The 72089-nt window shown below is 34.0% G+C and overlaps 5 protein-coding genes and 1 non-coding gene across 11 annotated transcripts; 2 read left to right on the forward strand and 4 right to left on the reverse strand.

The window, feature by feature from the left end:
• Positions 1–3741: 3741 nt before the first annotated feature.
• On the forward strand, positions 3742–4535 carry LOC132273080 (F-box/kelch-repeat protein At3g23880-like). Its single transcript, XM_059774113.1, has 2 exons — positions 3742–3900; positions 3948–4535. The coding sequence occupies exons 1-2, from the start codon at positions 3742–3744 to the stop codon at positions 4533–4535; spliced, it is 747 nt and encodes a 248-aa protein (XP_059630096.1).
• Positions 4536–8843: 4308 nt separating this feature from the next.
• On the reverse strand, positions 8844–12342 carry LOC132274889 (uncharacterized). The gene is made up of 3 exons (XM_059776237.1): positions 12212–12342; positions 10901–11244; positions 8844–10080 (listed from the first exon to the last, which is right to left on the reverse strand). Exon 3 carries the CDS (start codon positions 9984–9986, stop codon positions 9471–9473), a length of 516 nt encoding a protein of 171 aa, XP_059632220.1. The 5' UTR covers positions 9987–10080; positions 10901–11244; positions 12212–12342; the 3' UTR covers positions 8844–9470.
• An 11851-nt stretch (positions 12343–24193) lies between these two features.
• On the reverse strand, positions 24194–24300 carry LOC132275566 (small nucleolar RNA R71). The gene has a single exon (XR_009470679.1). It is a non-coding gene; the product is annotated as a small nucleolar RNA R71 (small nucleolar RNA).
• Positions 24301–34738: 10438 nt separating this feature from the next.
• On the forward strand, positions 34739–37712 carry LOC132273081 (uncharacterized). Its single transcript, XM_059774114.1, has 5 exons — positions 34739–35323; positions 35436–35778; positions 35923–36116; positions 36261–37115; positions 37314–37712. The coding sequence occupies exons 1-5, from the start codon at positions 34739–34741 to the stop codon at positions 37710–37712; spliced, it is 2376 nt and encodes a 791-aa protein (XP_059630097.1).
• A 10827-nt stretch (positions 37713–48539) lies between these two features.
• LOC132274890 (purple acid phosphatase 23) lies at positions 48540–55541 on the reverse strand. Of its 5 annotated transcripts, XR_009470544.1 has the most exons (10): positions 55101–55541; positions 54797–54988; positions 53963–54299; positions 53267–53484; positions 52900–53090; positions 51814–51885; positions 50392–50673; positions 49332–49454; positions 49049–49240; positions 48725–48861 (listed from the first exon to the last, which is right to left on the reverse strand). XR_009470544.1 is itself a non-coding variant. In XM_059776238.1 (9 exons), the coding sequence occupies exons 1-9, from the start codon at positions 55369–55371 to the stop codon at positions 48748–48750; spliced, it is 1800 nt and encodes a 599-aa protein (XP_059632221.1). In that variant the 5' UTR covers positions 55372–55541; the 3' UTR covers positions 48540–48747. The 5 variants fall into 5 exon arrangements, 3 of the variants coding, with proteins under 3 accessions (XP_059632221.1, XP_059632223.1, XP_059632222.1); XM_059776238.1 differs by lacking the exon at positions 49049–49240 and having other exon boundaries at positions 48540–48861; XM_059776240.1 differs by lacking the exon at positions 49049–49240 and having other exon boundaries at positions 48540–48866.
• A 3265-nt stretch (positions 55542–58806) lies between these two features.
• LOC132274891 (probable disease resistance protein At1g58602) lies at positions 58807–71243 on the reverse strand. 2 transcript variants are annotated; one of them, XM_059776241.1, is made up of 4 exons: positions 70025–71243; positions 67393–69094; positions 61992–62036; positions 60531–60757 (listed from the first exon to the last, which is right to left on the reverse strand). In XM_059776241.1, exons 1-3 carry the CDS (start codon positions 71085–71087, stop codon positions 62027–62029), a joined length of 2775 nt encoding a protein of 924 aa, XP_059632224.1. In that variant the 5' UTR covers positions 71088–71243; the 3' UTR covers positions 60531–60757; positions 61992–62026. The 2 variants fall into 2 exon arrangements, with proteins under 2 accessions (XP_059632225.1, XP_059632224.1); XM_059776242.1 differs by lacking the exons at positions 60531–60757; positions 61992–62036 and adding an exon at positions 58807–58863 and having other exon boundaries at positions 67410–69094.
• Positions 71244–72089: the final 846 nt, after the last annotated feature.

Below are 72089 nucleotides of genomic sequence, written 5' to 3' on the forward strand. Positions count from 1 at the left end.
CTCATTACGTTTTTTAATTACCTTGGAAAGAAAAAATGAACTAAATAAAATTTCACAAAACGAAGGAAACAAATTTATTAAGATCATAATTATTTTCTCAAATACATCTTTCTAATTAGATGTCGGTTTCAATACGTGACCCAATTAATTATACTACTGTATCATGGTTTATTTGTTCACGCATATATAGAAGGAGTTATTTTTAAATTAATTTTGAAAACTTATTATTGAAAGATAGTACTTTTTTTCTTATTTTTTTTTATTTTTTTATTTTTTTGGCAATGTGACAACTAATTTGGAACATTGCAAAAAAAACAAATATGGAGTAGAAATTGTTGCATTATGACCTTTTTATATGGTATGCTTGCATGATAAATGATTCTCTTTGGGCCCGTTTACTAACGCCTTCACTTTCTTATTTTTACTCTCTTCAAAAGTAAAATCATACTTTTACTTTCTTGAACTGAAATAGAAAGTGAAATCATGTTTAATAATATCTCAAAATCATTAAAATTTTAAAAGTAAAATAACAAAATAAAGTTTAATAATTATAATTTTGCTTTTGTTTTTAAATCACCTGCATACCCAGTTCCATCATCTATACAATCCCATCATCCCCAGTTCCATCATCTATACAATCCCACCATCATCTATACAATCCCACCATCCCCATTTCCATCATCTATACAATCCCACCATCCCCGATTCATATTCAGGCTCGCATCCACCACCACCTCCCATCATAGGTTTCAAACATCAACAATCTCACCACAAACCTATTTCGATAAACAAAAAAAAAAAAAAAAAAAAAGATTATGTTACATGTACATAAAGATTTAAGCCTTTCTGTGTTACAGAACCAGCAGAGATGAAACCACTTCATCTTCTCCCTTCACGTGAACCAACAGAGATGAAACCATTTCCTCTTCTCCCTTCACGATTCCTTGATCCGACCTGGTCTGCCAATAATGTTCGAAAAGCACCATATATGTTGTACATCACAAAATTGGAAGGTTGATTGATATATATAGAAGATAAAAAATAAACCATAGAGAGATACAGAGAGTTAGGGTACCAATCAACAATCAAACCAGAAATCTCAACCCATTATCTTCAAACCCATAACTTTCATCGAACCCCTTCGCCGCAACAACCAGAAATCTCAACCCATTGTCGACGTCGGAATCTTTCGTCGTCGTATTCGTTGTTGTGTGCCTAACTCTTTGATTTTGTGATAAGGATTTTAGGGTAAGAAAACAGAGGGAGGAAGAGAGGGGATTTTGTCCTGAGGATGAGAGAGATAAAAAAATCAAACCTGAGGAAAAGATAACTTACCTAAGTCCCATCATCGCCGATATGGTGGTCGCCAGCGATGCCGATCGGCGAGGCAAATCATCTTTGTTGGGGCTGCCCATGTGCTAGCCATCATCGTGGGAGATGGGAGAGAACAGTGGGTATTGTTATAAATGACTGAACACACAACATTGTTTAAGTTCTGCTACAGTAACGAAAGTAATTCCTCCGCTACAGTGGAGAAAACAACAAAGTGACGAATCTGTGATTTCTTTTTCTTTCATAAAATGTGAAAATACTGAAATAGGAAAAGCAAAAATAGATTAATAAACATAATTTTCACTTTTACTTTATATTTTTAAGAATTGATAGAAGAAAACAGAAAGTAAAAGTGTTAGTAAACACGCCCTTTGCAAATTGCTTTCTCATTGGCACGCACATATTCATATAATCTTGTTTGCAAATTCTAAACACCTTATTCGAAAGGCTGAGGAGGGGCAGCACTATCATTCCAATGATTCTGTCATCACAAATAACAAACCTCCATGTGAGGCCCTTACCAAAATCTACGCAGAGATATGTTTGATCTTACTTGAAAACAATTAAAACAATTAAAACGAGTTCTTTGTTTATTTCATTTTTAAGCCTTAAATTGTAAATCATAATTCAATTTGATGTTTAAATGGAAATCATATGTCAAGGTTTCGAACATAATTATAATTTTTTTTTTTGATTTATTATTATTATTAATTTTTTTTATAAGTAACCAAAATTATTAAAAAAAAAAATTAATTCCGTGATTTCTTGGTCATGACCGAATAAAGCTAAAGTTCTATTAAAGAACATTTCAACGGGTAGAATTTTTTCAGATAATATAAGGTTTTCATGAGACTAATCGCTATCACCAATGTAAAATGATAAATATTTGGTTCTGAATTCTTTTATGGGCAGCTTGCAGTTCAGTCTACATACCAGGTTTAGCAAAACAAATTTGTTTAAATCGTTGTAAATGTCAGATAAATAAATTCTCGGAAGTTGAAATGGAAATTCACCCAGTACATGATAAGGAAAAACGAAAAATAAATTTGCTCACTAGATAAGGGACATTGCATGTGTTTATTAATATTTTCTCTCATTAAGCTTAGACATATATGTTTGTTAAAACTCACACAAATAAATACACAGAACACAATAGTGAAGTTTGGACACAATATTTCACTATGCGAATGCGGAAGCCCCCAATAGTTTTAAATGTTTTCTTAATTCACTTTCTCATTTTACCATCATAAACTCTAAAACACAATATACTTGGCTATCGTGTTTACAACCCGAGCTTATCACAGGAAAATAATAATAATAAAATGAAAGAAAAAAAAGAATAGTCAAATTTATTTTATTTTTTTGAAATTCACGACTAAGTCAACAGAAGCCCAACGTTGAAGAAACTTTACTGAGGAATTTGTTTAAGATTCACCTATATATATATTGTTCCATTGTTGAAGCCATGGTGGAATATTTATTTATTTATTTATTTTTAAATGTAAAACAATTGTATAAATATGGAAGAAATTGTACAAGGCCCAAGAGAAGCCTACGCAAATGATTCCAAACCAGGCCCTACAGGCCAAAAAAGACCAACCCAACTTATGGCCAACCCGAGCCAAGGCCGTACCCAACATAGCTTCTGGTAACAAAGCTATTAAACAATCCGGTGACCTAACAAAAGCAATCGCTGCGTCACTGCATCGTTGCACCGCCTGCATCAAAGAGTGGCGTCAGGTGGTTGTGGCGGTGGACGTTGCCGAGGGCGAGATTCCCATTCAGCGGTAAGATCAGTGGACACTACATTCACCGGTAGTGTAGAGAGTTTTTCGAAAACAGAGGTACGGATTATCCTCATCGTTGTGTTTTGTGAGGATGGAGGTTGCCTCCCAATTAGAGCTTTGAGTATAAAATCTACACATGTTCTGGATTGCACTCCAAATGGGGGAGACATATTGGATTCTTTCTTTTTCCGTTTTTAATTTGCATTCTTGTTTTTCTTAATCATTATTTGTGCTTTAATAATGATTTACAATTAATGTTTGGCTTGAAATCACTACACACGCAGGCTATCTCGTGGAAAAAAATCATGTTGCTTGTAGGTATTACAAAAAGGAATTGGACCCATATTGTCCTGGTAAGTTGGTTATTTATTTTTATAATTCAAATTGAAATATTTATTTTAGATCTTTGTTGATACAGAAGAATTGAGTCTTGTGTCTTAATTCCTTATTATTGTCTAATTCAAATTGAAATACTTGTTTCCTTTTATAAATTGTGTTCTTGTTTCCTTTCAGGAATAGTTCCTCTCCAAGTACTGTTGGGTAACCCTTGGTACATGCATGTATATATATAACCTAAAGCTCAAAAACCCTTCCTGGTATTTTAAACCAAAACTCTTCCTGCATGAATCCTTCTGCCGCTGAGAAGAGCGAAGCCATGATACAACAAAGCAAGCGAGGAATTGAAGGTGACACGCCATATGAAATCAGACACATTATACTCTTGCGACTACCCGTTAAGTCTTTGTTGCGATTTAGGTGCGTCGGTAAATCATTGCTTGCTGTAATTTCCAATCCCCAATTTGAGAGATCATATCTCAATGAATAAAGTTTGACCGACAAAGTATCCTTCGCTTCGGCTACAACCGAAGGAAGACCAACGATTTGGACTCCATAGCCTTTGACTGCAGTGATGATTCAGAGCAAAAACTATGCTTTCCATGTAAGGAGTCTTATGTACTGAAGTGTTCTTGGAATGGTATAGTAGTGTTGAGTCTTAGAAAGGAACCCATATGTGTACTGTGGAATCCATCTACTAAAGCATACAAGAAGTTCTCCCTTCCTGATCAAATATATAAAGATTATGCACTACGTGGATTGGGCCTGGTTGGAACCTCTGATCCACCAACTTTTATGTATGGTGATTCCTATGGAGACGATCTCCTCTACGATGCAAGCCCGAGCCGTACAAACCAATATGAGTGTGTGATTGTTTACTTTGATACGGTGGATCACAAGTTCAGGGAGATGCCACCACCAAATTGTATAAATGAGGGAGATATGTTTGATTTGACGGTTTTGAAAGGATGCCTTAGTTTATATTTTAGTACCATTGATAGGAACTATTTTGAGGTTTGGACTATGGAGCAATATGGTGAGCGTAATTCTTGGACCAAGTTAATTGTCATCCCACGTTAGATACATAAAAGACATATAAATTATTTGAAACTATTGTGTGTTATGAAGAAAGGTAATATTGTAATGATACTTGATAGGATAAAGATAACTTGTGCATTCGTCTTGCACGAACAGAAGTTTGGGAGCCAATAACAGTTTCATATGTGAATAGTTTCGTTTTTCCGATTTCAACACCTCAAGTAAAAAGAAAGAGGAGAAAAAAACAATTGTAAGGAGGTAAATCAATTTCTAAGCTAATTCAATTCATGTCCTTTGATTGTTATGTTTGATATTAGATATTGAAAGAAATATAAATCTTAGAAGATATAATTTACCAAAATAAGTCATGAAATCGTTATCTAGCATTTTCTTTTCTTGTTGGACTTGCATAAGCTCAGTTTCCGAGGCTCTCTAATTAATTATTTTTCTCATAATCTTCTTTGCAGAAAGAAATCCCACTGAATCAGGTATGCTCTCTATCTGTTTAGTGCTTGCTTCATTTTATACAATATTTTCAAAGGGCATGGTTATTTATTTTTATAATTCAAATTGACATATTTTATTTAGATCATTGTTGATACACAGAAGAATTGAGTCTGGTGTCTAATCCCTTATTATTGTGTTCTTACTCTCTTTTTCAAATACGAACAAAGCTGGAGCAATCCTATTTTGATACACCTCCCTTAAAGAAAGACTGTTTTAAAGATTGTTTATACGTGTCTTAACGTATATATTCATCTATATAAGTAAAAAGGTAAGCACAAAGAGATATATATATATATATATATATATATATATATATATATTGTGTAATTGACAGTCGCAATAAACATTATGATTTTGACTGGGCTTCAGTGACATTTATTATATTGCTTGATATATACTTAAATCTGATAATGTGTTTTTATTGTTATTTCCAATCATTAAAATACCAAATTTATTCTTCTTCACTCATGCTTTTGTTAATTTCTTTAATGGTATTTCAAATGAAATTTCTCCTTATTAAGTTCTTGTGGCCAATTTTTGGTTTTCTTTGTTGTGGATGCAGTGAAACGAATTTTCAACATGGGGAATCCCAAGACGTAGTGCCTAGTTGTTTATCCCATCTTGTTACTACCTGACAAGATTTAGCTTTGAACTGCTATTTATTAGGCTTCTCATTCTATTTTAAAAAACATCTCAAACATTCCCAACTTTAATTCAGATCGTTTAATTGCTCTGATCATTGATTCAATGGTTTGCTTTTGTGGTACTTAGTTGCTGTTAATATCAAGCACAGTGATAGACCGGCCCATTTGGGGCTCATGGTTTGGTCTTAGACCAAGCACTTCTTTGTTTTTGGGCCAAAGGCCACGCTATCCAGCCCACCCACGCTGGGATCTTTGTAATTTTGTTACATATTTATAGAAAATATTAAAAAGCTGCGAATGCATGCATAATATAATAAATATATGTACGTATAATGTATATATGTAATTATGTATATAGGCACTTCACCATTCATTAAACAGAAGTGAAATTGTGAATGTAGAAAACTCAGCTTCGAAGCCACCCACCCACCCAATAGGCAAATGACACACTAAGGACAAAAGAATGTGTTCAAAACACAAGATAGGGTCACTTGGAGAACTGAATTGAGGACTGTTACCCAAAACCAATTCTTAATTCAAAACAATTTTGGTTCCCAAAATCCATAATTATCATACAGCAATACAAACGCATAGCAGATAATAATAATAGAAGTAAAAAATACAAGCAAATTGAGTTTGGCGACCAACCTCTAAACTAATACAGATGAGAAACAATTGAGATAAGGTTTTAGTTTTAAGAGTTCGGGATATATATACTAGTAAAGGAGTAAAATCCAATTTAAAATTGGTATTATTAATTAAATAATTATTTTATAAAATAATCACACTAGTATATTAATTAAGATAAACAAATTACAAGATTAAATAATGATGTCAATTTACAAAATCTTAAAAAAATAATAATAATAATAATAAGTTATTTGTGTTAAAATTTTATTAAAACTCTTTAAAAAATTCTTTTTATATCAATTAATAAATAAAAATTAAAATATGAAATAGTGACTCTTGAGTCTTTACACTTTTTAATAATATATATATATATATATATATATACTCACGGCAGGAAAGGAAAAGAAGTCTAGGAGTTTGAGTACTACTCAGAGAATACAATTCTTAAACAGATATAATTGAATAATTATATTGAGCTCCCTTGTGAAAAGACATAATTATCGTAAGATATGTAAATTTGTTGATTTTGTTTTTTGGCTTATGTGCCGTATGTAATTGGCCGATCAATTGAGTGTTCAAACTCCCAACCCTTGAATCAATCGAGAAACCATCTGCAACATTGCATCGTCCTCCTTGATCGAAGACCCACCCTTTTCAATCCTGAGTTTACCCAGCCATATCTCTATTCCAATGTTGGACTTAGTTTGTTTTTCATAGCAATAAAAAATTAAGTAAGTTGCAGTAATCTCTCATTCACGTTTGTTTTTCATAGCAATAAAAAATTTCAATGCTTCATTCATTGTCATGGGCCATTGGTTTATTCTGTTTCTTTTGCTACACCAAAAGCTAATTGCACCAGAGTATTAGTGGTTTGTTTGAGTGTTAAATATTTTTTAAAAATTATATTTTATATTTTTTGGTGTTTGATTTTCGTAAAATATTTTTTTTAAAAAAAATTAAAATCTAATAAAAATAATTTACTCATCAATTTTCGACAAGTTATTTTACGTGTCTCTCCTGATGGACTCGACCTTTGCCAAACCAAAAAATAAAAATAAATATTTTACCTAAAACAAAAAATATATATTTTTCTAAAAAATGAAACAAACAAAGCATAAGTGTAAAATATTTTCTGAATAATTAAGTATTGTAGTCGAATTAAGAGGAGTGGAGGACATCGTACCAAGGTCCAAGGTCCAATTCGATCACAACTTGTAGAAGGTCTTTTGACATGCAACTGGAATGAGATGGTTGCAGCTATTAAATAAGTTTTATATGTATATATATGAGATAATTTTAGAACTTTGAAAAAGAGTTTTATACTACTATTTATTTGTGGGGAGCCCCTGTGATTGTGTGCCTTTGTCCCTGAAGAAAATTTTAGAACTTCGAAAGAGAATTTAATTAAATATATAATTTTTCTTTTCTTTTTTTCTCTATTTTAAGAACTTTTTTGTTATTATGATTTTTTAAAAATTGACTACTAAATATTTTTTACAAAATTGAACTTAAATTTTTTTTTTTTCTTAATTAATACTCACACACATATCGATTTGCACGCCGTGTACCTTAATTGACATTCTCTTCTCTCTTTATAGATGTCTATGGTACATATGTATGATTCTTGCAGGGCCATCAATTTAAAATGTTAATCATGTTTGAAGAGAAAAGAAATTGAACAAATTTTTTGAAAAGTACGTAATATCTAAGTCAAACAATTTAGGAAAGAGATTTATTCATCTGAGTTTCAATTAATGATGAAGAAAAAGAATATTTGATTCAATGCTCCACTTTAATTAATGACAGAAAATACAATTGATCAAACTCCTTCGAGTCTGGCTCGTAGTGTTAAAAGAATGGCTTTGGTATCAAATGATTGAACAATCCGGAACAATTTCTTTATGATACTTTTTATAAAGTTTCAAATGAATTATGAGAAATGAAATTATATTTATATTTACCACTATATATTTACAGAACATAAAGAATTTATCATTATAACCTTTTACAATTAAAAGAGAAATTTACTATATAAAAAGAAAGAAAAAAATTTGCACATATATTTATTAGAAAGCTGTCATACATGACTAATTATTATATCTATATTACCTAGTTGTAACAAAAATGACACAATATGACCCGTATTGATCTTACTACAAGTAATATAATAGTGTATCATGGTATTGATCTTACTACAAGTTATATATGTGTGCATAAGGCATGGTTTGTCGTATTAGCCGATTAGCGACGTATAGTTTGGTTCCGATTAGCGACGTATAGTTTGGTTCGTAATCATTTTTCAAAGATCCAATACCGTTGTGTACCTTTATGAACCTATCAGTTCGGTCGATTTACACCACAAGCTCGAGCCATACCGCAACTGATTTTAAACCCTCATTTTCCCTCCATTTACCTTAAGTGTGTGACAAGTACAAGATAAGGTCCTATTTTCTTCCTTTTTCTGTTACACACTAGCCCGAACAAATAGCGAAATTAAAGTGATAAAATGTGAGCAAATGACATAATTAACTCTCAAAAGAATGTTTAAACTAAATTGGTGAGAAGTATAGAGACAAATAAATAACAAAAATTGATGTAATTCAAAATTACATTGTAAGCCAACATGTACAATATCAGATTACATTGCTGGTATAATGAAGAAGATAACAATCTGCAGAAAATATATTCAGCCAACAATTCTTCTCTCCCCTAGTGAACTTTATAATATACTAGAATAAAGGTGAAGAATAGGAGCTGAAATAAATGTAGTGTCTAGAATATATAGACAAACACAAACTTACTGTCATACTGATGAAATAGAGCCCATCTAAATTCCCCCCCATATATATATATATATATAGTGTAAATGTCAGGATTGAAGGCAATTTCTGTTGGATTAATTTATAGTAGCTATAAAGTAGCATATATGGAGGATAGAAATAGTTGCTATAAGCTGAAGAAGAAGTTTGTTTTAGTTTGATCCTTGTCTTCTTCAGTCAGTTTCTATGGGAGAAGTGCTAGTGGAGACAGATTGTGAAGCCATAACATATGTATAATGTATGTCACTATGTATATAGACACTTCACGATTCATTGTATTCAACCTTTTCAAATAAGGTTAAACAGAATTGAAATTGCGTATGTACAAAACTGAGCTTCGAACCCACACAGTAGGCAAATGACAACTAAGGACAGTGCTATATGCACCTACCCGATTGATTCAAGGGCAAAGATGGCCTCGGATGGCGATTTCGTCTAGCAAAGTTGGCCAATAAAGCATCATCTATATCCTTTAGGGTTAAACCATCATCATCAGTCCAGTTCTCATCCATCACTCCTGAAGATGGATATACGCGTAGCACGGTCATGTCATCATCACTCCAGACTTCTACCTCATCCGCCTCATACATGAAGGTAGGAACATGAGAAGCAAGTTTCAATATTTCATCATCAAGCCGGAAACCTTTGCAGTCTCTAACATCAAAATGCAAAAGCTTTTTGCAGCCCTTCAAAATCGTCATTATTTCCTCCTGATCAAGATATGTGTGCCTTAGATCCAAATACTTTATGTTTGGCAGTAAGGTGACTATAAGCAATGATTCATCTTCCTCAACGTCCCCATTTGAAATACCTAAGCCAACAACATTCTTGCAATGAAGGCTGACTTGGGTAAGGATTGCTTCTAGATAAATGGCGTTTCCAAGCCATAACATCTGTAAATTTTTCCACTTGCTTATATATCTTGAAAAGAAGGGCGTTTCGTCAAACGCTTGAACAGGAAATGTCAAAAATTTCAATGCAGGGCACCTGCCAACAAAGAATCATTGTGAAATAAATTCAAATATATATATATATATATTTCAGAACTACGAGTTATCATAATTTTCTTTTAAACTCTGTTAAAAGTACAAGGTAACAAAGGAAGAGATTTTCAATTGGTAACATGAGGTCATCTATCCCCTACCTCCACTCATGCCAGGGATAATTATTTTAAATACAAACATTCAGTAGATGTTCCATTTAAGCCCTTTTCTCTCAATAGTTCTACACTTGATGCAAAGAACACCAAAATCAAGGAGAGAGCGAAAAATCAATTTAAGTGTGAGACTTCCAGTCTTAATGAGAAAGTCGGGAAACAGACTCCATTTCTTCATGGAATTAGGTAAGGACAAGGGAACTAATATTCTCCGAGTTTAGAAAATTCCTTTATATCTTCCCTCAAGGTTAACTGAGATTAGAAAGTAAAAATTTGTTAAAAGACATTTAAAATTATAAATTTCACCCCTGTTTTCCCACATCCTCTTTTCCTACCTTTCCACAATAACCAAACATCAAAAGGATGAATTTCCTTCACGTCTTTCCTTTTCCCCATGGAGTAGTTGAGTTGGCATAAAACATTTGGGAATGACCCAAAGGTCTTGTTCAACTCTTAGGCATCAAGACTCAAACCTAGCCCCCTATACCCATGGCAAAGGGATTCATACTGCCCTCAATGGGAGGAAAAACACCTTCTCCCTCCCCACTCCCCCCCACACACACACACACAAAAGGATGATAAATGCAATTTTAGAGCACAAAACAAGTAGAAGCGGCTATCTTCTGACTAAAAGTGCTTTAGATAACTTACCCTTCTACAAGACAAACAAATGCCTCATGCGTTACATATGTCTGATCCGTAAAATAGACCGGAAAAACTAGTGAAACAGCAGATCCACCACTACGATTGACAACAAACTTAATCAATTCATTTGCATTAAACCTCTGTGATCGATATCCATCCACTAATCTTGATTTGAATGAGTCTGAGATTTCAGGAAAATCAAGGTGCTGCCAGCATAGAGGATTTCGAGTTGCATTGTATCATGACTTGCATACGAAGGGAACATCACATAGCAGGGACTCCATTCCCACTCTCCCAAGCACATTCACCAAGCAATCCATGTTTAGCTCTTCCCATTTTCGATCTTCCATCTATATGAACGGAAAGTAAAGGCAACTGTGAAATTTATGGCTATAATAAAAGGAAAAAGAAAACACACTAGTGAAATGCAAATCCTTTTCACATTGATTAATGATTGCAATTACTAATGATATTATGGCCGTTCATGCTGGGGAAAAATGGTGCAGAATTTAAACTTTCCAATCTAAATCTTGAATGGGGAATCTATACACAACCTTTAGGAGCTATTTCCATTAGTTTTTGTAAGAAAGCATAAGCAAGGCTACAACATTTTAGAACAATTAGTATTGTGCTATCACTCCTTAATTTAATTCGCAGTCATCCTTGTTCAATTTTGTCAAAATATAGGAGAATTTGTTAAGATGATTTTAGTTGTGCCAAACCGATGCCAAAGTATGGTATTGTGTGTTCACAATATTAGCCATGAATTTGTAATGACATCTATCACACTTGTATAATGAAATATTTACATTTAATTAAGAAAACTATCAAAAATCATGTTAAAAAGAATAAAGATTTCAGAATCAACAACAAAGAGCTAGTTATTTACTCGAGATAAAAATAAATAAATAAAAAATTCAACAAAAACAACAACAAAGAGCCCGTCTTTACCAGAAAAGAAAGAGCCAGAATAACTACAGAACCTATGTCCAATTACACAATTCATTTATATATATATGTGTGTGTACATGTTACCAATTGAAATTATGATTTAAGTTTCAAAGACAAATATAAATCAAAATAATAGAAGACTACACAAAAGTAAAACCAATATCGAATGTGTTGAAAACAAAGATTGGGACACTTGAGAACATAATTGAGAATTGTTACCCAAAACCCAGTTGGTAACCCAAACAAATTTTTACTTCAAAACTAGTTTGGTTCCCAAGATCCATATATAACACAAACGCATAGAAGATAAATATAGAATGAACAATTTGAATAGGAATACAAAAACAGTTGAATTTGTCGACCAACCTCCGAATGGATGCAGATGAGGACCTTTAAACTGTGATCAAAGTGTTGAAAAAAAGGAAAGTTCACCAGATTGAAGAGACCTAGCAGAAACAATTGTGTTTTAGGGTTTAGAGTTTGGGATATATATATACACACGTGTGGCAGGAAAGTAAAGGCAGTTTACGAAGTTGAGAATAACTTGGAGAAACAAATTCCTAGGTAGGGAGAAGTAAAAATATTTGGAATTAAAAAAGATATTGAATTGTAATTAAAATAAAATTCTATTTGCGATTTGAAGTGAATTGAAATTTAAAAAGGAAAAAAAAAAAAAAAAATCTTACCATTTTAGGATGAGAAAAATGACTGTTGGGAGACTTTAAAGCTGTTACTCAATAGATAAATTTGGTAGATAAATTTTTAGGGACGTCTTATAATATTCCTTTAAAAATCCCTCAAATCCTAATCCTTTTTAAAATCAGGCAAATTGAGTAAAATTTTCCCTTATAAAAGAGAAAAAAAATCCTCTATAATTACTTTCTCACTAGATGATATTCAATGAGTATTTAAAGGTGGTAATTAACGTCATCTTTTAATATTGTCTTATCATCACAAAGTTAGTGCTAAAATTTTTTTTATTTTATTTTACCATATGTATGAATATTCTAAGTCACATAAAGCGGGAGCGAGAGCGAATTCCAAAGTATGAGAGTTACAAAATTAAGTCATAAACAGTCAAAATTAAGTCATAAGCAGTGAAAATTTGAGCGAGAGCGCTCGGAGAGTGAGATCGACATTTGTTGAGAAGGATTGTGTGATTAGTGAAAGCCACTCTGTAAGTTATTTTTATACATACTATACCGAATATATTATTATACAATTTAATTTCACCTTTTGATTGAAATAAAATCCCCCCCACCCCCGGACCCAAGGAAATCAAGACAATTGAAGTAAAATTAGAAAATATATAATATATGTATACTATTATTTTAGGGTTCTCCTGGGTTTTTATTATTTTTTAGGTTTTCGTTCTTTCTTTCTTTTAAGGATGTTTAAATTTTAACCAACTAGGATCCATGAAGTGAAAATCAATTCATTAAATAATATATATTTTGTATACTGAAGTTGCATGTATATATTAAAATTTTGGTAAATATGAATTTTACTCAACGGTCACGGTAAGCTTTTTTACCCCTCACTGGATCAATCCAGTAAGAGAGAGTAACTGAAGGCGATTTTTTCCCTTATCAAAGGTAATTTTTGTAAAAATTTTGGTCTGTCAAGGTAAGTTAAAAATAAATGGATCAAAATACCTATTTTGCAAAAGGCTTAAATCATAAAACTCCGATACTATTTATTTTTATTATAGAATTTTTAACTTGTTTGTAAAAATCCTAACAGCATTACAAAGTTATTATTTTGCTCAAATTTTGTCAACGAACCATTAAGAACTTGTTAAATGACTAAATTACATTTATGATATACCACTTTATTTAAAAAAACAAAAAATCATATTTTACAAATTACAACATTATCCTCTTACATAAAATAAATAAAAATAAAAATTAATAGCACATGATTAACACATGTTCTTAGGTTGTAATTTTATCACTAAAATCATGTGAAAATTATGCACTAGGTAAACGTCCGAAACTAATATGATTAGAGCAAAGTTATATATTTTGTTTGTAATTGGAGGTCTGATAACCTAGTGAGATGTAAGTTTTGTTTGATTTACCCTCTCGAGATTTGATTACATAGTGAGATGCGTGGTTTGTGAGCTACTCTCTTGAGGTTTGATGGTATGGTAAGATGCCAAGGTTTTGTTTGTAACTTTTTTATATTTTTGTTTGTAACCGGAGGGATGCTCTCTCGAGGTTTGGTGAGATTACTGGATTTTGCTTTTGACTCGATGGCTGGCTTCTTAAGATTTGATAACCTAATAAGACGTCAAGATTTTACTTGTATTTGGGGTGAAAATTACCTCTAGTGAAATAGTGTGTCATTTATTTCATTTTAAAATGAATGGTCTAGAAATGATCTCGTCACCTATGTTTGGTATGCATAGTAAAAAAATATTGAAATGCACAATAAAAAAAATATTAAAATATATTTTTACTTACAAAAATAAAAGAAATGAACTACTGTGTAACTGGGGTAATCCTCGTCCCATGTATTTGCGAGCTACTCTCTCGAGGTTTAATGAATATTTGACTTTTTGATTTTTCAACCTGGCACATAAGTCAATAGTCCAAATTTATATTAGTAAGTGATATAATAGGTAAATGAACGATGACGCCTCCAGTCGTTACGTCGTCGCTTTCTAGTCAAATTCAATTTGGAGTCCGGAGGGGCTTGTACTTAAAGAGGTTGTGTCAATCTATTGATTTTACATTCACTGTAAATTCTTTGATTGATCTACTTCCCACACTCTTCTTCTTTTTCTTTTTTTTTTTTTTTTTCAAAATTACTCTATGCATCACTCACATTGTATTGTGATAAAAATTTATGGAATACATGTCTATCTATATCTTTATCTATATCTATACATATATACTATTTTAAAAACGTAAAAAATTTCTTAACACTTTCGATTTTTTTTTTTTAATATCAAAATTACTCTATGCATGGCTCACATTTATTGTGATATAAACTCATTGAATACATATTCATCTATATTTATATCTATATCTATATATACTATTTTAAAAGTGTAAGAAATTTCTTAAGACTTTTGATTTTTTTTTTTTTCACATTAAAAAAAGTGTATAATAATTCATACAGCACATAGACATTAATTTCAAAAAAAAAAAATTAGCACATTCCACATATAAATATATACATCATACATGTATTACGTATATTTAATTAGTGAAAAAAAATTTCTATTCCTTAAATAGAAAATTAATAATGTGTTTAAACTTTTATTTATGTCTTTTAAATAGCAATTTATTTTAGTTAATCATTATTTTATTATTTTAGGAATTTTTGTTAAAATACATATTCCATGCATAGCATATATAGTAAGATTATAACATGGAGTGATAGAAAAAAAAAATTGATTAAAAAAAAAAATTTATATATATATGTATATAAAGAAAGCAAGTAAATTTGGTAAACAATACTGTCTATAATTATTGAAATTCATTTATCTCCCATACCCACTCCTCTTGGAAGACTAAAAATGTGTTTAAACTTTTATTTATTTTAATAGTAATTTATTTTAGTTAATCAATATTTTATTATTTAAGGAATTAGTTTTTTTAAAATGCATATTCACGACATATATCTATATCTATATCTATATCTATACTATTCTAAAAATGTAAGGAATTTCTTAACATTTTTAGATTTTTTAAAAATACAAAATAATTTTCATTAAATACTTTACATTATAATATATACTTCTAAATATGATTAATGAGTGTATATATATTTTTTACTATTTCTATACCTTTTCAACAATTTTGAAATAAAGTATTTATTTAATGGTTAAAACAAAGAGTTAATAGAAGTACCTTTTATAACTAAATACGCACTGGAATCAATATTCAGAAAAAAAAGGGCCAAAAAAAAAAAAAAACATTTTTCATCCCACTCTTTAAAAAGCAACCCATTTCAATTCCCCAAAAATTCCATGCCCTAATCCACAAATTCCAAAAAAATAAAAAATAAAAAATAAAAGTCCCATTTTTTTGGAAGAGTTTTTTTTTTTTTTGGATGATTATTCAGTAAATACAAAAATTAATTATTTTTAATAATTTCCAAATACAATTATTATTTTGTTGGCCATGAACAATTCACTTTATTCCTTCTTGAGGTCTTTTCTTATTTAATTAATAATCTCTTATAACTATATTTAAAATTCTTTTTATCTATTTATTTACACTATTCATAGAAGTGTAAGATTTTTTATTCCTTTTTGTTGGCACCAAAACTTGGCAGCCATCTCAGCGATGACGTGGACCAATGAAAAGCTGATAAGTATTTTTAACATGGCGTCAAGGGAATCAACCAGTTAAGAAATATCAGGAGCAAGTATTGGAGAAAGTTACTCAGCCACTTCATTAACAAGGCAGTTGCTAAAATATAGCAACAAACATTTGACTTTATTCAAGTTGGGTTATCAACAAGAAAGGAAAGACTAAAGTTTTAAGGAAATCAATTCTAGTTGGATGGAACAAGGAAAAATACAAAAGGCAGCCGCGGCATGAATATAAAAGCGATAAATGGCTTTTAGGCAATTTAAGGGAAGAAACGGTGACCAAGTATAAGGAAAGAAGTTGCTAAAAATTAGCAACTTTCCAGCAACAATTCGACAACTTGCATTTGACTAAATCAAGGAGAGTTTTCAACAAGGAGTTTCTATTGAAGTAAGACGAAGCAAGGCAAGAAAGGAAGTGGAAGAACACTGGGTTTTGCCCTAGAAGAAAGAGAAAATCAAGGAATAAGAGATTTTCTAGCAAAAAATTAGGAAAATAAGTTGAAAAAAGAATTCTATAAATAGGAAAGTTGTAATCCTATTCTAGTCCGTCCAGCACCACCACAAAACATGCATTTCAACTAAAAATGTTTTCAATTGACTCTACGTCATTTTCCTATCAATTTCTTTATTTCAATTTAATGGCAATTGATTAGATCCTCGTCAACTATTTCGATTCAGCCATTTACTTTCTTTCAATTTCAATTATGCCAATTTTAATTACGTAATTTTAGTTAGGTTTTCAATTCAATGGCAATTGATTAAATTCTTGCCATTGAATCGTAGTGACAATTGATTAAATTCTTGTCATTACTTGGCTGATGGCAATTGATTAAATTCTTGCTATCACATTTCAGTGGCGATCGATTAAATTCTTGCCATTGTGTTTGACTGATGGCGATTGATTAAGTTCTCGCCATCACGTTCGGCCGGCGATCGATTAAGTTCTTGCCGTCTGTCTTCACTCGGCCATTCCATCCATTTAAACATTCATCAGCCGTTGCATTTCTTTAGACACTCTAAAAAGTCCTTACTACAAACAAGGCATAAAAGAACCTTGCTGGGAGTTCTTACTAGTCTCTCTCCCACACAATCGCCTGAGAGTCAACCATCGGAAAAAGGGATAGGCTGGTGTTCAATTACATATTTTGGGTATTTTGTATAAATACTCTGGCACACTCGCGAAGAGTCCATCGACCGGCGTAGGGACCAAAAACTGCGCGAACACGTTTTGGCACGCCCGATGGGACCACTACTAGAGTGTTATAAAAGAGGCAAATATGCCGCGGCCCACAAAAAATTCTAAGGCCGTGGATACTGATGAAGATTTGGAGGAAGGCGATCAGCCAGTACAGGCTAAGAACTCTGCAGCAGGTCCTACTAATGAGTTAACCGTACTTCAAGCACAGGTTAGCTCCTTGGTAGATGCAATGGGAAGGATGGGAGCACGCTACAACGACTTGCATGAAAATATGTCCCAACTCTCAGCCTTTATTTTGAACAAGCCGACTCAAGCTAGCAGTTCCAACAATCAGGAATCGGCTTCTCAGCCGAATCTATCACAAGCTGTTCGGCCAGAGAAGGCCATTGAAACATCACAGCCATGGCCGCCAGTAGTGACACTCCAACCAGGTGCAACATCAAGTCAGCCGGTTCATACGCTACTCACCTGGGCAGAAAGCTATCCTCAGCCTACGTTGGCAGGTTCTAATCAGCTACCAGTAGCAGGTTCGCAGCCACAGGTAATTCCACCAAACCCTCCTCGGATGCCTTTGAACTCGGGGGGCAATCAGATCAGGTGGAGGCCACCGAACCCACTGTATACTCATGTGCCACCACAGGTAGGGCTCGGGGGGCAAAATATGGCTAATCAGCCACGTGATTGGCCGAATTGCTATCAACCAGCGGCTAATCAGCCGCCATTTTTTAATCAGGTACCTCAAGTCATGTTAGATAGAAGACAATTAGCTGATTTACTCACAGAAGAATATGGCCTGGAACTTAGAGGTGCCGGCCGACCAATTTATAGAACTCCTTATCCAGAAGTGGTAGACCAAGTTGAGTTCCCTAGAGGATATAAAGTCCCTGATTTTGTAACCTTTAGTGGAGAGGGGAATCAATCGATCGTGGAACACATTGGCCGATTCACGGTTCAATGTGGAGAGGCCAGTGTTAGCCCGTGGTTGAAATTGAGACTTTTTCCTAACTCTTTGACAGAGGCAGCTTTTTCATGGTATATTTGTCTACCTCCTAACTCTGTTTTTAATTGGCCACAGATGGAGGAATTATTCCACAATCAGTTCTACCGTACGGAGATAGAACCTACTCTGGCCGATTTATTCAGGCTAAGTCAATTGCCTAGTGAATCGGTCGAGACATTCATTGCAAGATTCAAGAGATCAAGATTAAGATGTCGTGTACCTCTTCCAGAACAGGAGTACATTCGTTTGGCTTTGAATGGCCTTGATTTTGAACTTCGGAAGAGGTTTGAAGGAGTTCCCTTTCGTGACATGTATGACCTGGCCGAGAAAGCTACCAGGTATGAGTTGGTTCTCAAAGAGGAGAAAGAACGAAAAAATTCCTCTAAAGGTACGTACTATAGGGACCCCAACTATGAAGTTTATTCAACTGATGTGGTTGAAGAGGAAGATTTTGAAGCTAATTTAGCCGAAGTCATTCTAAAGAAACCTTATGTATGTGACACTTTAACAAAACCAAATGTATCCACCAGTGATACTCAGCCATCGACTTCATCAGCCAGGAAGGGTACGGCTGATACTGGTAAGGTTTATACGTTTGATCTGACCAAAATAGAATAAATTTTTGATCATTTGTTGGCCGACAAACAAATCGTTTTGCCAAAAGGACACAATATACCATCGACCAATGATTTAAAAGGAAGAGAGTTCTGCAAATTTCATAATTCATGGAATCATACTACTAACAATTGTTATGTATTTAGAAATGTATTGCAGAAATCTATCGATGAAAGTGTATTGAAATTCCCTGAAAAGAAGCCAGATGTAATGGGGGTCGATGGCGATCCATTTCCTAATATTGTCAATACCAATGTAATCAGCCTGGCAACTAAAAAAGCCGCTGATAATGGTAGACAGGAAAGATTACCAAAAGTTCTTGGTAGTTCATCGGCCAGTAATGATGAGCAGAAAGTTAAGGACTTGGAAATTCAGTTAAGAGAAGCTCAAATTGCCCTCATCAACCATGGTTGTTGTCCAAATTGCAAAGGACGAAGGAATGACTCAAACAAGAGGGGCTATTTCCAATCAACCAGAAAGCGCAGTGTCCATGAAATGTTAGGCCATCAGCCTAGACAGAATCACAAAGAAATCAATCGATCAATATTTAGAGAAAATGGGCTGAGGGCAGTGAGAATCATTCGGTCATCGGTGGCCGATAGAGTCCTGCCAGAACAACATTTTTATCCTAGTTTCAAAAGGAAACCAACAATTCAGTCAGAAATATGGGTTCAAAAAGGAGAAGAATCTAGCCGTGTAAGAACGGTTAGACCTCCTTTGGTTGACCATAGCAGATGGACTCGATTAAGTCACCCAAAGTTTCCTAAGCAACCTCCTACACGTACCCAAAAAAGGAGGATGCAAAGGAAAAATGCAGAACTCAAAAGGAAAGAAGACAAGATCGACCATGATCAACTAGAAAGAAAAAATGAACCAGTGGTGGCTGAAGACATGGAGGTCGCTACATCCTTTGAGAATAAGGCATACTTTTATGAAGAAAAAGATGATCAGCCCGACCAGGATCTAAAGCATGCGGCTAAGTACAGAATTCGTTTTGGTTCTCTCCCGGATAAGGTAAATTGTAACATGGTATTTGTTTTGCCTTCTGTGTTTGAAGCAAGGATAGAACCAACGATGAACAGGGATGTTGAGTCAGCCAAGCAGGAGGAAAAGGCTGAATCTTCAGAAATTAAGAACGATTCGACAAGTTCATCGGCCGGGATAGGATTGATCTCTCAGGATCAGCCATCTAAGGCTGATAAAATCATTTTCGAAAAACCACATTTGTCCATGACACAGCAGTTGAGGCCGTTGTATGTTAAAGTATGGGTTGAGGGTCAGCCAATCAATAGGGTTTTGGTTGACAATGGTTCGGTGGTGAATGTCATTCCAGCAACTACTTTGAAGAAATTGGGTAAAACCATGGACGATGTAGTTCCAACCGACGTGGCCATCAGTGGTTTTAATGGAGGATCTAGTAACACAAAATGTATTCTACTTTTGGAAATTACTATTGGCAGTAAGACATCATTTAAGGCTTTATTTATCATTGATTCAACCGCGGCCTATAATCTCCTTTTAGACCGATATTGGATTCATCCTAACATGTGCATCCCATCAACCTTGCATCAAATGTTGATTTTTTGGGATGGAAATAAGGTAAAAATTGTTGAGGCCGATAACAAACCCTTTATAGCTAGGGTGTATTCGGCTGAGGCTGCACTTTATGATGAAATTGTTGTACCTATCAAATTTGTTGGCATTAATAGGATGGGACGACCAGCAGCGGCAACAATGAAGAAGAATTTAATTAATGCTGATATTAAAAAATTATTGTCAGAAGCAGCTCGGCCGAAAATTGATATTTTCAGGTCGACCATCAAGGACATTGAAGATATTACTGATGGATCACAAAACCAATGAAGAAAAGAAGTGGCAAGCTTTCAGGGCCGCTTGCATAAGACTGAAAGCATATTTGGCTGAGAAGAGATTGGCCAGAGAAGAACAACTATATGAAGAGGTATCGGCCAGCATGGCCGATATAATTGAAGAAGGTTTCGAAAAGCTGGATGCAATCCAACTTGAAGATTTGGAGTCAGCCCCTTCCAGGATGGAAGATAATAAAGCAGAGGTGCAAGATCCTTTATCGAAAATAAATGTTGGTACTAAAAAAGATAATCGGCCACTATTTGTTAGTGCTTTGCTTGAGCCTAAATTCCAGGCCGATTTGATTAAATTATTAAATGAATATAAGGATTGCTTTGTTTGGAGTTATGAAGAGATGCCTGGCCTGTCTAGAAAATTGGTAGAACATAGATTACCGATCAAGAAAGATTTTCAGCCATATAAACAACCACCAAGAAGGATGTCTTCGGAAGTAATGCTCAAAATTAAAGAAGAAAATTGAGAGACTTTGATAAGTGCTTAAATGTTGCACATTTCAGCACCTAAGCTAAGGTATTTCAGTCTTCGCATATATCTTAATTTTATGTTTTAGTCATAATTTATGTTTATGTGTATTTCAGGGCAATAAAGTTAAAATGAGCTAAGAACGGTCCAATTAAGCCTTTTTGGAGTTAAGCAAAGATTTTCAGACAATGGCACAAAGCGGTCAATTTCGGGCCTTTGATGATGTTCCTAAAGATGGAGAAGCAAACCAAATAGCCCGGGGAAAAAATGGAGCTGAATAAGGCTTAAAGGAATTTGTCAACTCTGGGGGGATCGATCCCCAGGGTGGGGGATCGATCCCCCAGGACTTAGCAACATTACAGTTTTTATTTAATTTTTGGGCTCATTTTGGGAACTGTTGGGCTTTAATGAGATTGTTACTTAAGGCCCAGTGAGCCATTAGATTAGGGTTAGTTTTAGTTTTTATTTAGGTAAAGATTATTAGAGAAATTAATAAGTTTTAATTTATTTATTTTTCTGTATCGTAGTATCGTATTTTCTCTCTGGAAAAACACGCGAAGAAAGGGAAAAAGGAAGAACAGGCTAGGGTTTGGAAGAAAAGTTCAGAGAAGATGAAGCAGATGATGGGGATTGTCCTGTCTTCGACTCCATCAACCATGAGTGGCTGATTCTTCTACTTAGGGTTGGATAAACCCTAAGCATGTAACCTATTCTCTCTCTTTTTTCATACTTTTTGGGGATTAATTTATGTAATTAGTGTATAGTCTTGAATATTATGAATTAAATTCTTCCAATTGATTATCTGTATTAATCTCATATTGTCTTATGTGTGGTTGATTGATAAACAAATTTTACACATGAATTCTTTGTTAATTGATTCTTGTGATGGCTATGCATGGTATTGCTTAGTTGTAATTGTGTTTCAAATTGATGAAAAATGCTTCCATTTGATGGATGGTACTACGTGTTTAGGTTAATTTGTTGTCTAATTAGTTTTAAATTCATGTTTAATTAGTTTAATTTAAGTTTAATTAATTTAATTGCAATTCAATTATTAGGTAAGTAGACCATCCATACTTATGTTTGAATTCCATACTTTTTGTCACAATTGCATTATCTTCTAAATTAATGTGTGTTAAATTTGTAACTTGGATTGATAAATCATGTTTTGAATGGGTGAATTGCACTACACTTAGTTTAATTGTCATTAGGTAGTTGATTCATGCTTGAAATTGATGGTTTACACTTTTCATTACACTTGTTAGCCACATATAGATTACATAGTATTATTTCCCCAATTAGTTGAAAGTGAGTGAGTTAGGGAATGTGCTTAGTGGTGAATCCTACACCCTAAGTCTCTTTCCAATCTCTTAAACTCTATTTCTTTATTGCAATCATTTAGTTTAAAATTAGTTTTAATCACAAACAAAACCCTTTTGGCAATCACATAAGCACTAAAGTAGAATTCAATTCTGGAAAACCTATAATTGTTTAGATCTCTTGGGACGATCCCTGCTCACTTCATACTCCATAGTATAAGTGTTTAGTGGTTTTATAAATTTTAAAATATGGTGCCCACTTGACATTATTTCTAAACCTAAAGTGTTGTGCATTATTTGGTGCACACGCTCGGTCGCACCATAGTTTTGGCGCCGTTGCCGGGGATCTAACGGTTTTGAAGAATTGAATTAAACATTAGTTCTTTGTAGATTGTCTACTTTTAAGTCATTTTAACTTTTAATTTTTTTTTTTATTTGATTTGTCAATTAGGTACTTGAAGCAAAGTGGAGCAAACGCTGGACTTAGAAGCAATTAAAAAAAATTTGAAGTTGCTTAAGGACCATCTGTAAGTTCTCTTTAATTTTAGTACTTTAATTGTATACCAATTTGCATGCTGTGGACAGCCCAAGTGGAGGCTTAAATTGAATTGTTTTATTTTTAAGTCCAAGCATACCTTCTTGTAGAAGGCATCGGCCCGTGTGGAGGCATTTATTTGTTTTAAGTGCATTGATATTATTGAGGAGTTTGGGAACATCGTATGTGGAGGTTGAAATTTTGAAATGTTGGTGTGTTGACTTGTTCTAGTGCATGCATGGTCGTAGATCACTTAATCGTCCTCTTGCTCCTGTAAATCAAAATCTCGAAATTTTTCTTCGGCGTTTAAGAAGTAGTACTAGGGATAGTCATCTTAATCTTTCAAAATTTGATCTTCCATCACCTTTAATGGAAGATCCAATTGAAGATCCCATTGTAGATCTTGGTCATGTGGATCATAATGGTGTGCACCACCCACCACAAGTTCATATTGTGGATCCTCAAGGTGTGCATCCACCCTTGGGAATGCCACAACCAGTTAATCATGCGGTGCAACAACCTAATCTAGGGATGCCAAGGCCAAATGTTGTTCCCCCAATTGGTAAGCAACAACAACAATATGGTCAAATGGTATACCCTCAACAAGGTCAAATGCCATATCCTCCTCTTAATCCTCTCAATCCTCCAATGGTCCTTAGGGATCGTTACACTCCAAATCAATATAATGCACCCACTTGCATTCAATTGCCAAATTTTCGTGCTCATCATTGTGAGATTAAGGCTTCTACCATTAACATGTGCCCCCTTTTCTATGGGTTGAGCAATGAAGAGCCTTATAAACATTTAGATGAGTTTTTGGAAGTCTGCTCCACCGTGAAAATCACGGATGTTCCGGAAGAAGTCCTAAAAATGAAGCTTTTCCCTTTCACTCTTCGGGATAAAGCTAAATATTGGTTCAATAACTTGCGGCCGAATACAATCACCTCTTGGGCACAATTGCAACAAGAGTTCTTAAAAAAGTATTACCCCGCAAGTCGAACTGATGCCATGAGAACTTCCATTCGTGAATTTAAACAACAAGAAGGAGAACCCTTTCATGAAGCATGGGAACGTTTGAATGACTTGCTACGGAAGTGTCCACATCATGACATTCCTAAGTAGCAATTAGTTCAATGTTTCTTTTCAAGTTTATCCGATGCCAATAAGGGCATTGTTGATGCTTCTTGTGGCGGAAGCTACATTGAAAGAAATGAAGATGAAATTTGGTAACTTTTCGAAAAAATGAGTGAAAACTCAATGCATAGATCTTCATCTTCTAGGAGTAGTCACCTAGCACATATGGGAGGAAAGAAAGCTATAAATCAAATAGATTCTTCCATGGAAATTGCCGCTGAGGTCAAAAATTTTACTCAAAGGTTTGATACATTCCTTTTGAATCAAGGTCCGGCAACTCAATCATATCCTCACCATTCCAATGAAATGCGCATGACTTGTTCTAGTTACACTCACCATACTTCAAATTGCCCTCTTGGACAAATTATACCAAGTGAGTCTCAAGAACAAGCAAATGCTGCTTTCATTCATCAAGGGAACAACCCTTATTCCAATACTTACAATCCTGGGTGGAAAAATCATCCAAACTTTGCATAGAGAAATCAAGGAGACGGTGCAAACCCTCCTCAAAATCAAGGTTACCAAGCAAAGTATGTTCCCCCACATCTCCAAAATCAAAATCAGAATTCTTAAGGTTACCGTCCTTCATTCTATCCTCAGAATGTGAATCAATACTCTCAACCTCAAGCATCAAATCCTCAGTCCTACTCTCATCCTCAAGCATCAAATTCTCAATCTTACTCTAATCCAAATCAAGCGCCTCCTAAAAGTTCAGCTTTTGAGGACAAAGTCTTGTAGGCTTTAGGTAATCTTCAAAAAGATAATCAACTGTTTCATTCTCACTCTCAATCAATTGCAAAGCTTGAAGCTCAAATTGGGCAATTAGCTAATTCTTTAAATGTGAGAGAGAAAGGTAAGTTGCCTAGTCAAACTGAGACCAATCCTAAAGGGCAATTTATGGCGCAAGCAAGTCCTTCATCAGAATTTTCTGGAAATGACCAAGTTCAAGCAATTACTACCTTGAGGAGTGGTAGGAAAGTGGATAATAAGGTAGAGGTACCTAAGGAGGATAATGAATTGGCACAACCAAGTGGTTGCATCCATCCCATTCCAAATTCTATTCCAATTTCCTTGGATGCTAGTGGTTCTAAAAAGGACGTTCCATCATCTTCATCATCATCTCCCCAATTAGAGAAGCCTTATGAGCCAAAAGCTCCATTTCCTCAAGCTTTGAGAGAGACTTTATCATTTAGGAGACAAAAAGGAAAAATTCATGATATGATGGAAGTGTTTAAACAAGTGAAAATCAATCTTCCTCTTCTAGATGCAATTAGGCAAATTCCACCATATGCAAAGTTCTTGAAGGACTTGTGCACACAAAAGAGGAAGAGCAAGGGAAGGGACCTTAAGAAAGTGCTTTTAACAGAATAAGTGAGTTCCATCATTCTTTCTAACACTCCTCTTAAGTTCAAGGATCCGGGTGCTCCGACTATTTCTTGTGTTATTGGAAACCAAGAGGTTCGTAGAGCTCTCCTTGATTTAGGTGCAAGTATCAATCTCATTCCATACTCTGTTTACTTGCAATTAGGATTAGGGGACTTGAAGCCAACATCGGTAGTCATCCAACTAGCCGATAGATCAATTAAAAAACCAAGGGGAATTGTTGAGGACATTCTAATTAAGGTTGATAAATTTTATTTCCCGGTTGATTTTGTGGTACTAGATACTGAGCTAGTCCCTAATCTCACCAATCACATTCCAGTCATCCTAGGAAGGCCATTCCTTGCCACTGCCAATGCCACCATTAATTGTAGATCTGGCATTATGGATATCTCATTTGGCAACATGATGGTTAAGCTTAATGTATTCAATGCGAGTCAACATCCCACAGATGAAGACGAGTGTTTCCTAGTGGATGTCTTGGATGAAACCATAGAGGAGACTCTTCCCTCTATTCTATCTAAGGACCCTCTTGAGGCGTGCCTTTGCGAAATGTTTGAAAGTTGTGGTTTTGACACAGAAGGATCCATAAGTGAGGTGAATGCTTTAATGGACTCTGTGGCCACTTTGGATTACCCACCTTGGAAAAGCAAGAAAGAACCTCTTCCTTCACTCTCTAGTACTCCACCAGTTCCATCTCTCATCTCTCCTCCTATTCTTGAGCTTAAGCCCTTTCCATCAAATCTGAAATACGCCTTCTTAGGCCCAAAAGAGACTCTTCCGGTCATCATTGCTTCCAATTTTGAAAATGACCAAGAGAATGATCTTTTGGAAGTGCTTAAAGCTAACAAAGAAGCCATTGGATGGAGTGTGGCTGACCTAAAAGGCATTGACCCTTCTATTTGTATGCATCGCATACACATGGAAGAGGATGAAAGGCCATTTAGGGATGCTCAAAGGAGATTGAATCCAAATATGAAGGAAGTTGTCATGAAGGAGGTTGTGAAACTTCTAGATGCAGGAATCATTTATCTTATCTCTGATTCCAAATGGGTTAGTCCAACTCAAGTGGTTCCTAAAAAGTCGGGAATCACAGTTGTTGAAAATGCTAAGGGTGATCTTATTTCGAAACGCACCGCCACTTCATGGCGTGTTTGTATAGATTACCGAAAGCTGAATTTTGCCACTGGGAAGGACCATTTTTCATTGCCTTTCATTGACCAAATCTTGGAAAGATTGGCTGGGCAACAATACTATTGCTTCCTAGATAGTTACTCGGGGTACAATCAAGTGGCCTTAGATCCATTGGATCAAGAAAAGACCACATTCACATGTCCTTTCGGTACATTTGCTTATCGACGGATGCCTTTCGGATTGTGCAATGCTCCTGCCACTTTCCAAAGGTGTATGATGTCAAATTTTTCGGACATGGTGGAGAAGTATTTAGAAGTCTTCATGGATGACTTCTCGGTTTTTGGGTCCTCATTTGATTCGTGTCTCCAAAATCTCAAAAAAGTGCTTCAAAGATGTCGTGAGACTAATCTTGTGTTAAGTTGGGAAAAGAGCCATTTCATGGTTCAAGAAGGAATCGTGCTTGGACATGTCATCTCTAAAAGAGGAATAGAAGTAGATAGAGCGAAAGTTGAGCTAATTTCTGAATTGTCTCCACCTACTACGGTGAGAGAAATCCGCTCCTTTCTAGGACATGCCGGTTTTTATCGCTGATTCATCAAAGACTTTAGCAAAATTGCTAGACCCTTGTGTAACCTTCTTGCCAAGGAGACTCCATTTGTCTTTGATGAAGCATGCCTAAATGCTTTTCATCAACTTCGCACTCTTCTATCATCTGCTCCTATCATGCAACCTCCAAATTGGTCCTAACCATTTGAGATTATGTGTGATGCTTCCGACTTCGCAATGGGTGCTGTTTTGGGGCAAAGGGTAGGTAAACTACCATATGCTATATACTATGCGAGTAAGACTTTCTCAGGTGCCCAATTGAACTATTCTACCACTGAGAAAGAGTTACTTGCCGTAGTATATGCCCTTGATAAATTTCGGTCATATCTCTTAGGATCCAAGGTAATTGTGTTTTCCGATCATGCAGCTCTTAGGCAACTTTTAATGAAAAAGGAAACCAAACCTCGCTTGATAAGATGGATTCTACTTCTTCAAGAATTTGACTTTGAAATCAAGGATAAAAAGGGCTCCGACAATGTCGTTGCCGATCATCTGTCTAGATTAATGGTTGAATCTTCTCCAAATCTTGAAATTCATGAATCATTTCCGGATGAACAACTCTTTCAAATCTCAAATAGGACGTTGCCTTGGTTCGCCGACATTGTTAACTATCTTGCAACCAGCAAACTTCCCATTAATTGGTCAAAACAAGAAAATGACCGATTCTTTGCTAACATCCGAAAATACTATTGAGAAGATCCCATTCTGTTTCGTTATTGCCCGGATCAAATCATCAGGAGATGTGTGCCGGAAAATGAAGTTCCGAGCGTCCTTGCGTTTTGTCACACACTTACTTGTGGTGGGCATTTTAGTGGAAAAAAGACCGCTTTGAAGGTTCTTCAAAGTGGGCTCTTCTGGCCCACTATCCACCGAGATGCCTATAACTTTTGTAAGGTGTGTGTTCGGTGTCAAAAGTTGGGATCAATGTCAAAGAGAGACATGATGCCCTTAACTTCAATCTTTGTAGTTGAAATCTTCGATGTATGGGGCATAGACTTTATGGGACCATTCCCAATGTCTTATGGCTTTCAATGCCGTTGATTATGTTTCAAAGTGGGTTGAGGCTTGTGCTACCAAAACGAATGACCACTCCGTGGTAATTGCATTCGTTAAATCAAATATCTTTGCTCGTTTTGGTATGCCAAGGGCTATGATAAGTGATGGAGGAAAACATTTCTGTAATCAATTCTTGAAGCAACTTTTCTTGAAATACTCCGTCACACATAAAGTGGTCACTCCCTACCATCCCCAAACAAGTGGGCAAGTCGAGGTGTCAAATAGGGAAATCAAGCATATTCTTGAGAAAACTGTCAATCCGACCCGAAAAGATTGGTCAAGAAAATTGAACGATGCTTTGTGGGCTTACCGGACAGCTTACAAGACTCCAATAGGCATGTCTCCATATAGACTTGTTTATGGGAAGCCTTGTCATCTTCCGGTTGAACTAGAACACAAAGCACTTTGGGCAATAAAAAGGCTCAACTTTGATCTTGATAAGGCTGGAAAGGACCGTTTACTCCAACTCAATGAGCTAGAGGAATTGAGAAATGATGCCTATGATAGTTCAAAAATTTACAAGGCAATGACAAAAGCATTTCATGATAAACATATTGTGAAAAAGTCCTTTGAAGCCGGTCAAAAGGCTTGGTTATTCAACTCTAGGCTCAAATTTTTCCCAGGAAAGCTTCGAACCAAATGGGAAGGCCCTTATCAAATTATTTCCGTCTCACCTCATGGAGCTATTGAACTTAAAAATCTAAAAGATGAAGGGACCTTCAAAGTTAATGGTCAAAGGCTTAAACCATACATTGATGGACAAAATTTTCAAAGAAATGTGGAATCTGCCCTCTTGGTAGATCCCATTTACTTTGAAGATTGAGAATATCTCACGTCTTTCTAGCGACGTAAAACACTAGTTGTATCGAGTTTCTCCTTCGTTGCATTTTAATTTCCATTTTATTTTTATTTTATTTTTATTTTTCCTTTTGTACATTTATGCATTTTTTTAATTTAAAAAAATTAAAAAAAAAAAAAATTGTAAATGAGTAATGTAGGTTGGTGTTTGATTTTATTTCTATTTTATTATTATTTTTATTATTTTTGTATATATTTCATGTTAGTTTTGATTTATTCAAAAGTATAAAAAAAAAAAAAAAAATTTAAAAAAAGTATTAATTAATATAGGTTGATAAGTGATTTTATTTCAATTTTATTTATTATTATTTTTATTTTATTTTTTTATCTATTTTTCATTTTAGTGTATATATTCTTTTTAGCTTTATTTTGTTTTATTTTTTTTTTTGTTTATTTTATTTATTTATTTATTTTTATTTTTTTTAAAAAAAAAAAAATTTGAAAAATTTAAAAAAAAAAGAAAAAAGAAAGATCGATCCCAAAATGGGTAGGAGATCGATCCCATTTTCTTGGCAGAGAGCAACAAAAAAATAGGCCAAGTGGATTGATCCCCCGTCCAAAGGGATCGATCCCATTTTACTTATGTTTCTCCCTTCTCATTAAACAGTGAAGGGGACATTTTTTGCCTAAAATTATCGATCCCCCATCAAAGCAGATCGATCGCCCCTTAGCTTTGTTGTGCCTTACCTTCAATCTCCAAAATACATTCCTCTCTGTTCTCCCAGTTTCGAGTCGCCACTCTAAATTTCCTCCTGGCGTTCACGGTGTACAGGAACCCACAATCTTCCGCTGATCTCTTCTCCTCTTCCACGGTGTCGCGACTGTTAAAAACGGCGCCATGGTTCTGAGTTCTTCTCCGCCGACGGTTTGAGTTCGCCGTTGGCTTCGCCTTTTATTTTCCGACACGGCTGTTCGTTACTTTCCGGCGAGCGTCTGGGTCGTCTTTCTGAAAAAAATAAAAAATAAAAAATAAAAAAAAAACAGCAGCGGCGTTGCATCTGCTTTCTTTCCGGCGTCGCATCTGTTCATCTTCCAGTGCCATTTCCTGGTTCTTGTTTAATTCGTCGGTGTCGCGGCTGTCCGTTTTCTTCCGGCCGTGCTTGAATCAGTCCGATTCCGGATTGGTCCTCTCCGGCGAGCTTGTGACTCGTCGTTTTCCCCAGCGATTCCGGCGGCTGGTTCATCAAATGGCGTCGCGGCTGGGCTCGTCGTCGATTACAGCTTCGCATCTATTCGCAGTTCTCCAGCGATCTCGGCGTTGCATCTGTTCACATCTGTCTCGTTCTCCGGCGATCAAGGCTGTTTCGGCCTTTATTTTTCCGGCGCCATGGGTCTGAGCTATTTTTTCGGAGTCGCAACTGGGTTCATTTTTCCGGCGTCGCGGGTTCGTTTCTCTCTGGCGATCTCGGCTTGGATTCGCCGGCGAACAAGGCTGGTTCTTCTCCGGCCACGATTTCCGGCGGTTGGTTCTTCCAACAGCGGTCGCGGCTGTTCATCTTCTCCGGCGAGCTTTTGGCTTCGCCGTTCCAATTGATACATAAATAAATAAATAAAAAAAGAAAAAGAAAAAGAAAAGAAAAAAATTAAAATAATAAAATAATAAAAAAAACAAAAAATAAAAAAATAAAAACATAACATAAAAATTTTAATAATTAAAAAGTATATATATATATATATATATATTTTTTTTTTTTGAATTGATTTATTAAAAAAAAAAAGAGTAGCATTGATGTTAAAAAAAAAAAAAAAAAAAAAAAAAAAGGCTAAGTAGAATTTGTAGTAGTGTTTTTAGTTATTTATTTCTTTATTTATTTTTGATAAAAATAAAAAAAATATTAAAATAAAATAAAATTTCAGTAACATTCCGTCTTGCTAGAGACGTTAAACTTAGCCCATTTTTCTTATTTTATTTTGTTGGTTGTATATACATGTTCTTTTCCTTTGTAAAAAAAAAAAAAAAAAAAAAAAAAAAAAAAAAAAAATTTGAATTGATTTATTTTAGTATATATTTATTTCTTTTTAGTTTAGTATATATTTTTTCTTTTTAGTTTAGAATATTTTTCTTTGTGTTAAAAAAAAAAAAAAAAAAAAATTGGGAGATCAATCCCATTCTTGAAATTAAAAAAAAAAAAAAAAAAACATATCACAAAAATTTCAAAAATATGTGTCCCCGTTATGCCCTTATGCTTAGTTATGCATGTTTTCATCTTTTACAAAAGGCTTGATATCATATCTCTTTACATCTTATTCTATATTGTTTTGGAATGTATGCTTTACTTATTCCATTTGATATTTGATGTGAGTTGCTAGTGTGATTTTTCTAGTAGGTTTTTGCATCCAAGTTTAGGGGAGACCTCTTTCGTCATGGATCATTGCCGGACGTCATTAACTTTTGCCATCACGGTGTACTCTTTCCATTTCTTTCATTGTTCTCATTGCACATTGAGGACAATGTGCAATTTAACTTTGGGGGTAAAGTAGCCTTGTTACATTCTATTTTAAGTTGAGTTTTAAATGCATGATTGAGATTTGAGATATATTTGGCAATGATTTTGAACTTTTGAAGCATAGTGCCTTTAAAAAACAAGTTGTTAGAGTCTAATACTTCTTGTATGCTCTAGGATGCCATTTAGGGGTAAATTTTAATTTTTGACATCATGTTTGCTTTTGTGGTACACATCATCTTGTTGGTTGAAAATGCTTTGAGAGTTGATTCTAGAATTCTACATTTGCACTTGCGCACACTAGAATTCAATTTGTGGGGTACATGCTTAGTTGATTATTGTTTTGGTTTGTTCTAATTGAGCTAGTATGCTTTGAAAGCTTTCATTCTTGATAAAATGACCTTGCAAAGGAAAGAAAAGAAATAAATTAAAAAAAAAAAAAAAAAACTGCATTCTTTCAACATGTCAACTGATTAAAAAGGAAGACAAGGGAAGAATGTAAGATGTATGATTAGTTTGAGTTCGTAGCCTAGCCATTCCGAGTCATTACGCCCTTAGGAGTGTCTTTACACTTAACGCCCTAAGACCATCTGGTTTGGGAGTCGTTGGCTCAACGCTTGTTACATGGGGTGATTAGAGAGCTTAAGGAACTTGGACATTGCATATGGTCATACATAAAAATAAAAAATGAAATCAATAAAAAAAAAAAAAAAAAAAAGAATGTTTGATTAAATAACAAGGTTCATTCAATGTCTTGATGTCTGGTACTATATCTGCATGCTAGTTTGAGGGTAAGGCTATGCCATTACTTTGATTTGCTAGGATAGCAACACATTTTGATACCGGTTCACTTAAAAGGATGATATAATTGATTCAATTTGCTTACATGATGTTGAAACGTTGATAATAGCTTAGAAATGGCAAAAATTTGCATACTTGAGGTAGTCTACTTTCAACACTTATTTAATATGTGTCGTTACTTCTCAAGTAAGAAAGAGCTGTTGATGTTTGTGGGTACCATTTCTGTAAACCCTCACGAGACTTCACTCATCCACTAGGGGTAACCTAGGGGTTTAAAAGGCTTGTTGCATATGCTAAATGCAATCGTGATCCCTACGAAAGTGGTGTTATCTTTATTTGCTTTATTAGTTCATAATTGTATATATGTTTGTTTCATTTCCATGCTGTAGTTTATTACTAGGGACTAACAATATCTAAGTTTGGGGGCGTGATAAATGCTTAAATGTTGCACATTTCAGCACCAAAGCTAAGGTATTTCAGTCTTCGCATATATCTTAATTTTATGTTTTAGTCCTAATTTATGTTTATGTGTATTTCAGGGCAATAAAGTTAAAATGAGCTAAGAACGGTCCAATTAAGCCTTTTTGGAGTTAAGCAAAGATTTTCAGACAATGGCACAAAGCGGTCAACTTCGGGCCTTTGATGATGTTCCCAAAGATGGAGAAGCAAACCAAACAGCCCGGGGCAAAAATGGAGCTGAATGAGGCTTAAAGGAATTTGTCAACTCTGGGGGGATCGATCCCTAGGGTGGGGGATCGATCCCCCAGGACTTAGCAACATTACAGTTTTTATTTAATTTTTGGGCTCATTTTGGGAACTGTTGGGCTTTAATGAGATTGTTACTTAAGGCTCAGTGAGCCATTAGATTATGGTTAGTTTTAGTTTTTATTTAGGTAAAGATTATTAGAGAAATTAATAAGTTTTAATTTATTTATTTTTCTGTATCGTAGTATCGTATTTTCTCTCTGGAAAAACACGCGAAGAAAGGGAAAAAGGAAGAACAGGCTAGGGTTTGGAAGAAAAGTTCAGAGAAGATGAAGCAGATGATGGGGATTGTCCTGTCTTCGACTCCATCAACCATGAGTGGCTGATTCTTCTACTTAGGGTTGGATAAACCCTAAGCATGTAACCTATTCTCTCTCTCTCTCTTTTCATACTTTTTGGGGATTAATTTATGTAATTAGTGTATAGTCTTGAATATTATGAATTAAATTCTTCCAATTGATTATCTGTATTAATCTCATATTGTCTTATGTGTGGTTGATTGATAAACAAATTTTACACATGAATTCTTTGTTAATTGATTCTTGTGATGGCTATGCATGGTATTGCTTAGTTGTAATTGTGTTTCAAATTGATGAAAAATGCTTCCATTTGATGGATGGTACTGCATGTTTAGGTTAATTTGTTGTCTAATTAGTTTTAAATTCATGTTTAATTAGTTTAATTTAAGTTTAATTAATTTAATTGCAATTCAATTATTAGGTAAGTAGACCATCCATACTTATGTTTGAATTCCATACTTTTTTGTCACAATTGCATTATCTTCTAAATTAATGTGTGTTAAATTTGTAACTTGGATTGATAAATCATGCTTTGAATGGGTGAATTGCACTACACTTAATTTAATTGTCATTAGGTAGTTGATTCATGCTTGAAATTGATGGTTTACATTTTTCATTGCACTCGTTAGCCACATATAGATTACATAGTATTATTTCCCCAATTAGTTGAAAGTGAGTGAGTTAGGGAATGTGCTTAGTGGTGAATCCTACACCCTAAGTCTCTTTCCAATCTCTTAAACTCTATTTCTTTATTGCAATCATTTAGTTTAAAATTAGTTTTAATCACAAACAAAACCCTTTTGGCAATCACATAAGCACTAAAGTAGAATTCAATTCTGGAAAACCTATAATTGTTTAGATCTCTTGGGACGATCCCTGCTCACTTCATACTCCATAGTATAAGTGTTTAGTGGTTTTATAAATTTTAAAATATGGTGCCCACTTGACATTATTTCTAAACCTAAAGTGTTGTGCATTATTTGGTGCACACGCTCGGTCGCACCAGACTTCTTAAGGCAGGATTTATTCGAACAGTTAGGTATGTTGAATGGTTGTCTAATGTTGTTCCTGTAATGAAGAAGAATGACAAACTTAGAGTTTGTGTGGATTTTCGCAATTTAAATAATGCCACTACAAAAGATGAATATCCAATGCCTGTGGCCGATCAACTTATTGATTCGGCCGCTAAGCATGAAATATTGTCTTTTATGGACGGCCATTCAGGTTATAATCAAATCTATTTAGCCGAGGAAGATATTCATAAAACGGCTTTTAGATGTTCTCGGTCAATTGGTACTTTTGAGTGGATTGTGATGCCATTTGGCCTAAAAAATGCTGGGGCTACTTATCAAAGGGCAATGAACTCTATCTTTCATGATATGATTGGCCGATTCATGGAAATTTATATAGATGATGTAGTTGTGAAATCATCGGCCAAGAGACAGCATTTGGAACACTTGAAAAGGGCCTTTGAAAGGATGAGGATTCACAAATTGAAAATGAACCCATTGAAGTGTGCATTTGGAGTTTCAGCCGGGAATTTCTTGGGGTTCTTAGTACACAAACGAGGTATTGAAGTTGATCAGAACAAGGTTAAAGCTATTATAAATGCTAGGGCCCCAGCCAACAAAAAACAAGTGCAAAGGTTCCTCGGCCAGGTAAGTTTTCTTAGAAGATTTATTTCTAACCATGCTGGCCGAGTGCATGTCTTTTCGACTTTAGTGAAATTAAAGTCACATGACAAAATTTCATTGGGACGAATCCCATCAGAAGGCCTTTGACAAAATAAAAGAGTATTTGGCAAACCCCCCGGTTGTAATGCCTCCAAGAAAGAAGTGGCCGTTAAAGCTTTATTTATCGGCCGCAGAAGAATCAATTGGTAGTATGCTCGCACAAGACAATGAACATGGAAAGGAACAGGCTGTCTACTACCTGAGTAGAGTACTAATTGATGTAGAATGTAGATATTCCTCAATTGAGAAGCTTTGTTTATCTTTGTACTATTCGGCCATGAAGTTGAGAGTATACATGCGGCCTGTTGATGTTTACATTCTTTGTCAGACTAACGTGATCAAGTATATGCTATCAAGGCCATTGATCACTGGCGGAATAGGTAAGTGAGCTTTGGCTTTGATGGAATTCAATTTTATCTACGTCCCACAAAAATCAGTAAAATGAAGGGTTCTGGCTGATTTTTTGGCCGATCATCCTTCAACTGATATTGATCCATGGGTTTATGATGAATTGGAGTCATCAGCTATATTCTTAACTCCTTGGATCTTGATATTTGATGGATCAAGCACGGCTGATGGAGCAGGAGCAGGTATTGTTATTATTTCGCCAGCTGGCAGAAAGGCTTCATTCTCTTTCTTTTTAGATTTTAAATGTTCAAATAATCAGGCCGAATATGAAGCGCTTATAATCGGCCTGGAGATTTTAATTGAAATGGCTGTTAGAGATGTAAAGATTTTGAGAGATTCAAACTTAGTCCTTAGCCAAATTTCTGAAGATTTTAAGTGCCTAAGTTAGCAATTAAGGCCGTTTCATTCTCTGGCCACTTCATTAATCAATCAATTTGATAATGTTCAACTTAAGTTCTGGCCGAGAGGGCAGAATAAGGAGGCCAACAGCATGGCCCAAGCAGCCTCTGGAATAAGAGTACCAGCCGGAATAGAAGATCAGTTGATAAAGATAACACGAAGATCTTTGCCATTGGCCGAATTGAGAAATACTATGTTGTTTGATACTTGGACAATTGATGTAGAAGATTTGGCCGATGATGACTGGAGGATACCATTTATAATGTTTCTTCGAAATCCAAACATCAAGGCTGATAGAAGTATTAAAAGAAAAGCGATCAACTTTGTGCTTCTAGATGGGGATCTATACAAAAAAGGGTTAGAAGATGGGCTCCTACTACAATGCATAAACAAGGAGGAATCACTTCAGGTTATGGCCGAGGTACATGAGGGCAGCTGTGGGGCTCACCAAGCTGGGATTAAAATGAGATGGCTGATTCGTAGGTATGGATATTATTGGCCGAGGATGAGGAAAGATTACATAGATTACTCAAAAGGTTGTCAAGCTTGTCAAAGACACGGGCCGATTCAAAATGTACCAGCAAAAGAATTACAGCCAATAATCAAACTTTGGCCATTCAGAGGTTGGGGCCTTGACCTTATTGGTAAAATTAATCCACCATCAAGCGAAGGCCATCACTGGGTGATTGTTGCCACAGATTATTTTACTAAATGGGTTGAGGCCAAGGCTTGCAAAGCGGTTGATCAGCAAACAGTGAATAATTTCATGGAACAAAACATCATCCACAGATTTGGGATTCCAGAAACACTTGTTTCAGATAATGCAACAGTATTTAGGGCAACTGATGTATTACAATTCGGCCACAACATGAATATTCATATGTCAGCCTCTATGCCATACTATGCTCAAGTAAATGGCCGGGCCAAATCTTCAAACAAAATTTTAATAGAGATTATTGAAAAAATGATCAAAGATAAGCCAAGAAGGTGGCATGAGACTTTGTCTGAAGCTTTATGGGCCTATAGGAACTTAAAAAGAACAGGCACAGGAGTTACACCATACATGTTAACTTATGGTCATGATGCTGTTCTGCCTATGGAAATGAAGGTTAAATCAGCCAGAGTTGCTTTTCAAAATAATCTAACTCCAGCTGATTATACTCAAGTAATGTTGGTAGAATTGGAAGATTTGGATAAAGTTAGAAGGGATGCTTTGGATCATATCATAGCTCACAAGAAGAAGGTGATGAGGATCTACAACAAGAGGGTAAAACCTAAGTCTTTTGCTGAAGAAGATTTGGTTTGGAGAGTTGTTTTGCCAGTGGGTAAAGTCGATAAGAAATATGGGAAGTGGTCCCAAAAATGGGACGGGCCATACTTAGTCCATCAAGTCTTAAGTGGAGGAGCATATAGGCTGAAGTATTTCAGTGGCCGATTACATGACTACCCCATTAATGGCAAGTACCTCAAGAGGTACGTACCGGCAATCTTTGAAAGGGAAAATTAGTGTTAGCCAGTACTTATGGCTGACCATGTGTACCTTTATGTAATAAAAAATCGGCCATAAAAGAAATACTTTTCTTGGTATTTCCGACAGATATAGTTGAAGTCATTAAAGAAGATGACTATTCAAAAACTTGGGATGACGTACTTTCAGAAGCTCCATGGGAGTATAAAAATTCAGGAGGATCAGCCATCAGAAAAGCTCCATACTGGCAGAATTTTGTTTTTTCAATAGAGAAGCCAGTTAGATCGGCCCAAATGACATTACATAACAACCTAATCCTGATCGATCACGATCATGCCTTGCCAGTAGAGTTGGGAAACTTCAATGGTGAGGTCTATCATAGGTTTATAAATGGCCAATATTTTGAGGGGTATCAGCCATCTTTGTGGGAATAATAGAAGAACCAGGATCGGCCAGTCCTGGTTGACGCAAAATAAAGACCAACTTAGAGGTGGTTCGGAAGAAATAAAGTCTAGAAGCTCGTTAGCTGCAAGTTTCTTTCATGTTATAAAAATTCCAAAAATCTAATCGGCCTGAGTGGCCGATAAGACATTTGAAATTTGGGGGGCATTTATTGGCACCAAAACTTGGCAGCCATCTCAGCGATGATGTGGACCAATGAAAAGCTGATAAGTATTTTTAACATGGCGTCAAGGGAATCAGCCAGTTAAGAAATATCAGGAGCAAGTATTGGAGAAAGTTACTCAGCCACTTCATTAACAAGGCAGTTGCTAAAATATAGCAACAAACATTTGACTTTATTCAAGTTGGGTTATCAACAAGAAAGGAAAGACTAAAGTTTTAAGGAAATCAGACAACTGAATTCCTATTTTATAGGAATTCTAGTTGGATGGAACAAGGAAAAATACAAAAGGCAGCCGCGTCATGAATATAAAAGCGATAAATGGCTTTTGGGCAATTTAAGGGAAGAAACGGTGACCAAGTATAAGGAAAGAAGTTGCTAAAAATTAGCAACTTTCCAGCAACTTCTTTAGCAACTTTTCAGCAACAATTCGACAACTTGCATTTGACTAAATCAAGGAGAGTTTTCAACAAGGAGTTTCTATTGAAGTAAGACGAAGCAAGACAAGAAAGGAAGTGGAAGTACACTGGGTTTTGCCCTAGAAGAAAGAGAAAATCAAGGAATAAGAGATTTTCTAGCAAAAAATTAGGAAAATAAGTTGAAAAAAGAATTCTATAAATAGGAAAGTTGTAATCCTATTCTAGTCCGTCCAGCACCACCACAAAACATGCATTTCAACTAAAAATGTTTTCAATTGACTCTATGTCATTTTCCTATCAATTTCTTTATTTCAATTTAATGGCAATTGATTAGATCCTCGTCAACTATTTAGATTCAGCTATTTACTTTCTTTCAATTTCAATTATGCCAATTTTAATTACGTAATTTTAGTTAGGTTTTCAATTCAATGGCAATTGATTAAATTCTTGCCATTGAATCGTAGTGACAATTGATTAAATTCTTGTCATTACTTGGCTGATGGCAATTGATTAAATTCTTGCTATCACGTTTCAGTGGCGATCGATTAAATTCTTGCCATTGTGTTTGACTGATGGCGATTGATTAAGTTCTCGCCATCACGTTCGGCCGGCGATCGATTAAGTTCTTGCCGTCTGTCTTCACTCGGCCATTCCATCCATTCAAACATTCATCAGCCGTTGCATTTCTTTAGACACTCTAAAAAGTCCTTGCTACAAACAAGGCATAAAATAACCTTGCTGGGAGTTCTTACTAGTCTCTCTCCCACACAATCGCCTGAGAGTCAGCCATCGAAAAAAGGGATAGGCTGGTGTTCAATTGCATATTTTGGGTATTTTGTACAAATACTCTGACACGCCCGCGAAGAGTCCATCGACCGGCGTAGGGACCAAAAACCGCGCGAACACTTTTATACACTTTTCACTATTTATATCAGTTGCAATTAATTATAGTTAGTAAGATTTTTTATTCCTTTTATACACTTTTCACTATTTATATCAGTTACAATTAATTATAGTTATTAATATTATTTCCTTATCCTATACACTCCAAAGGACCCAACAGTAAAGTTTCTTACGTTTATTGTGGACACTCCAAAGGACAGAAGACTTTGGGCAAAATTAAATTATAGTTATTAATATAATTGAGTGTATATATTTTTTATTATTTTTATATATTTTCAACAATTTTAAATTAAAGTATTTGTTAAAGATTAAAATAAAGAGATAATAGAAATACTTTTTATAACTAAATACACACATACCAGAATTAATATTCCGAAAAAACGAAAAAAAGAAAAACATTTTTCGTCCCACTTTTTAAAAGCAAATCTTTTTCCTTCCCCAAAAATAAAAAAAGTCCCATCTTTCATTCTTTTGGGTAAGAGTTTTCAGTAAATACAAAAATCAATTATTTTTAATAGTTTCCAAATACAATTATTATTTTGTTGGCCACAAATTGCAATTCACTTTACTCCTTCTTCTTGAGGTTTTTTTCTTTTCTTTTTCTTCTTCTTCTTCTTTTTATTTTATTTTATTTTATATTTTAATAATCTCCTATATTGCATTTAAAATTCTTTTTATCTCTTTATTTACATTATCCATAGACCTGTAAGTTTTTTTTTTTTTTATTCTTTTATATACTTTTTCACTATTTATATAAATTGCAATTAATTATATTATTAATATTATTTCCTTATCCTATAAATTACAATTGCCTTTTTCTTTGTTGTATATTTATCCTTTAATCAGTTTTGTTATTTATACCAATTGTATTATTTTTCACCACACACAAAAGGTTGGAGTACATGTTGAATTTGTTAGTTATGTGTTGCTTTTATTTATTAGTTCATTTGTTAGTTAGATTTATTTAATATTACATACGTTGGAGGAAAGCATTAAATTTAATTAGTAAAGTATTGCATACATGTTTACAAAATATATTTATTTAAAATACTTTACTAATTAACTTTAGTTATATGTGAGTTGAGTTTTTCACATCTCTTATCAAATATGTTTATTTAGATTAAAGTTTTTTTATTTTAAAATATTTTTATTATTTTAAATTTAAAGATAACATTTAATGGAGAAATTGAAGGAAACACCAAATAAACTTCCTAATTTTAGTTTTATAAGCATTTTCTTATAAGGCAAGAATGGTTAGAAGTTAGATTAGTAAATGCGAATCCATCGAAGGCACTAAACCATTAAGCTATCGAGACATGTACAATTATTAAACTCTAACTCAACCTCATTAGAGTTTTTTCATCTCCCTCTATAAAAAGTGCTTTGAATTTATTATTGGTTAATGTATTATTCGTGTTTATTGACAGTGTTGCTCATTTGTTTCTTTGATGGTTACCAGACTATGCATAATTTTTTTCACTGAGAAATCATAATTTCTTGTTACCAACACTATAAATTAAATTGTGACTAAATTCATGAAGGAATAGTTGCTCAGGACGAAATGTAAAAAAGGTGACAAACCTTATGATAATTGAGGTTTGTATAATTTGTCCGAACATCTTGATAAGTTCCTTAGATGATAGTTAATTTTGCACCTTCGAAAATTTCTAAACGTAAAAAATGAGAACGCTAATTGATGCGCGTGTAATGAAATGAATTATTAATCTTGACATAAGAATAGCCAATAATTGACATAGTATACAATATTTAAATTATACAAATATATTTTAATTGTTTATTTTTGATCACATGATTTTCATTGTAATTGTATTGAGTTAAACATCATTATGAAATGAATATTTACAAATGATAAGCGAATTGATTCATTTGGTATATTCTTCTAATTTTTGTTTTAAATTTTTTTTTTTAAAATGACATATTGAATTTAATATAAAGTTTATTTTCCTAGTTTAAATAAACAAAGAACACACACCTTCCTACAAACTTATATATATATATATATATACACACACACACACATATATATGATGTTATTACGCATCACTTTATTGTAGACTAGAGGCAGTGCTCTCTTAATTACACAAAGAAAAAGGAAATACTTTATTCTTCTTCTTCTTTTTCTATTTTTAATTTAATTTAATTTAATTTTTTTTTTTTTTTTGTAAAGAATAGAATGAGAGAGAGAGGTGATATGATATTTTGTGCAACTAAAGAGATTGAAGAATTTTGTTGTATTTTTTACTCCTTCGTTTTTTTGACACATTTAACATTAATTACCGAAAAATAAAAGTACTCTCATGCTCTAATAAATAATCGGGTCAAAAATTTAAGTACGTCCTCTATGGAGTTATCTAATCTTCTTTTACCAAAAAAAAAAAAAAAAAAAAAAACTAGTTTTTCTAACTTACATACTATACAAGCCCTTGTATTTTACAATATTTTTAAAAAAATAAAAATTGAAGTTTGGTTAAAATTGGTGGAGAGGGTTTGGTTAAAATTGGTGGAGGGGTTCGGTTAAAATAAAACCTAACCAGTAACCCCGGTCTACGTTTCTCATTCTCTCTCTCTCGTCTTTTGTTCCATTTGGTGAGAGAAAGTGAGAATAGTTTAGAGAGAAAAAGTTATGTTCGACTGTGCAATTGCTTCTGTTGCTGTCCGTTGGTGTCATGGCGAGATGAACAAGTACGAGATCTTTCAAACGAGGTATATTCTCTCTCTAATCACCCTCTCTCTCTCTCTCTGACTTTAAGTTTTGTGATCTGCGCCATTAACAATTGTTTGAATGTATGAAAACCAGAGCTTCTCTGTAGTAGTAGCAGTCTCTCCCTAAATTATCGGTTTTTGAGCTCATTTGGGCGTATTTATTCGTCAAAATGCTTGGTCGAATTTTTGTGTTCTTCAGTTTTTTCTTGGGATTAATTTACTTATTTGGCTCGAAATTTATCTGCATTACATAGTTTTCTCAGCAAAATTTTGAGATTGCTCAATTTTTTTAGGTGTTCCTTCAACTCTAAAGCTGAGTCGAGGGTCAATCCCTCTTCTGCGTTGCCATTAATATTAATGTAGATCTTAAGATTAAAAATACGAGATTCCGTTTTAGAGATAGAGAGAGAATTCATAGAGATATAATGGTGTTCATTATGCTTACCTATGAATCAAATTTACATGCTGGTATCATTGTTTTATCTATCTCATAAATTGAATTTTTTTTCTTCTACTTTATTCAAAATTTATGAAAATAACATTTAATTTTGAAATTTTTATAAGATGTACAAATTAAGAATAAGGTCACCATGTGCTTGCACTCTCTTTATAACCTTTTCCTATTAGTTAATAATACAATCACTAGCACTAATTATAGGTGTACAACTCTGTTAATAGTGACAGCTTCACCATGTGTTAGTAATTTAAGACAAAATTACATTAGCTATTAAAATCAACAAAAATTGATTAACAAAAAACAAGAAGACAAAATTGCCCTTTTAAAATGACCAAGTACTTAACTCCTTTGTGTCAGATCAGGTTGTCCTTTGTGAATGAAAGGGGAAGTTAGGGGAGAGCTACAGGTAAAGATTATCTATACTGACACAGGGACAGTAACAATTAGCCCTCCAATTTGTATCTCTATTTGATAACAACAGTAGATAATATGTGAAGTAAAAGAACTAACAAAGACTGATTCAATTTAAATGGAGATATTTATATACTATAACTCTGCATTCTCTATTTGTGTTACGATGAAACAATTGATATGGTAATGATGTATAGGTAGCATTGCTTTTGGTTTGAGCAGGAGCATTGGTTTTGGCTGAAATGCAATTGGGGGCCATGATGATCGCTTCTATGTTGTTACCGATCCCAGTGACGATGACCCTGTCAATCCCCAGCCTGGCACTCTCCGCCATGCTATCATCCAGGACAGGCCCCTCTCTGGATTGTGTTCAAGCGCGACATTGTGATAAGTTTGTAGTAGGAACTCATCATGAGCAGCTTCAAGATGATTGATGGATGTGACCTTCACATCCATGACTGCAAACCCACTGGGAATGCCATGGTCAGGAGCTGTCCAACACATGTTGGCTTATGGTGATGCAATAACCATTTTCGGCTTGAATTCATCGCAGTGAGCTTAGAGTCGCGGTAAAATATTTATAAAAACTTACATAAATGACTATATGTATGTTTAGGTAGCTTTATTTTTTGGCCATTCTTGGAATGGTTTGATTTGGAGAAAGCCTATTAGTAGTTAAGTCATCAAATGTGGAATTGACATTGTATTGCAATTACTAATCAGACATTGAAAAAAAGTTATATTGTATTGCATACATGGTCTTTTGCTAATAGATGAAGGTTCTTCAATTATGTAGCTAAAAAAATCTGTATGAACCTTTCATAGGAAAAAAAAACCAGAAGTGCCAAAGACCAAGTCACTAACAATCAGCTCACCCTCCATAAAAGAAAAGAAGGTACATCACCAGACAGCACCTGCTAGCTTCTAACGCCATCAATCTATGGCTAGTATCAATTCTTCATGGGAGTAATTTTCTTCATGCGTTTCTTGTCGTAGGTGTTTTCATCAAGGAGGAGGAGTGAATCTCGGTAAGTTCCCCAGGTTGCGCCATTGAATGTAATGATCCTATGAAAACTGGAATCCTGGGGACGATACAAGCTGATGGTTTGATTTATTTTCACGAAACATGTTCCGGTGTTGTTCAGGGACAATGGCCTGACCAACCCGAGGTAGGTAAAGCCATTGACAGAAGGTATAGTCATAATGCGATTCCACCTATTTCCCTCTTCTGTGAAAGCCCAAATACTGGTGCAGGAATCAACAAAAGCATAAGCGCACAAACAATTGTTCAAAGACACAATCTTAAACTGCAGAGACCCTTCTAGGGCTGGCTCTGGCTCTGGCTCTGGCTCTGCGTCAAGCCTTTTCAGATTTTTGTCAATGGGATTATAGAAGACAACCACGGCCTTTCTTGTGGTGTTGCATAGAAGAAGCCAATAAAGATTCCCCTTGACTGAGACTGCGTGCTTTGTTCGACTTGAAATTAGAAAGGAAGGATACGATACCTTTCTACAATCTTGTGTTCTGAGACTGAAGACATTCAAAACCACACTACTACGTGAAAATTCCTTTGACAGAACAATGAATTCGTAGCCTTGTTTTGACTGAATAAGAATTAAGAGAGAAGTTTTATTTCGTGACTACGAGGGTAAAACTGTACTTTTAACTGGTCAGCGATCAAGATCATCTCAAGAAATATATATATATATATAATATGTGCACATGCATACGCACATCTCCTCCCCTCCCTCACTTTTATCAAAATAAACACACCCTAACTGCTAGTGGTACATTATTGGATATTGTTAGGACAGGGTTACCCATTTTCAAAAAGGATAATTCGGTAATTTATAAAGCAACTTTAATCAAAATAAACTCACCCTAACTGCTAGTGGTACGTTATTGGATATTGTTGGGACAGGGTTACCCATTTTCAAAAAGATACTTTGGTAATGTACAAAGCAACCAAATAATAGTAATTTGATGAAATTAAATGATATTTTTGACCATTTTAACATTCGACGTAAAAAGGACATAGGTGAAAATCGAATGATTGTTGTTATTTGATTTGATTTGCAAGCGACTTTTATTAAAAGTTACAACCATCTAATTTAATTTGATGCCATTTATATGATTAAAAATCAGATTCAAACTATTTAATGCTACTAAATGATATTGTTGTGAGAATGTTATATTAATTAAAAATACTGTGTGCCGCGTTTCAAACCTCGTTTATATGTGTGCGCACATAGGTGTGCATGTATGTAAGCAATCAATCAATCTAAATTTTGGGTTACTCTCAAAATGAAAAAAATCTAAAATTTGGGTCACAATTTTTTTATTTACCAGAAAAAGAAAAAAATTGAGAAAAAACCAAAAAAGTAAATAAAAAATAAAATTTTCTCCTACCAGTTATACTTAAAAAATTTCATCCCTAACATGTACTCCCATGCATATAGCTTAGAAAAGGAAATTATATAGCTTAAAGACGAATGCCAGCCAAAAGTTTACTACTAGTTTTAGAATTCAGACCAATGATACAATATCCGACTCAAAGATACAAAATATCGCAGTTGTGGATCCCACTCTCATCTTGTTCGGTCTCTCCGACTTAAAGAAAAAATCATTTTCCTTCTTCCGTAATGACTAACATCATGTATGCTATATAGGTATTGCCGTATTGGTCAACAGACTGAACACAGTCAATGATCCTGGTTACTCATGGTTCATGATGGCGTTGTGTGTTAATTTTTGTAATCCAAGGATGTAAACTGAAAAAATTCGGGACGGGACACTCTTTTTTTAAAATTCGTCCATTAATGAAATTTTTTATTTTAAAATTTGGTTTGGGGCGAGTTTGGCCCCAATATGCATACTTTTAAAGAAAATAATTTGAACGTGAACAAATTTAAAATAAATTTTACAATTTTTTTAATATAGTCAAATATTTAAAAATCATAATAAAAATTATTAAAATTTAAAATTATCATAAAAAATAAAAAAGATTAAATTATAGAAAATAGTAGAATATTTATTTATATATTAATTACACGACCCTAGGAATAGGCGACCCAGGCGGTCACCTAGGTCTCCAATTTGGAAGGGCCTCAAAATTATAATTATTTTTTAATATTATTAAAAATTAATCAATATAGAAATTTAATATTAGACTTCAAAAATTTATATCATAAAATAACTTTTTATTTTCTCTAACCTCTTCATTCACGTTTTTTAATTAAACTTTAACCAATAAAGAAATATTGGACCCAAAGATTTATATCATTAAATAACTTTTTATTTTCAAGATTTATATATATATATATTATATCCCTTCTTTCTCTCTCTCATTTTCATTTTTTACAAGAACACTAATACTGCGTTTGGTATGCATGAATGGAATGGAATGCCCATTCCAACCATTCCTTTGTTTGGTATGTAATTTAAAGTGAGAATGACCATTCCCAAGTAATTTTTTTTTTTTTTTAAATTAACTTTCCAAAAAAAACCCTCATGTTCTAAGTCTAAAAACCACTACTACCTTCCACCACAACCACCTTTGCCTTTTACCACCACAACCACCTTTACCTTTTACCACCACAAGCACCAAATTCCATCACTGCCACCGTCTTCCACCACCACTGCCTTCTTTTGCCGCAACCACCACCATCACTGCTATCGCAATCGCCTTTCACCATCGCCATCACTACCACAACCACCACCATAGCCTTCCACCATCGCCATAGCTTTTCACCACCTTTCACCACCACCGCCGCTAACACCTTCCACCGCTACCACCTCACCGCCTTCCAGCACCGTCATTACCTTCAATCGCCATCGTCTTCCAACGCCGCCATTACCTTCCATTGCTACTGCCATCCACCACCACTACTGCCATCGCATTTTACTACTACCACCGCCACTACCGCTACCGCTTCCGCCTTCCACCATCACCACCCCTGCCTTTCACCACCACTGCCGCTTTTCACCACCACTACTGAAATCGCCTTCCACCACCGCAACCACCTTCCACAGTTATCGTCTTACACCACCTTCCACTGCCATCGCTTTTCACCACCTTCAACCACCACCACCTTCTACCACTATTGTTTTCCACCACTGCCACCACCTTTCACCGCTACCTTCAACCGCCACCGCCTTCCACCACCACCACCACCACCACCACCATCAACCACCGCCACCTCTAGTGCATTCCTTCACCACAACAGTCATCTCTATTGGCTTCCATCACCGCTACCTACACTACTACCGCTTTCTACCTCGACTACCGCCAGTGCCACTATTTATTTTTGAAAAATTATAGAAGAATATCATTTTATTAATTTTATTTATTTTTCAGTAAGAGATATTTTGGAGAACTCAATTTGAAATTTATTCCATTATAAATTTAAATTGGTCCAACCAAACACTAAAATAGCTATTATAATTTCAATCCTACACATAACATATTTACAACCAAACAATAGAATGAGAATGATCATTCCATTCCACTCACATTCTCATTCTATTCCCACTTGCATTCCATTCCATTTATGTACACCAAACGCAAGATATGGGCCTTTGGCAATAAGCAGCACATGCCCTACCACTGGACTATCATAACACATCCAATAATTCTCTTTCTTTTCCATCCAATACTCGTTACTCTTAATTTGAACCCATTTTTATTCTATTGAAGAATTTGTTAGAATATTGAATTGGAGTTTTCTAAATCAAATTCAATTGTTCTTTTTCTTTAATTATTTTTTAGTTTTATTTACTTTTGTTATTATAAATTTGTGTGTATATATATATTTTAAATATATGTATATTTTAACCAAACTTAAAATCAAGAATCTAATTAGTAATTTTGCATTTCACAAAGAAAAAGGAAGTCAATTGGCCAAGGGCTCCGAGAATAAGAAAAGAAAAAAATGAAATACATACTGTAGTATATAATTGAAATATATGCCGTAGCAAAGCTCCTACGGAGTAATTACTAGTTCCAAAAAAAGTTTCTTAAGCTCCAAGCGGTTAAACCCAATTACTTTAAACTGGTCTGTACGAAAATTTACCTATAATATTCATGATCACACAAAGTGTAACCAGTATTTCTTCATATGCTATATAAAGATATAGTATCCCTTGTGTGTGTATGTGAGTATTTTTTTTTTGGAATTATTATTTTTTTAATATTTTAAAATTACAAATTTCATTGTCATATTAGGTTTGAAAGTGACATAAACTGCAATATTTCATTTCATACTTGCCTTTATTTTATTTTTCATTTATAGTGCTAATCTCTCTCTTCACAAATCACCCTTGAACAGCGATTCTTTTGCATATAATCAGACTTTTTAGTCAGGTAGTAAATTAAATATTGATTTTGAGTTAAAATAGCAAACATACATGGTAGTATGGTACAAATCTAATATAATAAAGTATTACTGCATATATATATATACACACACACACACACACACACACACAAATAATACAGCCCCCACATAAACTGTCACACATTTCTTAAATCAACGACAACTAATGAAGCAAAACTAGGAAAAAGAACAAGTAGAAGATAAAGCCACCAAACAAGGGAACTTCGAGTCCTGCTGTGGAGTCCATTTGTTTCAAAGGTGGTTTGATTTCAATATCCTGCACTAAAACACTGAACACATTTAGAGACCCTACAAAACACAAAGATTATAACTGCACATAATGATACCACCAATTTCTTCCCAGAACCCTCACTTAACTCTTGCATCAATTAATCGAAGACGTAAATTAATTTACGAAAAAAAAAAAATTCTAGATATTATGTTGCAAGAGATGGGAGCATTACCTTCCCTAAGGGAATCAATGTGTTGGCCTCACAAACTAATTAGAAGGATGTTCATAAAACCATGGATTAAAAAGAAAACCTTTGCTAAATCATGAGGTTGCCCTCTTTGTCGACAATTCTTGGATGGATACGGTTAGGATTGCTCATTTTCAGTCTATATAGCTATAGAAGCTTCAAGAATGCATTCATAATCTACCATAAGAATATAAATATTTCAACGATGATGGCCTTATCAAAATTCCTAAGAAACTATTTAAACAGAAGAATGGAGTTAGGAAATTACTTTTGAAGATGTAGAGCACAATTGAGGCTGTCGTACAATATATATTTGATCGCCATGGCTGTTTTCCTTGTAAATATCCTGATTTCTGTGCCAAGTCCACAATGCATATGTAGAATTCACAACCTGTTCCAAAATTTATAAAAAGAAAAGAAAAGAAAAGAAAAGGAATATTCAAGTTATTGAAGCAAAAGAAATGAGAACTCGTAATATACCAACCAGAGCCCGTGCTATTTTTTATTTTTATTTTTTTGGAAAGTACATGCATGGATCAAAGAGCAAATGGTTATTAATAGGACTTGCAGTTTCTGAGAAAACAAAGGGAAACATCTGCTAACTTCGAACATTTTTTAATCTAGATTCGGGTGGCTGTTATTAGATCTGGAGTTCCACCCTTTTTTCCCTAAAATTCCCAAGATTCAATGGAATGAGGGTGTCTTGAGAAGCAACTTTAAAGAAAACTACCAAAGAACACAAGAATCTCTAATTATTCCCCAAAAGCATATATCTAAGTTATGGTCCTATGGAAGAAAGGTATTTGGACAATATATAGACAAATCGACATCTTTGAACATTCCATGGAAATTGAGCAAGCCATTTTATTTTCATCTAGTTTCTGAACACACGAGAAGGTATTGAGACATAGAGACTTCACTATAAGAACACAATTCAAAGAGAAAAAGAGGTCACTTACTGAAATATCAAAGTGCTTTTATTTTCAAACGGTTATTAGGAAAAACAATTAGAATAGATGCCATCAGATAAATAATGGACTCCAACGATTCCTCTAGAACACGTAACCACCCTTTAGATATTTGAGAAAAAAATTCATCCTCAAGAATCACTAGAAAACTAAAGAGGACCCAATGGAACATAGTCAGCTGAAAAGCTAACTAAAATTGAAGCCACTTCATTTCCAAAAATTAATAATGTAAACAATATTGTTAAAAAAAAGAAAAGAAAAAAGAAGAAGAAGTATTTCAAGAATTCTTAAGAGAGTTTAAATGTTCTCGAGCAATGCCCAGATGTGTGTAGTGAACAGAACTAAAAGCTTAGACTTTACCTCAAGTATTCCATGTCCAAAGCTGCTCTCTCTGTACGCACTCCACTCTGGTTGTTTTTCCCAGCAAAACTTCCCTTTAGCAGGGCCAGAAGAGAAATTCAAATGGCATACCCCACCAAATTCTGGTGTGTTATCACTTGCTGACGGACACTTCCCAGGGTCATCTGCATGATCAACATCAACTTTCTCAATATTACCACCATCTCCAACTGTTATGTAGACAGGTCCGCATGAATCCAATGTGTAATTGAATACTCTATTCATCCGCTCATAAGCGTGCACCTGGAAGGAAGTTAGCACTTTACAGATAAAGAATAAATATGGATCTTCATTAAGGATTAATTGAATTATATGCTGCCACACTTCAACTGGCTCAGTGGCTCCCCAAATTATGAAACATTTTCTGATATACAATTTTTTATTTTTTGACAAGTAATTTCTGATATACAATTTAAATGTGGAAGATATTTGCAATCTCATTCCAGGAAAATCATTTGATTGTATATATATATATATATATATATTGAATTCAAAGTTCTTTTAATGATTTAATGTCATAAGTGAGGGGAAAGGAAAAAAAAAACTGCTAACCCATTATACCCATAAGTCACAACTAATGTGATGAAATATAAAGTGTATGTCGATGGGTGTCCAAAACTTGTTTGCTTTTATCGGGAAAAAAATAAAAGAAGTGATGAAAGATCAATTCTGATTAACTTTATTCCCCCTTGGACTGTTTCGGGATAGAATGATTCTTTGGAGAACCCTCCTTCCAATTTTTACATAAAGTGCAAGGAACATTGAAATCAACAATTGATGAGGTTACCCCAAATGCTATCAAGAAAAAGCTGGTGAAGTAGAAAATCCATTACAAAGCAATAGGTTTTGCAAGATTTGGCTACATTCAAGAGATGAGAGCACAAACTTCTGAAATTCACTTGGTAATCCAAATTCAAATAATTAACGAAGAACACATTTGATCATGGTGCTATTGTAAAAAATCATAAAGTTGGTCTCAAAAGATGGAAAATCTTAGTTACAGCAGTATACATGCAAAGTGGACTCGCAAAAATTATATTTCTAGCATCACTCTCCTTTTTTCTAGCCTTGGAAATCCAAAATCAATCTCCATTCTTGGTGTATGATATGCTTATAACATGGTGTTGCTGTTGAGAATTCGGAAGGTAAAATGCAGAACTAGAACAGTGGATAGTTGAGCACTAAGGTCCATAATACAAGTTCGAGCATGAGAAACACTTGGATTGGTACTTCAGGATGTTAATCATGATTCAGTATTGTCAAAGATTATTGGCTAGGAGATGCTTCAAATGATCATTACAAGTGGCATGCCAGATTATTCAAGAAATGATGAGGAATTGAGGATATTATGTTTAAACTTAGAAGTAGGTGGCAAGTGAAGACCTGATTTTTCGTGTTAGGTGACCGTTGAATTGCAATCACAATGAAGCAGGGCAGAAAAAGGTCCATAACAGACTATATAATATAGAGCAAAGAAAAAAATGGGATTAGAATCTAGCAATGATGCGAGTGTCAAAAGTGACTTAAACAGGTATATAGAACAACTGCAAGGGAATTTTGCTGAGTTTGAGATCGTTAAAAACTCTAGAGGGCAGGACTTGGCGCAACAATAAAATTACTCTATTGTGACCTGGAGGTTATGCGTTTGAAATGGGAAATAGCTTCTCCGCATGGATACAGAATGATTAAAAAGATAGAAGGCTTTGATGGATTAAAATGTTATATGAGTGCTTGGGATATGCATGCAGACCATAAGTACAGAGGATGCAGGGGTGCATATATCATATTTAGTTAAGAGCTCTCAAGAAAATTCCTTAAGTTAAATTGGAAGTCTATTATTTTCATTTTTGCCCACAAAGGCCGCAAAACTTCATATCTAAACATATAAAACCTTAAGCAAGTTAACTTTTATATATATATATATTTTCCATTAATAAACTTGTTAAATATCAGCTTCCACTCACTCAAACTTGTATGACACATTAGCTTAACATGCAAAAACAACATTATGACATGCTAAATTTGAACCAATTCCCCATTGAAATCTCATCTTCCTACCTTTTAGCAACTATATATAGGGTAAAAGATTAATAATACGAATTTGCATCAGCACATCACAGGTCAACAGCAATAAAAGGGGAAGCTGTTAACCCTTTTGATTGTCTGATGTTTGTAAGCAATGATTGCTGCATTTTCTGCCATATTTGTTATTCAATAATTAGATAAATTGGATTAAAGGTAGCAAGAAAAAAATTAGTAATAAAAAAATTAAGCCAAAAGCAAAAATCACAAATACATTTAGGAAAACATTATTAGACACAAGTTACCTAACCTTTATGGCAAAAAGAAAATCCTCAATATGTAAGAACTGGAATGATGGGAACTGGTCAAGATATCACACCTTTTCACATTTAAGTTTAAAAAAAAAAAAAAAAAAAAAAAAAAAAAGAAGAGCAAATTACAACTTACATGACCAGAAAAGACAATATCAACACCATATTGATACAGAAGTGCTTCCATTTCCAGCCTCATGCATTCAAATTCCTGATAGTGTGATGAATAACTGTTATACCAAGGAGGATGCCAGGCAGCTACTAGCCAAGGAGTCACACTGCGATCTATTTTGTGTAGGTCTTTCTTTAGCCAAGCATACTGAGCACCTGAATTAATAAGGATTTGATGAACACAAAGACATATTATGGAACTTTAAGCTGCAAAATGCTTGCAGTGTCAGAGATAAAATAGGAATACTGGTATTGAGGTAAACAACAAAAGAGATGAATGTATTACAATGTACAATGATATATCTACCAATCTAAGGGATGCTATCAGTCACCAGTACTGTTGTAGTCCACATATGCTCCCAACATGATGAAATGAATTCCTCCAGCATCAAATGAGTAGTAGTAGTTGCTGTTAGAACCAGACTCATCCGAGGGAACGGAAAATCTCGTCAGATATGATTTAAAAGTGATTCCAGAAGCTTGAGGCTCAATCTCATGGTTGCCTTCTATAACCATCATAGGAACTCTTGAGATCAGGGGCTCCATGAACCTAGACTTCCAAGGTAAATATGTCAGTGATCAAACTAACATTGGATTGAATTAATGTGTATACCATGATTATCAAGGGCCATATACTGTTCCAATGGGCAATGGCATGGCCAGACTTTATTTTGACAATTTATCACTGATTTTCACCATAAAACATTTATCAAATTATTTTTGTTTATTGATAGAGGGAAGCATATATCAAAGTTTTGCATGCAATCTGAATGAGAACAATTTTTTTCAATTTCAAATTAGTCAATTGAAGTTATAAATAAACCCAGGCTAAATTCAGACATACAAGAATAAAAAAAATAAGATTTTCCATTATCATAACTACAGTGCAAGCCTATATCTGAAGGAAAAAAAATTGAATTGCATATGTACAAAAAATTAACGGATTACGGAAGATGAGAATATATCTCCAGTCATAGTTCACTAAAAGAAATTTCACTTATACAACTAATATGAGAATTTCAATTTACCTTCCCCACCCATCCCAGCGGGGTTGAAATGTTTCTCTAATGGGTGCATCTGGGAACGCACATGAATAGCATGAAGCTCCTTTTCCACCAGTTGTAAGGTACTGGTTTGCATAAGTCAAGTCTCCAACCATTAAAATCATGGAAGGATCGTTTTCGATAAGATGATCAACGGTTGTTGTGGAATTACTTGTGAGACCTAAATCTCCAACAACAGCCACTCGACGAGGATACATGTTGTGGCCAGGCAATGGTAAGGTTTTAAAGACATGCTCCTCACTCATAGCTGGTAAAGAACTATCCCCACACTTGTAATAATACTTTCTTCCAGGTTCAAGACCTACAAGAAAACCAAACACCTTAATCTTTGTACAAACAGAATGGTAAAAGGGCTCATGATTTGTTAAATTATCTTATCAATCACTCAACAATTAGGCACCCTAAACAATTTACTCTGTAATGCTTTTTAAAACTTAGAAACTAACAAAAATAGGTCTAAACAACTTGCTGATGATGGCCCAATCAGTATAATTTCAATTAACACTGTTGTGCTGCAATAAACTAATCGATACAACATAATTATTCAGAATATCATGAACCACTCCTGACGATGATGAATGTTGAAAATAATTCAAATCCAACATATATGCAAGTAGAATTCAAGCATCATCATCCTCGCCTTAATCCCATAAGAATGGGGTCGGCCACAGTAATTCTCTCTCTCTAATCTTTTAAGTAGAATTCAAGCATAGTTATCACAAACACTAAGACATACTATTTTATTTAAAATAAACAATAAGACATATTAATAATTACGGAGATTTTGTAAATGTTTACCATCAATCCTCACATGATGAATGATGCCAGAGGTGTAGTTCAAAAGACCCTCAAATGGGTACAACTGACTGTAAATCGTTGAAACCCCGGTCTGCTTCATCGAATACTTGCCACTTTTCTTCCCATACCAAACCTCACTTCCAATCATGGATGGATCAAGTGGAGTCACATTGAGACCAATCTGGGCATCCCCTAAAAAATCAATTCAAACACAACCCAATTCAACCCTAGAAATATTCTATCAACTAAAGAAACAGAACAAGAAAAGCACGAACACATAGTACATAATTGACAAGAGCAATACCAGTAATCCAAGACACCCACATTGAACTAGGTGAAGATATTGCAAGAGCTATCTGTTCTGGGAACATTGAGGTCACATTCCTTTTGAGCCTTGGATGATTCATAGGCAAGTCATCACTGCCCCGACGCAACGAAGGATCGAAGGTGCGAGTTACAGGCTGAAATGGGCCTTCTAAGGTAGTGGGTATGTGTTTTGCTGTGACCACCATTATCATACAAGAGATTAAAGCTATAGAATACTTGAAGTCCTCCATATGGGGGTCTCCGTTCATACTTGTTTTTGTTGTTATGAATGATTTCAAGATTCATAAAAACCCAACTGGGTACACCATTGTTGTGGATATGTGAAGGTTTTAGGGGCGTTTGTTGTTTGAAATAGGGGTATGGTTTGGTGGTAGTCTGATGCTTTCATTTGGTGGCTCCACAACAACTTGGGGTTTGGCATAGGATATTAAAAAGGGAAATAAGGAATAATATGATTCTGTACAATTTTAATTTTATTTACTACTATTTAAAAAATTGTTGGTAAAATATAAACACCTATTTTCAATTAAAAGACGGGAACGCACAGGACTTATGCTAAATCTTTAATTTATTTTTATTTTTGTCTTTCATTTTTGTGACTGTAGAGGTGTCTTCACTATTTCACTAAGAAATATTATAATTTTGTACAATCTTAATTTTTTTTTTTTTGGCTGGTAAAATATAAGCACTCATTTGTTCTGTTGGAGATTTCCAGTCTCAAATTTTCAATTAAAGATAAAAAATAAAAATAAAAATAAAAACATAACATATCATTTTTCCGTACAAGTTTAAATTAATTTTTATTTTTGTTGGACGATAAAAAAATGAGCACCCCTTTGGTTCTATTGAAGAATCCAACTCTCAATTTTTCAATTAAAAAAATAAAACATATAACCACTTATGCTAAATCTTTGGTTGTTTTTTTATGACTATAAGGGCGTTCCAGTATTTCAAATAAGACATGTTATGATTCCATACAACCTTAATTTTATTTATTTACGTTTTTTTATTTGTTGACTGGTAAAAAATAAGTATCCATTTGTTTTATTCTAGATTCTAACTCTCAATTTTCCAATTAAAAGTCACATAAAGAAAAAAAAATAAAAAATAAAAATTTAAAGCCACATACCACTTATACACATAGACAGTGACGGATCCAGAAAATTTTGTGAGAGTGGACCTTTTAATTTGTGAGGACAAACTTATATGATGAGTTCATTTTTGTAATTTTAATGAAATTTTCTTCATAAATTTTAAAAAAATTAAAGTATAAAATGCAAAAAAAAAAAAAAAAAAAAAAAATATTAGTAGGGGCAAATTGTAATTTTAGTGGGGGCAATCTTCATAAATTCTTAAACATTTGAAGTAAAAAAAAAAAATATTCAATGAGGACAAATTGTAATTTTATCGAGAGTATCTTCATAAATTTTACAAAAAAAATAAAGTATAAATATACACAAGTCATGAAATCAAAAACCTTCATGTTGCATTCTAGTAGCTTTTTCTCCATAATCATTTTGAGCATATATATACCCAGTAATCACAGTGTTCCAAGTCAAAAGATCACGAGTTTCTAATTAATCAAAAACAAAATGAGACATATTTAAACAACCCCATTTTAAATAAATATCAATTGCAGACCTGACAACAAGTATATCCAAATCAAAAGTTAATTTAAACAAACGTGAATTGTTCTGGAATCTTAGAAAAATCCAAACCAACACAAGCTTTAAAAACACCAGCAAGAGTAAAAATTATTAACAAACAATTTCCAATCAGAACAATCATTTATGATATGATAAAACAAACTACAAGCTTCTTTCTAAGCAAACCCATTTGCGAGTACCCTGCAACCATTTAATTCCATAAGACATTATCTCGTCTCGTTCAAGCATTTCATCGAACACCTGACAAGCTTCAATTATGCAGTCACACACTTTGAGTACACTAAATCCACCCCGCATCAAATTTGGGCAATCCCTAGAGCTGTAGATTTCAAGTGAGATAAGTAAATGAACAACTAACAACACTGCAATGGAGAATGTGTTCACATTAGAAGAATGTAATGGATTCTGATCATATAAAATTAAGAATATTGATACGGTTATACTTTAAAAACAGTTAAAATATAAAAATCTTACTTTATGCAAATTACAAAATGTGAACGGATCAAAATGATATTCAATTATTATGTATTTGTGGTTGTATAATTAGTAGTATATCTCAAAAATAAAAAAATATAAATAAAAAAATGGCCTCCTCTCAAAGCTTGTAGCAGTCAAAAGCTATTTCAAAATCTGAAAGCTCTCTGCTGCAAGCCATCCACACTGCAAAAGGTTGGTTGAAGCTCTAAAAAGTATACTCACTTTTAAGACATTGAAAGAACCATGTGACTACCAATAGTGATGGCTTACTGTTGTGAACTATTTAATTCACTGACAAATCTGCAACCTTAAGAGTGTGGATGTTCAATCTGGATAGAGGCTTAAAACGATTTTTATTTAGTTAAGAAGATTAATGAATGATGTCTAAACCTAATGATGAACAGGAGACACAATTTGTGATAATCTGTAATGCGTTAATTTTTGACCGATTGAGATGCTAATTACTAAAGTACATTTTTTACGAGGTAGTACATTTTTCTTTCATAGACTATTGAGGATTTGATTAAAAATACATAATGTAATAGAATTGGAGATTTGAAAAAAAGATATTGGAGAATATGTCTTTTAGGTCGATCAATTAAAGTGATTTGTTTGACCCACAATTTTTTATTGGTGAGACCTCCTATTTCCTTATATTTGATAAATTTGGCCAATTCAGATTTATAGAATGAAGCAATTCACTTTGACACTTGGACCTATGTATTACTATTCAAAAAAGTTTAAATCTAACTATAGGTTTACATTATTAATAGTAAATAGTATTATTATTCAATATTTCATACAAATAAACATATTGTGGGTCAAACAAATCACATAAAAATAAGACTAACATTTAAGCATATACGTTGGCATTTCAGCAATTACCATCATCTCCCCAGAAGCTGCTCTAATTTTAGGCGGACTGCAAAAACACGTAGAAATAAGAGATTGCAATTATTGCGAGTCTTTTTTTAAAATAATAATAATAATAGTAGAATTGCTATACTGTGCATATATATAGAACGGTTTTGGATTTTCCATTTTAAATTTAAGGCCCAGATGAGGAGGAAAAAAAAAAAATCAAATTAAAAGGAGAATGTTAAGATTGGCAAGTTTATGAAGGGGAAATTACTAGTGAAAAATAATGCCAAATTTTGAGAAATAAGGATTACAATTATTGACAAGACTTTTTTAAAATAATAATAATAGTAAAAAACATGTAAAAGCAACTCAGCTACTATACTATTTATATATATATATATATATAAGGGTATATGTAAATGGTTTTGGATTTTCCATTTTAGATTTAATGCCAAATGAGGGGGAAATAAAATCAAATTAAAAGGAGAATGGTAAGACGGTAAGCAGAGGAACAATCAATTTAGTGTAGCACTAGGATTGGCAAGTTTATAAGGGGAAAATTACAAGTGAAAAATAATGCCAAATATTGGGAAGCACTAACAAAATTTGCATTATATATAAGTAATAAAATAAAGAAAGAAAAATGATTTATTATTTTAATGGTGAGTGCTCACATGTGGATGTTAGGGACGTGTTGGATTTTGTATTGATCTTCTCCTTCTTCTCCATCTACCCCTCCAAGTCTTCTAACAAATTCATGTGGCATGCGAATTATATTCAATTCCTGAAGGGTAGATATGAATTTCAATCCATCTGGAACCATCTTCAATCTCCGGCAATACTGAATTTCTAATTTAAAAAGATTGGGCATGGCTCCTTCATCCACCCTCCACTCCTCCAAGTTGGATAAATAGTGAAGTAGTAGAAATTTGAGTTGAGGGAAACCCTTCTCAGAGCAAACCATTTCCACTCCCTCAAAGAGTGAGATAATAAAATTGTAAAGAATAATTTAATGACATCCTAATCAAGAGTAATGTATTTGTAAAACAGTATTGTATAATTTCAAATACCTTCTCTGATCAAAATATATCTGAATAGAAGTACAAATGGTCGGCTTATTCCACTAATTTTAAAAATACCATTCTATAAATCATTTTCCTATTTGATATTTGTGTAAAATTTTCACACACTAAAAATAATAGAAAGGAATTGAAGTACATATGGTGGGTGACTAGTAGGTGAATTATTGGGGATTTGTTTAATGTTTTCAAATGAAGTGGCAATAGCAAGTTTAGGATTTCCTTAGCAATACTGTAAGTAATTCATCTATAACTTGTTTACTAATCATAGATTCATGGTTCATTATATGCAAAGTAGTAGTGTGTGACTAAGTATTGGAAACGAACCAATAACAGAAAATTTCAATAAAATGTTTCTTTCAACAATTAAGAAGTTGGCCACAAAGCTACTAAAGGTGAAGTAATCTGCTCTCTCTAAATTCAGAATGTAAATTTTGGTACACCTCTATTGGATCTCTTTACATTTCTTTCTTTTCTTATTTATAGAAGTCTCCCCTTGCCCTAATAACTTTTTGGGCCTTTCTAAACCCAAAGATAAAATGGGCCTAATCCTTCCTCAACGGGCTCATCCTTCGCTTGGGCTGATCCCTAGGTTAAAACAAGCCTCGCATGAGAAAGAATGGGCTGGGAGATCACTCGGCTTCCTTCTTAAATGGTGGGCTGGGCTGGACTCGGTCCAGTGGGTTTTTATGCCCCTTCATCTACCAATGCCTAGTTGTGGATTGTCTCTCTTTCACTTTCGCTTACATATGCATGTTTTAGGAAGCATGCATTCTCTTGAACTCTGGCTCTGATTTGCTGAACTTGAAAGATTACTCCGTGTAACATTTTTTCTTCTTCAATTGCCAAGTTGTGGAGCCTCTCCAGGTCCGCCATTCTTCCTCAACGATGAGAAATGTGACATCGCATATTGACTGGGAGAAAAGTTGTTAACGTTTCTTACAAGGAGATGTCTTTTACATGTGGAGATGTTATTATTAATATTTTGAACACAATGCCGCAAATCTAAAGTTTCAAGCATTCAATTTTTTTCTACCATTGACTAAATATACACAAGTCATGAAACCAAAAACCTTCATGTTGCATTCTAGTAGATTTTACTCCATAATCAGTTTGAGCATATATATATCTAATAATTATAGTGTTCCAAGTCAAAAGATCACGAGTTTCCATCCGATCAAAAACACAATATGACATATTTAAACAACCACATTTTGAATGCATATCAATTGCAGACCCGACAACAAATATATCATAATCAAAAGTTAATTTAAACAAACGTGCATTGTTCTGCAATCTTAGAAAAACCAAAGCAACACAAGCTTTAAGAACACTAGCAAGAGTAAAAATTATTAACAAACAATTTCCAATCATAACAATCATTTATCATATGATAAAACAAACCACAAGCTTCTCTAAGCAAACCCATTTGCGAGTTCCCTGCAACCATCAAATTCCTTTAAGCATTTCATCGAACACCTGACAAGTTTCAATTATGCAGTCACACTTTGAGTACATTGAATCCACCCTTCATCAAATTTGGGCAATCCCTGGAGATGTAGATTTCGAATGAGGTAAGTAAATGAACAACTAACAATATTGCAATGGAGAATGTGTAACCTAACATTAGAAGAATATAATGGATTCTGACTATATAAATTTAAGAATATTGATGAGGCTATAGTTTAAACAAAGTTAAAATATAAGAGTCTACTTAATGCAAACTACAAAATGTGAACTGATCAAAAAGATATTCAATAGTTATGTATTTGTAATTGTATGGATAAGTAGTAATTCTCAAAAAAAAAAAATAATAATAATAATAATAATAATAAATAATGCCGCCTCTCAAAGTTGGTAGTGGTCAAAAGCTCTTTCAAAATCTGGAAACTCTTTGCCTCAAACCATCCACACAGCAAAAGGTTTCTTGAAGCTCTAAAAGCTAGCTGAAAGTAGCTTTTCAGAAGCCACCCAAAACTGGGCCTATAAGTATACTCACTTTTAAGACATTGAAAGAACCATGTGACTACCAATAGTGATGGCTTATCGTTGTGAACTATTTAATACAGTGACTAATTAATCTGCAACCTTAAGAGTGTTGTTGATATTCAATCTGGATTAAGGCTTCGTCCGATTTTTGTTTAGTTAAGAACATTAATGGATGATGTCTAAATTTAACCAATCAAAATTTATAGGTCATCCAATTCACTTTGACACTTGGGGCCTAAGTGTCACTAGTCAAAAAAGTTTGAAACCACCAATATAGGTTTTCATTATTAAAAGTTAATACTACGTACGTAATATTTATAATTCAATATTTCATAAAGATAGACATATTGATATTGACACAGAGGAAGATGAAGGTGAAGTGCGGAGTAATTTTTTATTGTAGGGCAAGCCGAATTATTTATTCTAGTAATTTTGGAAGAGCTTTAGGGCACAAGTCCAAGTTCAGGAGAAGAACCCCAAAGACTTGTCTAAGGGCTTAGGAGGTTGTCATTGTAATAGCGGAAATTGTAGACTGCAGTCTTTTGCACTAGAGTGAGAATTATTTCAACATTTTATTTCCATGATTTTTTATTTTTTTCCCATTCAAGACCTGCAAATCCTCATGAGTCAATAGCCAAAAAAAAAAAAAAATTAGGATTGGTAAATACAATATGGATGGCATATGCTTAGCATACCAGATGATTAGGTACCAACAGTTGAAGCAAAGATATCTGTTTAGTACCACCCAAGGAGAAAAAATAAAAAAGGATAGAAATAAGAAGAAACTACAATTACCATCATCTCCCCAGTAAGCAGAAGCTGCTCTCATTTTAGTTCTCACTGCAAAAACACAGAAATAAGAAATTATAATTATTGACGAGTCTTTTTCAAAATAATAATAATAATAATAATAGTAGAATTGCTATACTGTGCATATATATAGAACGGTTTTGGATTTTTCATTTTAGATTTAAGGCCGGGAGGAAGAAAAAAAAAATTAAATTAAAAGGAGAATGTGAAGATTGGCAAGTTTATGAAGGGAAAATTACAAGTGAAAAATAATGCTAAATTTTGAGAAATAAGGATTACAATTATTGACAAGACCTTTTAAAAATAATAAAAATAGTAAAAAACATGTAAAAGCAACTCGGTTGCTATACTATATATATATATATAAGATATGAATTTCAATCCATCTGGAACCATCTTCAATCTCCGGCAATACTGAATTTGTAATTTAAAAAGATTGGGCATGGCTCCTTCATCCACCCTCCACTCCTCCAAGTTGGATAAATAGTGAAGTAGTAGAAATTTGAGTTGAGGGAAACCCTTCTCAGAGCAAACCATTTCCACTCCCTCAAAGGCATCACTCCACAACTCAGAGCAAACCATTTCCACAAGGAGAGGCGTGTTAAGTTAGGATCCTCCTTGAGTTTAGAATTACTTAAAGACAATGTGGTGAGGCTTGGAGAGAGGTGGTGTACTGCAGGTTACTTACCACCTCGGATAACACCATTTAATTCCAATGTATTAAGATGACGACACTTTACCAAAACAATTAGCTCTTCTTCTGACTTAAAGTCGTAGCCGCTTAGATAATTGACGAAGTCGGCCACCACCACGTCATCATTCCAAATACTTGCTGTCAGTTTCCTAAGATTTTTGAGGTTGGATAGGTCTTTAACATCACAACTACTTGAATCGAAATTTTCCAGGATCTCCAGCTTGCCCAACCCTGACAATCTCATCTTTTTTCCTTTTCTTTTTATTCTTTCACAAAGATATAGATGTGTCAAGCTTTTTATCTTCCATAACACATTTGGTATTCTCATACGATAATTATTCCTTAAATCTAGGGTTTGCAAGCATCTCAAGTTGCCTATAGACGATGGCAACGATTCGAGTCCTCTACAACCTTTAAAAAATAGTTCTTTTAAACTCAAATATCTCAAATGGATTAACTTTCCAATTGCTTTGGGTAACTTTCCAAGTTCCCTCACTTCAAGATGAACAACTCTCAACACCTTCAAGTCTTTCCAATGCCATGAATTTATTATCGGAATTAAAGCATTATCTCTAAATAAAAGCACCGACCGAAGGTTGTACTGAGTTGAAAGCCAATCACCATAATCCTCCTCCTTCCCCAAATGCCCATGGATGGCAACTCTGCGTACTTTAGCATTTGATGATGATGATGATGATGAAATTTTCTCAGAATCAATCACATTGAAAAAAATTTCTCCTTTACTTCTTGACTTGCTTAATTCTCGCATCATGTCGTCAAGCCTGCAATATTTTAAACTTTCATAATTGCCTATATCCATGGACGACTCTACTCCCAAGTGAACCATGTACCTTTGTGCCAATTCACTTAAGTAACGCTTTGCAACGTCATCATTGTGTCTTCTCCTTCTATATCACCTGACAATATCAAGTCTTCAGCTATCCACAGTTGATATAATTTCTCTAATTCTATCTGAGAATCCTCGGGAAAGCTGCCTAAATAGAGAAAGCATCGCTTCAACTGAAATGGCAAGTCATCGTAACTTAAACCCAACACTTGTGATACTCCTCCATCTTCATGCCCCACACTTGTGCCCTTACTTATGTGTGAATTAATATTCCTATGCACTTTCTCCCACTCCTCCTCTGTATGTTTGATTACCAAAATACCTCCAAGCACAACAACAGCTAATGGTAGACCTCCACAATGTCTAACCATTTTGATCAACCATCTCCATGCTCAATGGAAGAACTATAGGAGCAAGCTTAATTTGTTAAATAGATGATGTGGTTGCAAAAAGTGTGTTTTATCAATCACACAGCTACCTATATATATCTGCTCCATCTCAAACATGGAACCAATGCTGGGAGGTGCCTCATTCTAAAGCAACCCATGTATGCACTTTATTCCAAATCCTAACAAAGCATTTCATGTCACTGCATGTTTCGAGGAGTACTTTATTCCAATCGACCAATATATATATATGTTATTTTAACTTTTCATACTATTCTTCCACATCTTTAATTATTCCTTTGAACGATCTTTTGGTTTCCATATTGTATTTCAATGGACTCTATGATGAATATTTCTCACATGGTTTGCTTATCTTCTTTTTCTTTTCTTTTTTTGGTAAATTATTTATTATTATTTTTTTTTTAGTAAATACTTGCATGTCTCATGACTTTTGCTACAGTTAGTTTCTTGAATTTCTTTATTATTATTATTATTATTATAGTTGGTATTCACACACATTCTTTAAAGAGTTATTTATGAGAATTTTTTAATTATTGACTTGGAAGAAAACCAATTTTCACTAAGATAATACATTTAAGAGAACAAGTTGCTCTAAGTTGCGTAAAAATAAATAAATAAATAATTGTAAAGCACGCAACTTGTAGTTTGTTTAATCTAACTTAACAGTACTCCATCCCATATTAGGTGTATATTAGAAATTTTTATGTAACATGTAATTAATAAATTATCTTGTTTTAAAATTATCAACTTGGCATTTTAAGTTTAAAAATGTATATATTATTTATTTATATTTTTTCTAAGTAAGACTAATCCACCTATGTATATAATATTAAGTTACAAGATTTTTGAAAACTTAAAGTGATAATGAAAGGATAACATTATTTTGGGACATCCTACAACTAATTAAATACGGAGTATATTTTATATTCAATTAGATCTTTATAAGAAAATAAGGAGCTAGAGAAATTTCTCCTTCGGAGATAATCCAGATCTAGAGACCCCTCTCAAGAATTTTTTGATTCTAAAAGCAATCCCATATCCACCAAGAGAATGCAAAGTTGAAACTAAGAATATAATAAAGTAATATATTACTCACAATCATACTTTATTCTAATCTTCTTTTTTATTGAAGTTTCGTAAAAACTAGAGACGAATCCGAATCTCTTCTCATGGATGGCATCCTATGCTGGCCCGTTTTGTATAGTTAGTGCAAAACGCGATACAAAAGCATGCTTGGGTTGGGCTTAAAAATCCAAGGCTTATGTGGACTTGGGTTGAGACCAGAGATATATACACACTCTTCCTTATGGATTACAACACGGGTTCTTAGCCCTCTACAGATTGCAAGACATTCCAAGGCTCCGTTTAGTTAGTTAAAAACAAAAAATTATTATTATTATTATTATAATAAATAATTAAAAACTTGGAAATTGTAAGTAAAAAAGCTTAAAATGACTGGAGGAAAAGTTATTCTCTTTGGTTGGATGAAAATTTTAAACAATGCTAATTTATAACTGAAAATTTTAAAGAAGATAGACCCCTCTTAAGAATTTTTTTTTAGTCAAAAGCTTGATTTTACAGCTCCGTTTGTTTTGACGTAAAATATTTTTTTTGAAAAATATTTTTATTTTTCAGGTAAAATATTCTTTTGTTTTTACTTTGTCGATGCTTGGCAAAGGTCTACGCCGAGGTTGATGTTGAGTCCATCGAGCGGGGCACGTAAAATAACTTGCCGAAAATTGATGGATAAGTTATTTTTGTTAAATTTTAATATATTTTTTTCTTCGTAAATATTTTACGATAACCAAACACCAGAAAATAAAAAAATATATTTTGAAAAATAATTTACATTCAAACAAACGGAGCCTAAATGTAATTGGCTATCCAAATGGACGAATACGATAAAGTATTCTCTCCTAAACAATAATAGAATTCCTCAAACATAGTTAAAGTATCATTGCAAACTTGAAGCTAAGAATACAATAAAGTACGGAGCATATCACAATCGTACTTTATTCTAATCTTCTTTTTGTGAAGCCATAGTGGTTGAAGTTTTGTAAAGGGTAATCACTAAATAAGAATGTAAAATTATTGTATAAGCGATATAAAATCACATGACGCAGTGCAAAAGAAAATCTAAATTCTCCTAGAGACTCTTTTAACAACCTTTTTTGTGATTTCTATTGTAAAATGAGCAAACTTGAAACATGTTAGTATAATAATTGGAGTGTCTCTATTTCGATGCACCTTACTTAACAAAGTACAATAATGGCTTGGATTGGTCTACTAAAATCTTCTTGTGTTTGTAGTATCAGTTTAGAGATCAACTGTAGAGTATTTTTATATTGGAATGAGTTTGAATCTATCAAAATTTTTAAAAATTCAAACCAATATCTGTAAGTAAATTAAGTTGAAAGTTTTTCATTAGAGTCTCAAAGATTTGAATGAGATTCAACCAGTTGTATAATTTTCTTTGGCCCATGGTTGTTTCAAGGAAAAATTAAACCATGAGCCGAAGAAAATAACATTTCCAATCTAATATGTAGATGGACCAATTTTCTAATTCAAATCCATCAGAAATGTTAGTTTAAGGGCTTGGGTTGGGCTTAAGTTGCAAACCCAACTCAAGAAAACACCCAGACTCATGTGGACCTGGGTTGAGACCACACGCACACACATATACATACACTAGTATATTATATAGCTAAAAATTGAACCTATTCAAATGTACACTCTTATAGATTGCAACACGGGTTCGAGTTCGGGTTATTAGCCCCTCTACACATTGCAAGACATTTCCCAAGCTAGTTCAAAACAAAAAATAATAATTATAATAAATAAATAAAACCTTGGAAATTGAAAGTGAAAAAAGTAAAATGACTGGAGGAAAAATTATTTTCTGTGGTTAGGATGAAAATTTTAAACAATGCTAATTTATAACTGAAAATTTAAAAGAAAATAGACCCTGTTTCTTGCAAGTCTTGGGTAATATATATAGCAAATTGCTTACAATAAGAGAGAGAATTCCTGCTGCAGCCGGGAAACAACATTTTTATGTATTGATTTCGAAAAAAAAAAAGAGCAAAATCAATTACCCCCAAACATATACCATAAATATGAGTGATGAAATCTTATTGAGAAGAAGAAGAATAATGCACATGAAGATATTTATCATTTCAAATTATAGTAAAGTTACAAGGAAGAATCAGCAGTAAGAAATCATCCCAGTTAATGAAAGAAACTGTTACATACATTCACAAGGCATCATCTTTTTTCAGAGGAAGATCATAAACTGGAGATGAAATAAAATTCCTTTCTAGCTCCTTTGACTCGATCAGCATCAGCACAACTGCTCGCATTGATGGCCGATCAAAAGGAGACATACTCGTGCACATTAGAGCAATTTTTAACACAGCAATCATGTGATTGAGTGCTCACATGTGGATGCTAGGGACGTGTTGGATTTTGTATTGATCTTCTCCTTCTTCTCCATCTACCCCTCCAAGTCTTCTAACAAATTCATGTGGCATCCTCCATATATTCAATTCCTGAAGGGTAGATATGAATTTCAATCCATCTGGAACCATCTTCAATCTCCGGCAATTAATAATTTGTAATTTAAAAAGATTGGGCATGGCTCCTTCATCCACCCTCCACTCCTCCAAGTTGTATAAACGGACAAGTCGTAGAAATTTGAGTTGAGGGAAACCCTCCTCAGAGCAAACCATTTCCACTCCCTCAAAGGCACTCCCCAAGGTGAGGTGTGTTAAGTTAGGCAGTTTCCCCAGTGTTAGCATTGGATCCTCCTTGAGTTCAGATCTAATTAAAGACAATGTGGTGAGGCTTGGAGAGAAGTGGTGTACTGCAGGTAACTTACCACCTCCGATAACACCATGTAATCTCAATGTATTAAGATGACGACACTCTACCAAAACAATTAGCTCTTCTTCTGACATAAAGTCGTGGTGCATCAGAATTGATGAGTGCCGTAGCCGACTGGGGCTTCTTAGATAATTGACGAAGTCGGCCACCCCCACGTGGTCACGATAAAAACGTGCTGTCAGTTTCCTAAGATTTTTAAGGTTGGATAGGTCTTTAACATCACAACTACTTGAATCGAAATTTTTCAGGATCTCCAGCTTGCCCAACCCTGACAATCTCATCTTTTTTCCTTGTCTTTTTATATGTTCACAAAGATATAGATGTGTCAAGCTTTTTATCTTCCATAACACATTTGGTATTCTCATATAATTATCCCTTAAATCTAGGGTTTGCAAGCATCTCAAGTTGCCTATAGATGATGGCAACGATTCGAGTCCTTCACAACCTTTTAAACTCAAGTATCTCAAATGGATTAACTTTCCAATTGCTTTGGGTAACTTTCCAAGTTCCCTCACTTCAAGATGAACAACTCTCAACACCTTCAAGTCTTTCCAATGCCACGGCCTCCAATCATATCCTCCGAATAAAAGCACCGACCGAAGGTGAGTTGAAAGCCAATCACCATAATTCTTCTCCTTCCCCAAATGGCCATGGATGGCAACTCTGCGTACTTTAGCATTTGATGATGATGATGAAATTTTCTCAGAATCAATCACATTGAAAAAAATTTCTTCTTTACTTCTTGACTTGCTTAATTCTCGCATCATGTCGTGAAGCCTGCAATATTTTAAACTTTCATAATTGCCAAATATATCTATGGCCTCCTCTACTCCCAAGTGAACCATGTACCTTTGTGCCAATTCACTCAAGTAACGCTCTGCGACGTCCATCATTGTGTCTTCTACTTCTGTGTCACCTGACAATATCAAGTCTTCAGCTATCCACAATTCATATAATTTCTCTAATTCAATCCGAGAATCCTCCGGAAAGCTGCCTAAATAGAGAAAGCATCGCTTCAACTGAAATGGCAAGTCATCGTAACTTAAACCCAACACTTGTGATACTCCTCCATCTTCATGCCCCACACTTGTGCCCTTACTTATGTGTGAATTAATATTCCTATGCACTTTCTCCCACTCCTCCTCTGTATGTTTGGTTACCAAAATACCTCCAAGCACAACAACAGCTAATGGTAGACCTCCACAATGTCTAACCATTTTGATCCCCAACTCTTCAATCTTTTTCAGAGGTCTATTGTCTGCAAAACCCAACATAGTAGTAGTTATAAAAGGGAACGACGGTCGTTCATATAGGACAATAAAATATTTAAAAAACATTGATATGCCAAACAACAAGTACCCTTTATGGAAAAACGTACACCACAACAATCAAATTTAAACTTTTAAGCTATATTAAATCCAAGAAATTATGAAAGAAAAGGAAAGAAATATATATATATATATATATATATATAAAAGAAATGTGAGAAAATTAAAGTGGAAAACTAATTCCTTGGTCATGTCTAATTTCTGCAAAAGCCAACATGGTAGTAGTAGTAGTAATTACAACAGGGAACAATTTTTTTCATAAAGGACAACAAAAAAAAAAAAAAAAAAGAAAAAATTTAAAACTTTTAAGCTATATTAAGTCTAAGAAATTATGATAGAAAAGGAAAGAAAAAAATATAAAAGAACTATTTTTAAAATTTTTTTTGACCAAAAATGGATTTTTATTTACCTAAAAAATTATATATATATATACACACACATAAAAAAGAAATGTGACAAAATTAAAGTGAAAAACTAGATATTAATGATGCCGCTTAAAATGTTAATATGACTATCCTAAAATTATTTGAGTTTGTTTGAGAAAATCAAATTGGAATTTCAATTGTGTTTGTTCACGAAACTTGAAATAGTATACAGTAGTCATATAATTTTTAGCTCTCCAAATTCCGAATTATTTCTAAAAATTCAATTTCTAACTTTTTAGGTAGCACATTAGTTCGAGTTATTTACATTTGTCTTGCAAGAACCTAGTCCTTTAAGAAACAATCAAGGTCATTTTTGTGGAAAATTTACTCCACAAAACTAACCACCCAATAATTAATATATATATAGAGAGAGATTTAATTTAACAACAATGCAATGATGTGGAGTGGGGGGACTAATTATATACCACTAATTACCTGATGAACCATGTGCTCTTCTAAGTGCTTTCTTTTGAAGCAGTTCCCAAGCTTCACCTTCAGTCAACAATGGTGGTTCATGGAGTAATCCATGTGGATTCACGTGTAAAGCCAATTCTTTATTACGTGTGGTGAGTAATATTTTGCTGCAACTCCTTTTTCCAATGGGAAATGCAGATTTCAAGATGTCCCAGTCCCCCTGTTCCCAAATGTCGTCAAGAACTATCAAACATTTTTTTTCAGATAGGACTTGATGGAGCTCTCTGGTCCGCTCTGCATCTCCCATACGGCGAATCTCGTCCTTCTTCTCAGGGATAAATTTGATCAGGATCTCTTGCAAAACATCTTGTTTCTGGAGTTGCTGAGATATACAAGCCCAAGCAACACCATCAAAGTAACGCTTAACATCTTTGTGACTGTACACTTTTTGAGCAAGAGTGGTCTTGCCCAAACCACCCATGCCACAAATACAAACAGTTTGATGCCAGTTGTAACTATCTTTGTCTTCATTCAACAGATATTCCACCAATTTCTTCACATCATTCTCCAAGCCTATGAAATCATCTTCAATAACATGAGAATATGTTCGCCTTAGTAGACGTTGCCTTTCGTGTGCTGAACTTGATGACCCTTGATCACCTTCCGCTATAGATCTTATACCATAAGTTTGTAAACTTGTGGAAAGTTGAGAAATCCTGACTTTAATAGCCTTGATCTTTGACCCAACATTGTGGCGATCTTTAAGTTTGTTAAAGATGCAGCCATATCTTATAAAAAAATATTGGATATCACCTCCTCTTCTCTCCCTCATGAGGACAAAAGTTTCGATAACATCTTCAGCATCATAAGCGATGTCTTGAATTTCTATAACAAAGTTACGCTCTATCGCTCCTGCTTTATGCTTTGCTTCTGCATCTTTTAGGAAGCATTTCATCCGGATTAGCTCATCTCCAATTGCCTTGACCTCAGAGCGTACTCCGGTTAACAGGTTTGCTTCTTTAATCAACCAATCACCAATCCTTTCAACAACAAAAGAGACCACAGGCCCAGCAACTATCTCCATGCTCAATGGAAGAACTATAGGAGCAAACTTGCTTAATAAAAAAGGTTTATTTGTTTTCAAAGAAAATGGGTTTGAGTAATTCAAAATGGAATTATAGCATTTTAAGAAGGAAAGTGGAACAGACAAACAAAGGGATAACAAACTGATATTTTGTTGTAAAAAAGGATTATAGAGTAATTTCACGAGTCTGTCACCCAAAAAAATCAGCAATTGATTATGAAATAAAGGTATATATATATATATATATATATATGTAAAAGAAAATCCGCTATATAAAAAATGTGTAAAAAATACATGTAATATGTGCATATAAATTCCTCACATTTGAAATATGTACAAATTGCCCCCTAAGTTTTGCAAATCTGTTCACGGTCAATTTTGACTAAATATTTTTATAAAAACCTCAAAATATCCTTAATAATCTCTCTCTCCCCTCTTTCTCAGTTTTTAAAATTTTTATTTTTTTAAGAGCATTTTAGGTATTTTAATTTTTAATTAAAAAAAAATATCCTTATTTGTTCAATTTGATAATATACAAATTTTTTTGAACACTAGATATTTGCATATTCGATATATTGCAGTGATTTTTTTGCACTTTACATATATATCAAAAATGTGTAATTCATAACCTTTCAGAAAAAAAAAAAAAAAAAAAAAAAAAAAAAAAAAAAAAAAAAAAAAAAAAAAATTGTGTAATTCATTCAAAATCAGAATTTGACAATGGGAGGAAAATATATATATATATATATATATATATATATATATATATATATGAGTCAGTGATTAAAATGTAGCTTTCATAATCAAGGCCATCTTATTTGGAATCCATCAACTCTTCATAAATGCAGAACCCCCGGGACACACCATCAACCGTCCCTTTGAAGAACCAGAAATTATCAACCACCAAGTCTTTCAATGGAAGCATACACGCATACCATCTTTTGGTGGCCCTTTCAATACTTTATAATTGTTGAAATTGGATGGAAATTTACCAACCAAAAT

The sequence above is a fragment of the Cornus florida genome, unplaced genomic scaffold, assembly GCF_030987335.1.
Source record: "Cornus florida cultivar Cherokee Brave unplaced genomic scaffold, ASM3098733v1 CherokeeBrave_3.0.0_Hap2_Chr09, whole genome shotgun sequence".
NCBI classification, from domain to species: domain Eukaryota; kingdom Viridiplantae; phylum Streptophyta; class Magnoliopsida; order Cornales; family Cornaceae; genus Cornus; species Cornus florida.

Coding starts and splice junctions, on each gene's coding strand:
- LOC132273081 (XM_059774114.1), top strand. CDS start 34,739: ATGAAGAAGAATGACAAACTTAGAGTTTGTGTGGATTTTCGCAATTTA. Junction 35,324..35,435: donor TGCAAAGGTTCCTCGGCCAG/GTAAGTTTTCTT, acceptor GAATCCCATCAG/AAGGCCTTTGACAAAATAAA. Junction 37,116..37,313: donor CTATGCCATACTATGCTCAA/GTAAATGGCCGG, acceptor ATGGAAATGAAG/GTTAAATCAGCCAGAGTTGC.
- LOC132273080 (XM_059774113.1), top strand. CDS start 3,742: ATGAATCCTTCTGCCGCTGAGAAGAGCGAAGCCATGATACAACAAAGC. Junction 3,901..3,947: donor TCGGTAAATCATTGCTTGCT/GTAATTTCCAAT, acceptor CAATGAATAAAG/TTTGACCGACAAAGTATCCT.
- LOC132274889 (XM_059776237.1), bottom strand. CDS start 9,986: ATGTTATGGCTTGGAAACGCCATTTATCTAGAAGCAATCCTTACCCAA.
- LOC132274890 (XM_059776238.1), bottom strand. CDS start 55,371: ATGAACGGAGACCCCCATATGGAGGACTTCAAGTATTCTATAGCTTTA. Junction 53,091..53,266: donor TGTGGACTACAACAGTACTG/GTGACTGATAGC, acceptor TTATTAATTCAG/GTGCTCAGTATGCTTGGCTA. Junction 51,886..52,899: donor ATATTGTCTTTTCTGGTCAT/GTAAGTTGTAAT, acceptor TATATTATATAG/TCTGTTATGGACCTTTTTCT.
- LOC132274891 (XM_059776241.1), bottom strand. CDS start 71,087: ATGGAGATAGTTGCTGGGCCTGTGGTCTCTTTTGTTGTTGAAAGGATT. Junction 69,095..70,024: donor AAGAGCACATGGTTCATCAG/GTAATTAGTGGT, acceptor TGGGTTTTGCAG/ACAATAGACCTCTGAAAAAG.